The 71,808-nt window shown below is 42.6% G+C and overlaps 3 protein-coding genes across 3 annotated transcripts; all 3 read left to right on the plus strand.

Moving 5' to 3' along the window:
- The first annotated feature begins 19,198 nt into the window (after positions 1–19,198).
- On the plus strand, positions 19,199–23,334 carry LOC102398664 (PRAME family member 8-like). Its single transcript, XM_006074466.4, has 4 exons — positions 19,199–19,309; positions 20,098–20,417; positions 20,853–21,425; positions 22,444–23,334. The coding sequence occupies exons 2-4, from the start codon at positions 20,131–20,133 to the stop codon at positions 22,964–22,966; spliced, it is 1,383 nt and encodes a 460-aa protein (XP_006074528.4). The 5' UTR covers positions 19,199–19,309; positions 20,098–20,130; the 3' UTR covers positions 22,967–23,334.
- A 5,960-nt stretch (positions 23,335–29,294) lies between these two features.
- On the plus strand, positions 29,295–34,327 carry LOC102398987 (PRAME family member 8-like). Its single transcript, XM_044942531.2, has 4 exons — positions 29,295–29,392; positions 30,551–30,870; positions 31,296–31,868; positions 33,512–34,327. The coding sequence occupies exons 2-4, from the start codon at positions 30,584–30,586 to the stop codon at positions 34,083–34,085; spliced, it is 1,434 nt and encodes a 477-aa protein (XP_044798466.2). The 5' UTR covers positions 29,295–29,392; positions 30,551–30,583; the 3' UTR covers positions 34,086–34,327.
- Positions 34,328–37,064: 2,737 nt separating this feature from the next.
- LOC102399314 (PRAME family member 8-like) lies at positions 37,065–42,521 on the plus strand. Its single transcript, XM_044942832.2, has 4 exons — positions 37,065–38,401; positions 39,321–39,622; positions 40,079–40,636; positions 41,629–42,521. The coding sequence occupies exons 2-4, from the start codon at positions 39,336–39,338 to the stop codon at positions 42,062–42,064; spliced, it is 1,281 nt and encodes a 426-aa protein (XP_044798767.2). The 5' UTR covers positions 37,065–38,401; positions 39,321–39,335; the 3' UTR covers positions 42,065–42,521.
- The last annotated feature ends 29,287 nt before the right edge of the window (positions 42,522–71,808 follow it).

Here is a 71,808-nt window from a genome sequence, read left to right on the forward strand (position 1 = left end):
GTGACTCCAGAGCCAGAAAAGGACTTTCTATTCCCATCATCCCTCTAGCCCACTGCTAAACCAAATGGAAACGGGCACCTGATTAGTCTATAGAGCTCTCATTGGATTGATCCCGCTTGGATCTTCATTTCTAGCAGTCGATTCAGGGAGCAGATATTGATGGGGTGGCTGGGTAATCCAGGATCCATTATGCATTCACCATTCACTTCGCAAACACTGGCTGAGTTCTACCATGAGAATTGAGATATAGACGGTCGTGCTTCCCCTGTGGCTCAGCTGGTAAAGCATCTGCCTGCCATGCGGGAGACCTGGGTTCCATCCCTGGGTTGGGAAGATCCCCCGGACAAGGGAATGGCAACGCACTACAGTGTCCGTGCCTGGGGAATTCCATGCACAGAGGAGCCTGGTGGGCTAGAGTCCGTGGGGTTCCAAAGAGTCGGACATGACGGAGTGACTAAGCCAGGACACGCCCACACGCCAGCATGCCCTCACTTGCCCTAGTGCATGCCCATGCCCTCCCACACACCCACACACACACACACAAAGGAGATGTTCCACACAGAATAAAGAAACTCTGAGAATAGTCAGGTTTTGTACCATGGACAACACGGTGCCATTTTTTTCTTTTTTAATAAGTGACTTGTGATCACTGAGGCCTGAACTGAACACAGAATAATATGTCAGGGAGGACAGCAGTAGATTTTCCATGAGTGTTTCTTTATTTCATTTAATTAATTTTTATTGGGATCGATTTCCTTTATAATGTCCTATTATTTTCTTGCTAAACCATATAGTCAATAAGTCATATGTGTGAATTTATCACCTCTCATTTTTTATTTTTTCCGTTTTGGTAACCTGGAGTATCTCCTTATTCTTCACAAGTTCTCTGCTTCAAAAATTTGTTTGGTGAATTCCAAAAGCATTCTGCATTGGGATATAGCCACTTATCAGTATTGCTATAGTTTCATGTGAACAGCCAAGATATTCAGTATAGATAACCCATGTATCCATTCTCCCCAGAACATGCCTTCAATCCAGTGTGGCACAAAACTTTGAGTGGAGCTCCATGAGCTATACGATAGTTTTCCGGTGGTTATCCACTCTAACCACAGTGGTGTGTACAGGACTTCCCTCAAGGCCCAACCATTCCTCCCACACCCACCCGCCCCCACAAACACACACACAAACCATGAGTTCATTTTCTAAGTCATGAGCCTTTCTGTTTCTGCAAGTAAGTTCATTTATGATAAAAATGAAAGGATAAATTAAACTGGCCAATGTTAAGCCACACTCAGTAAGAAAAATCATGTACTCAAATCAGTAAAATATGAAAGGAAAGTTAACAACTGACACCTTTTTATTTTATGATAAAAACTCTCAGAAATGTGGGCAGAAAGGGAACTTACCTCAGCACAATAAAGAAATATAAGTCAAACTCACAGCGAATATCAACCTTAATGTTGGAAAACGGGAAACATTTCCTCAAATATGAGAAACAAGGCAAGGATATGCACTCTCCCCTTATTATTTGACATAGTTTTGGAAGTCCTAGCTATGGCAGTCAGTGAAGAAAAATAAATCCAGTTTGTAAAAGACAGAGTAAAACTCTCAGTGTTTGCAAACAACATGGTATATTCATACTCACTCCTAAAGATGCTACCAGAAAACAACTAGAACTCATCAGTGAATTTGGAAACGCTGGAGAATACAAAATTAATACACAGAAATCTGTTGCATTCCTATACATTTACAATTGAATATCAGAGAAAAAAAATTATGGAATCTATCCCATTTAGCATTGCATAAAATATCTGGGAATAAACCTTTATAAGAAGGCAAAAGTTCTGTGCTCAGAAAACTATAAGATATTGATGAAAGAAGTCAAAGACATGCACAGATGCAGAGCTAGACCATGGACTTTTTTGGAAGCGCCAATATTGTCAAATGATTATGCTACCCAAAGCAATCTATAGATTCAGTGCAATCCCTATCAAATTACCAATCACGTTTTTCACAGAATTAGAAACAAAATTTTTACCATTTGTATGGAAACAATAAAGGCCACGAATACCCAAAGCAACCTTGAGAAAGAAAAATGGAGATGTACGCATCTGGCTCCTTGACTTCAGACTTTACAACAAAGCTACAGTAATTAAAACGTTGTAACACTGACCCAAAGAAAGAAATATAGCACAATGAAGCAGTATAGAAAGTCCACTGAGAAACCCATGTATCAGTGGTCACCTAATCTATGGCAAATAAGGCAAGAATATACAATGGAATAAAAGACACTCTCATCAATATGTGGTGCTGGGAAAACTGGACAGCATAAAAAGAATAAAATTTAAGCATGCACTAACATTAAACACAAAAATAAACTCAAAATGGATTAAAGAACTAAATGTTAAGTCCAAAGTGAAGGGCCAAAACTGTTTGTCGTTCAGTCGTGCCCAAGTCTTTGTGACCCGTGGACTGCAGCACACCAGGATCCTTTGTCTATGGGGTTTTCCAGGCAAGAATACTAGAGTGGGTTGCCATTTCCTTCTCCAGGGGATCTTCCTGACCCAAAGATCTAACCTGGGTTTTCTGCACTATAGGCAGATTTTTTTTACCAGCTACCAGGGAGGCCCAGATACAATAAATGTAAGTCTGGCTACTATAAAACTCTTGGAGGAAAACAGCAGAACACCCTCTGACACGAATAGCAGCAAGATCTTTTTGGATTCACTGGTGAGTAATGAAAGTAAGAACAAAAATAAACAAATGGGACCTAATTAAACTTAAAAGTTTTGGCAAAAAAAAAAAAAAAAGTTCTGGCACAGCAAGGGAACCAAAGCAGAAAGACAACACACAGAATGGGAGAAGATGTTTTCAAATGAAGCAACCAGCAAAGGATTAATCTCCAAAATGTACAAAAAGCTCATGCAGCTCAACATATGTATATTAAAAAAAAAAAAAGGTGAACCACTCAATCATAAAATGGGCAGAAGATCTAAATAGACATTTCTTCAAAGATGACATATAGATGGCCAAAAAGGACATGAAAAGATGCTCAGAATCACTAATTACTGAAGAAATGCAAATCAAAGCTACAGTGAGGTATCACCTCACAGCATCAGAATACCATCATAAAAATATCTACAGGTAATAAATGCTAGCGAGGTGTGAAGCAAAGGAAACCCTCCTACACTGTTGGTGGGAATGTAAATTGGTTCAACCACTATAGAGAACAGTATGGCCGTTCCTTAAAAAGCTCAAAATAGAGCTACTATATGATCCAGCAATCCCCCTGGACATATACTGAAGAAAACTATTACATAATCCACCACAATGTTCATTGTAGCACTGTTTACCAAAGCCAAGACACAGAAACAACCCAGGTGTTCATCAACAGAGGAATAGATAAAGAAGATGTGGTACATATATACAATGAAATGTTAGTTGGTTATAAAGAAGAATGAAATAATGCCAGTTGCAGCAACTTGGATGGATCCAGATATTGTCATGCTGAGTAAGCCAGAGAAAAAGACAAATCATATGATATTGCCTATATGTGGACCATTTAAAAATGGTATAAATGAACTGATTTACAAAACAGAAATAGAGTACAGATCTAGAAAGAAAATTTATAGTTAACAGAAGGGACGGGAAAAGAATGAGAATTGGGATTGGGAGAGAGCAAGATGGCGGAGGAGTAGGTGGATGTGGAATACATCTTTCTACACGGATATATCAAGAATACACCTTCAGACACAGAGTGCGTGCAGAACACCAGCTGAGAGCGAACAGGAGTACCTGACCAGTGGAAAAGAATATATGCTGCTGCTGCTGCTAAGTCGCTTCAGTCGTGTCCGACTCTGTGCAACCCCATAGATGGCAGCCCACCAGGCTCCCCCATCCCTGGGATTCTCCAGGCAAAAACACTGGAGTGGGTTGTCATTTCCTTCTCCAATGCATGAGAGTGAAAAGTGAAAGTGAAGTCACTCAGTCGTATCTGACTCTTAGCAAGAACGATGCAAAACTCGGTAGGATGAAGGAACTAGGAGGTAAAATAAGAGTGTTAGTAGGACTGGACCTGCCCTCGGCGGGTGGGGGAACTGAAGCAGGAGTTCGATCCCCACATCACGGCAATTGTCTGAGTCAGAGAAGAAACATTTAAGGCTGAGAGTGAAACAGTTGATCTGTGGGAGCCTAAATGGAATGAGACTCAAACAGTCCTTGCCACAGCCATGCATACCCCAGACAGGGACGCCGGTCTCCAAGAAGGCATGGTGGCTGGGACCTGGAGTTTAGGGATTATGGAACAATAGCAAGGCAAGGGCTGCTGTTGACTGTGGAGAGTCAGATCGAGGGGCTGTGAGGGAGATTGTGGTGGGAAATGCCTGTAGAGGAAAGCCAGGCAGCCTTGGAAGCAAGGCAATGCTGCTGAGTCATGTGTAGGGGGTGGAGCCATCAGCATCCGGAGTTGAACAATAGAGAGGTTGGCCCATCAAATGCCTGACGCACTGAACTACAGAGCAGGACCCCACCAGGGTGCCCCATTAAGTGCCTGATCTGAGTGCCTGAACAGATAACAGAGCTACAGAGAAAGACTGGCCAAAGAGTCCTTCTGATCACCAGCTACAAGAGGCTTGAAAAAAGACTCTGATAGGGCCATAACTCCTGCACAGGAGGCAATCTGTGTCCCTGAACACTTGACACCGACAGGGTCCCTGCAAGCCAAGCAGCTGCACTCCCTTCATGCTCAACTCTCACTGGGGCAAAGCTGTCACAAGCAAAAAAAAGTCTTGCGTTTATGCATATGGGGTCACTTTGGTGGTGTCCAGCTCTGAGACCTTGTAGACTGTGGCCTACAAGGCTTCTCTGTCAGGGGGGTTCTCCAGGCAAGCATCCTGGAGCGTATGGGCCAATACTGGTTGCCATAGCCTTCTAGAGCACTATATTTCCTGCTTCCCTAGCTGCCAACTCCCCTGAGTACCCTGTGCTGCCAGAACCCATGTGACCCAAGAACCTGCACCACCTCCACACCTGGCCCACACAGAGGCAAACCCAAGTCCTCCAGGGCAGGCTCAGGAGTTAACCCACATGCAGAGGTGGAAATAAAACCACAACTGAAACCCAGGGCAATGTCGCTAAGGAAGAAGACCTAAAACCTTCCCACCAGCTAAGCAAGCTACAGATTAAATCCACACGATCAACTAGGCAGACTCTGTCTATGGAATGTATAAAAGGACACTGAGAGCTCCTGCAAAAGAAAACACACTAGTTCTGATAGCTGTGGACACTGGAGGCAAGAACACACAGGAATAGGACCAGATTAGAATCTGAGCTGCCCCCACAGCAGGTCCAGAGATCGGCACAGTGTTGGAGGGCATCCTAGGAAGTTAAGGTGGACTGTGACTCCCAACGAGGGAAAGGACTCTGACAGCAGTGACTCAAGAAAAACATTTATTATTCTTAAGTTTTGACTTGTTCTGTAGATTCTTTTGGACTTTTTTCTTTTTTTAGCCTTTTTTCCCTGCTCTCTATGTAGTTGTCCATTTTCTTGGCACTATGAAATCTAATTAAGCTTTTGAGCTTTTTTTTCTCATTTTTTCTATATTTATTCTTTTGTTTGCTTTTCCTATTATTTTTCCCTTTCAGGTAACCTTTAATGTATATAAATCTTCATCTACCTCTATTTAACTTTACATGTCTAATCTTTCTTTCTTTACTTTCTTTCTTTTCCTCTCAACATGTTTGTTAGTTTTGCTTTCATTGCTTTATCCCCCACTTGGCATCTCACTTTAGTTTTGTTTTCCAGTTTGTGCTTTAGTTAGTTTTGTTCTTAAATGGTAAATAGAATTTTTGATTTCCTTTGTCCACTGGGTCAATCTACTGTACTTATATTTTTGTTGGACTGTTTTGACTTTGGTATGAGTGTATATGTATATGTGTATATTCCATTATTTTAGTTATTATGTGCCTGATTTTGTAACTGCCATTTGGGGTTCATCTTTGGTTTCTTGTTTTTGGCTATTTGTTTTAATCTCACTAAATACCATAACAAACCACTTGTGGAATCTTCATTCACGAACAGAAATCTAGCCCTGAGCCTTTAGAGTGGAAGCACTGACTCCAAGACCCTAGACTACCAGAGAACTAACCCTAGGGAGTATCAAATAGTGAGAGCTCACACAAAGGAAACCGCTTGAATACAAGACCCTGCATCCAAGCACCCGGCCACCAGTAGCACACTGTGTAGGATGCCTTATCTAAACAACAAACAAAGCAAAAATACAAACCCAATGATCAGCAGACAGGATAACCACCTCACTCAGCCTCACCAATCAGAGGAAAAACAAAGAAACATACAAAAAAAAAAAAAAAAAAAGCTCAGTACAAATCTCACTCTATACAAAGCTTATACAAACCACTGGACCAACCTTAGGAGAGCTGAAACCAAAAGGAAGAAAGAATTCAACTCTGAAGCCTGGGAAAAGGAGACCTCAAACACAGTAAGTTTAAAAAATAAAAATAATGGAAAGGCAGAGAAATGCTACACAAATTAAGGAACAAACTAGAAACACAGAAATCCAAATAAATGAAGGGGAAATAGGCAAACTACTGAAAAAAAATTAAGTATAATGAGAGTAAAGATGATCAAAAACCTTGAAAGTAAAATGGAGAGAATGCAAGAATCAATTAGCAAAGATCTAGAAGAATTAAAAACTAAACATGCAGAGACAAACACAATTACTGAAATTAAAAATACTCTAGAAGGAATCAATAGAATATCTGAAGCAGAAGAACAAATCAGTGAGCTGGAAGATAAAATGGTGGAAATAACTTCTGAAGAACAGAATAAAGTAAAAAGAATGAAAATAACTGAGAATAGTCTCAGAGACCTCTGGGACAGTATCAAATGCACCAACATTCAAATTATAGGGGTCCCAGAAGAAGGAAAAAATAAATAAAAGGTATGGGAAAGAGATTATAGTTGAAAGAGATTATAGTTAGTTATATAGTTGAAGAGATTATAGTTGAAAATTTCCCCAAAATGAAAAAGGAAATAGTCAATCAAATCCAAGAGGCACAAAGAGTTCCATACAGGATAAACTGAAGGAGAAACACACCAAGACATATACTAATCAAACTAACAAAGACTAAACACAAAGAAAGAATATTAAAAGCAGCAAAGGAAAAGCAACAAGTAACATACAAGGGAAACTCCATACGTTTAACAGTTGTTCTTTCATCAGAAACTCTGCAGGCCAGAAGGAAATGGCAGGATATATTTAAAGTACTGAAAGGGGAAAATATACAACCAAGATTACACTACCCAGCAAGGCTCTCATTCAAAATTGATGGAGAAATAAAAAGTTTTTCAGAAAAGCAAAAGTGAAGAGAATTCAGTACCACCAAACCAGCTTTACAATACCTGCTTAAAGGGACTTATATAGTCAAGAAAAACAAGAGAAGAAAAAAAAAATCTACAAAATCAATCCCAAACAATTAAGAAAATGGCAATAGGAACATATATATCAATAATTACTGTAAATGTAAATGGATTAAATTCTCCAACCAAAACACAGACTGGCTGAATGGATACAAAAACAAGATCCATATATATGCTATCTATAAGAAACCCATTTCAAACCTAAAGACACATATAGACTGAAACTGAGAGGATAGAAAGATACATTTCATGCAAATGGGAAGCAAAAGAAAGCTGGAGTAGCAATCCTCATATCAGACAAAATGGACCTTAAAATAAAGAATACAAGTGATAAGGAAGGACACTACATAATGATCAAGGAATCAATTCAAGAGGAAGACGTAACAATTGTAAACACCTATGCACTCAACATAGGAGCACCTCAATACATAAGACAAACACTAACAGACATAAAAGGAGAATTTGATAGTAACACAATAATAGTATGAGATTTTAACACCCCTCTCACACCAATGGACAGATCATCAAAACAGAAAATTAATAAGGCAACACAAATCTTAAATGATACATTACAAGAGATAGCTCTCATTGATATCTTCAGGACATTCCATACAAATGCAGAAGAATACACCTTCTCAAGTGTGCATGGAACATTCTTCAGGACAGACCACATCTTGGTTCACAAATCAAACCTCAGTAAATTTAAGAAAATTGAAATTATATAAAGCATCTTCTCCGACCACAACTCTACGAGACTAGATATCAATTACAAGAAAAATATTGTAAGAAACATAAACACACGGTGACTAAACAATGTGTTTCTAAATAACCAACAGGTTACTGAAGAAATCAAAAGGGAAATGAAAAAATTTCTAGAAACAAACGACAATGAAAACACAACAACTCAAAACCTATGGGATGCAGCGAAAGCTGTTCAAGAGATGGGAATACCAGACCACTTGATCTGCCTCTTGAGAAATTTGTATGCAGGTCAGGAAGCAACAGTTAGAACTGGACATGGAACAACAGACTGGTTAGTACATCAAGGCTGTATATTGTCACCCTGCTTATTTAACTTCTATGCAGAGTACATCATGAGAAACGCTGGACTGGAAGAAACACAAGCTGGAATCAATATTGCCAGGAGAAATATCAATAACCTCAGATATGCAGATGACACCACCCTTACAGCAAAAAGTGAAGAGGAACTAAAAAGCCTCTTGATGAAAGTGAAAGTGGAGAGTGAAAAAGTTGGCTTAAAGCTCAACATTCAGAAAACGAAGATCATGGCATCTGGTCCCATCACTTCATGGGAAATAGATGGGGAAACAGTGGAAACAGTGTCAGACTTTATTTTTTTGGGCTCCAAAATCACTGCAGATGGTGACTGCAGCCATGAAATTAAAAGACGCTTAGTCCTTGGAAGGAAAGTTATGACCAACCTAGATAGCATATTCAAAAGCAGAGACATTACTTTGCCAACAAAGGTCCGTCTAGTCAAGGCTATGGTTTTTCCTGTGGTCATGTATGGATGTGAGAGTTGGACTGTGAAGAAAGCTGAGTGCCGAAGAATTGATGCTTTTGAACTGTGGTGTTGGAGAAGACTCTTGAGAGTCCCTTGGACTGCAAGGAGATCCAACCAGTCCATTCTGAGGGAGATCAGCCCTGGGATTTCTTTGGCGGGAATGATGCTAAAGCTGAAACTCCAGTACTTTGGCCACCTCATGCGAAGAGTTGACTCATTGGAAAAGACTCTGATGCTGGGAGGGATTGGGGGCAAGAGGAGAAGGGGACGACAGACAATGAGATGGCCGGATGGCATCACTGACTTGATGGACATGAGTCTGAGTGAACTCCAGGAGTTGGTGATGGACAGGGAGGCCTGGCGTGCTGCGATTCATGGGGTTGCAAAGAGTCAGACACGACTGAGCAACTGAACTGAACTGAACTGAAGGAGGAAATTTATAGCAAATCAATCCTATTTCAAAAAAAAAGAGAAACATCGAATAGGCAACATAACTTTACATCTAAAACAACTGGAAAAAGAAAAACAACAACAACAAAAGAAAACACCAAAATTAGTAGAAGGAAAGAAATCATAAAGATCTGAGCAGAAATAAGTGAAAAAGAAATAAAATTAAGGATTAATAAAACTAAAAGCTAGTTCTTTGAGAAGATAAACAAAATTGACAAACATTTTGCCAGACTCATCAAGGAAAAAAGAGAGAAGAATCAAATCAACAGAAATGAAAAAGGAAAGGTTACAACAGATCATGCAGAAGCACAAAGGATTATAAGAGACTATTATGAACAACTATATGGTAATAAAATGGATAACCTGGAAGAAACGGACAGATTCTTAGAAAAGTTCAATCTTTCAAGACTAAACCAGGAAGAAATATAAATTATGAACAACCAAATTACAAGCACTGAAATTGAAGCTGTGATTGAAAAAAACATCTCCCGAAAATCAAAAGCCCAGGACCAGATGGCTTCACAGGAGGATTCTATCAAACATTTAGAGACGAGCTAATTCCTATCCTTCTAAAACTCTTTAAAAAAATTGCAAAAGAAGGAACACTTCCAAACTTCTTCTATGAGGCCACCATCACCCTGATAGCAAAACCAAAGACAACACACAAAAAAAGAAAACTACAGGCCAATATCACTGATGAACATAGATGCAAGAATCCTCAACAAAATCTTAGCAAACAGAATTCAGCAACACATCAAAAAGTTCATGCACCATGATCAAGTTGGGTTTATTCTAAGGATTTTTTAATATATGCAAATCAATCAATATGATACACCATATTAACAAACTGACAGATAAAAACCATGTGATTATCTCAATAGATGTAGAAAAAAAGCCTTTGACAAAATTCAGTACCCATTTATCATGAAAACTCTTCAAAAAATGCACATAGCAGGAACCTACCTTAACATAGTAAAGGCCATAGACGATAAGCCTACAGCAAACAGTATTTTCAGTAGTAAAAACTTAAAGCATTTCCTCTAAGATCAGGAATAAGACAAGGATGTCCACTCTCACTATTCTTCAACATAGTTTTGGAAGTCCTAGTTACAGCAGAGAAGAAAAAGAAATAAAAGAAATCCAGATCGGAAAAGAAGTAAAATTCTCACTGTTTGCAGGTGACATAATGCTGCACATCAGTTCAGTTCAGTTCAGTTCACTCGATCAGTCGTGTCCGACTCTTTGAGATCCCATGAATTGCAGCATGCCAGGCCTCCCTGTCCATCACCAATTCCCGGAGTTCACTCAAACTCATGTCCATCGAGTCAGTGATGCCATCCAGCCATCTTATCCTCTGTCATCCCCTTCTCCTCCTGCCCCCAATCCCTCCCAGCATCAAGGTCTTTTCCAATGAGTCAACTCTTCGCATGAGGTGGCCAAAGTACTGGAGTTTCAGCTTTAGCATCATTCCTTCCAAAGAACACCCAGGGCTGATCTCCTTTAGAATGGACGGTTGGATCTCCTTGCAGTCCAAGGGACTCTCAAGAGTCTTCTCCAACACCACAGTTCAAAAGCATCAATTCTTCGGCACTCAGCTTTCTTCACAGTCCAACTCTCACATCCATACATGACCACTGGAAAAACCATATCCTTGACTAGACGGACCTTTGTTGGCAAAGTAATGTCTCTGCTTTTGAATATGCTATCTAGGTTGGTCATAACTTTCCTTCCAAGGAGTAAGCATCTTTTAATTTCATGGCGGCAGTCACCATCTGCAGTGATTTTGGAGCCCCCCCCCCCCCACAAAATAAAGTCTGACACTGTTTCCACTGTTTCCCCATCTATATCCCATGAAGTGATGGGACCAGATACCATGATCTTAGTTTTCTGAACGTTGAGCTTAAAACCAACTTTTTCACTCTCCTCTTTCACTTTCATCAAGAGGCTTTTAGTTCCTCTTCACTTTCTGCCATAAGAGTGGTGTAATCTGCATATCTGAGCTTATTGATTTTTCTCCTGGCAATATTGATTCCAGCTTGTTTTTCTTCCAGCCCAGCGTTTCTCATGATGTATTCTAGATATAAGTTAAATAAGCAGGGTGAAAATATACAGCCTTGACGTACTAACCAGTCTGTTGTTCCATGTCCAGTTCTAACTGTTGCTTCCTGACCTGCATATAGGTTTCTCAAGAGGCAGGTCAGGTAGTCTGGTATTCCCATCACTTTCAGAATTTTCTACAGTTTATTGTGATCCACACAGTCAAAGGCTTTGGCGTAGTCAATAAAGCAGAAACAGATGTTTTTCTGGAACTCTCTTGCTTTTCCCATGATCAGCGGATGTTGGCCATTTGATCTCTGGTTCCTCTGCCTTTTCTAAAACCAGCTTGAACATCTGGAAGTTCACGGTTCACATATTGCTGAAGCTTGGCTTGAAGAATTTTGAGCATTACTTTACTAGCATGTGAGACGAGTGCAATTGTGTGGTAGTTTGAGCATTCTTTGGCATTGCCTTTCTTTGGGATTGGGATGAAAACTGACCTTTTCCAGTCCTGTGGCCACTGCTGAGTTTTCCAAATTTGCTGGCATATTGAGTGCAGCACTGTCACAGCATCATCTTTCAGGATTTGAAATAGCTCACCTAGAATGCCATCATCTCCACTAGTTTTGTTCATAGTGATGCTTTCTAAGGCCCACTTGACTTCACATTCCAGGATGTCTGGCTCTAGGTGAGTGATCATACCATCGTGATTATCTGGGTCATGAAGATCTTTTTTGTATAGTTCTGTGTATTCTTGCCACCTCTTCTTAATATCTTCTGCTTCTGTTAGGTCCATACCATTTCTGTCCTTTATTGAGCCCATCTTTGCATGAAATGTTCCCTTGGTATCTTTAATTTTCTTGAAGAGATCTCTAGTCTTCCCCATTCTGTTGTTTCCCTGTATTTCTTTGCATTGATCCCTAAGGAAGTCTTTCTTATCTGTCCTTGCTATTCTTTGGAACTCTGCATTCAGATACTTATATCTTTCCTTTTCTCCTTTGCTTTTTGCTTCTCTTCTTTTCACAGCTATTTGTAAGGCCTCCCCAGACAGCCATTTTGCTTTTTTGCATTTCTTTTTCATGGGGATGGTCTTGATCCCTGTCTCCTGTACAATGTCACGAACCTCCGTCCATAGTTCATCAGGCACTCTATCTATCAGATCTAGTCCCTTAAATCTATTACTCACTTCCACTGTATAATCATAAGGGATTTGATTCAGATCATACCTGAATGGTCTAGAGGTTCTCCCTACTTTCTTCAATTTAAGTCTGAATTTGGCAATAAGGAGTTCATGATTTGAGCCACAGTCAGCTCCTGGTCTTGTTTTTGCTGACTGTATAGAGCTTCTCCATCTTTGGCGCTGAAGAATTGATGCTTTTGAACTGTGGTGTTGGAGAAGACTCTTGAGAGTCCCTTGGACTGCAAGGAGATCCAACCAGTCCATTCTGAAGGAGATCAGCCCTGGGATTTCTTTGGCGGGAATGATGCTAAAGCTGAAACTCCAGTACTTTGGCCACCTCATGGGAGGAGTTGACTCATTGGAAAGACCTTGATGCTGGGAGGGATTGGGAGCAGGAGGAGAAGGTGACGACAGAGGATGAGATGGCTGGATGGCATCACTGACTTGATGGACGTGAGTCTGAGTGAATTCCGGGAGTTGGTGATGGACAGGGAGGCCTGGCATGCTGCAATTCATGGAGTCACAAAGAGTCGGACACGACTGAACGACTCAACTGACTGACTGAACTGATGATCCAGCAGTCCCACTCCTAGGCATTTGCCCTGAGGAAACCAAAATTGAAGGAGACACATGTATCCCATTGTTCATTGCAACACTATTTACAATAGCTACAACATGGAAGCAACCTAGATGCCCATCAAGAGATGAATGGATAAAGAAGGTGTGGTACATATACACAATGGAATATTACTCAGCCATAAAAAGGAATGCATTTGAGTCAGTTCTGATGAGGTGGATGAACCTAGAACCTATTATACAGAGTGAAGTGAGTCAGAAAGAGAAAGATAAATATCACATTCTAATGCACATATGTGGAATCTAGAAAAATGGAACTGAAGAATTTATTTATAGGGCAGCAATGGAGAAACACGCATAGAGAGCAGACATATGGACATGGGGAGAGGAGAGGGAGAAATGCATGGAAAGAATAACATGGAGACTTACATTACCATATGTAAAATAAATAGCCAATGGGAATTTGGTGTATGGCTCAGAATATTCAAATAGGGGCTCTGTATCAACCGAGATGGGTGGGATGGGGAGGGTGGTGGGAGGGAGTCTCAAAAGGGAGGGAATATATGTACACCTCTGGCTGATTCATGTTGATTTTAGAAACCTCAACGTTCAGGAAACTAAGGTCATGGCATCTAGTCCCATCACTTCGTGGCAAATAGATGGGGAAAGAATGGAAATAGTGACAGATTTTATTTTCTTGGGCTCCAAAATCACTGCAGAAGGTGACTGCAGCCATGAAAGTAAAAGAGCTTGTTTGCTCCTTGAAAGAAAAGCTATGACCAACCTGGACAGCATATTAAAAGCAGAGATGTTACTTTGCCAACAAAGATTCATCTAGTCAAAGCTACGGGTTTTCCAGTGGTCATGTGTGAATGTGAGAGTTGGACCATAAAGAAAGCTGAGTACTGAAGAATTGATGTTTTTGAACTGTGGTGTTGGAGAAGACTCTTGAGAGTCCCTTGGACTGCAAGGACATCCAACCTGTGCAACCTAAAGTAAATCAGTCCTGAATACTCATTGGAAGTTTTAGAGCTAAAAATTTGGCCACCTGATGCAAAGAACTGACTCATTGGAAAAGACTCTGATGCTGGGAAAGATTGAAGGTGGGAGGAAAAGGGGACGATAGAGGATGAGATGGTTGGATGGCATCACTGACTCGATGGACATGAGTTTGAGTAAGCTCTGGGAGTTGGTGATGGATAGGGAAGCCTGGCATGCTGCAGTCCATGGGGGTGGCAAAGAGTCGGACACGACTGAGTGATTGAACTGAAAAAGAAACAGCTCCTTGTTTACAGCAAGATGGTAATGGATCTAAAGTAGGACCAGAGCCTGTTGAGCACTACAGGGGGCAAGGGCCACCAATCAGACACCTGGCCTTTTTAAAAAAGCACAAAGGGCAAGACATTTCAGGGCAAGAAGAGATCTGAGTTGGGAGAGTAAAAGACTTTTTGGACCTGAGAAAAACTTTGTCAGCTTCAGCACTGGAACAAGAGAGCCACAGAGGAGAGGGCCTCTGCAGGGAACTGGCCCCAAGAGTCTCCTAAAAGCTGTCACCTCTAGGAAGAGCAGAGGAGTGAGGGTCTTCCTCTGTAAGCCGGGTGGAGTTGCCTCAAGCATTCCTGGGTGCCTAACGGGTCCAGAAGAGCAGTGCAAACTGACTATGCCTTGGGGTTAGTCATAAAACTCCAAATAACACAGAGGAATTTGATACCATTTCCTTGATTACTGCTGGTTTCAGTGGAAGGGTGTCTCAACATTGTGGCCATGCTCCAGGTTCTAGGAGAGGAGATGTTGGTAGGCTGCAGAGAGAGAGAGAGGGCTCTGAGCTGGCTTATGCTGGGAGAGGGAACTGGATGCACAGAAAGAAACATTCTAAATGCTGGAGCAGGGAGCCAAAAGCCGATGTTTTTCAATCTCACTTGGGATCCTGTGACTGGAGAATCAGGACAGAACAACTCCCTGATGGGCTCAAGGGGCTGCCCTGACCTGTGCAGCAAGTAAGGCCATGAGGAAAAGCAGCCAAGATGGCAAAAATGCTAAACCTAGGCTCCTCACCAGACTCTGGGAGTCCTACTGGCCCAGAACTGGGGGAGGAAGGATGGTACCTCTATACACATAGGCTCCCTTCTCCTTGACACAAAGTGTGTCTCCTGAGTAAACAGGCTCTGTTTGGAGGTGAACAGAGGATGTTACACTCTACTCAGGGGGAAGAGAGAGGGCTGGGCTTTTATAGTTTCTAGAATACTCCAACACTTGGAATACTTCTACCTCCTTGGATCTCACAGAAGCTGGACTCTCATACAAACATCCTCAGCTTGGACTCTGCTATTTCCTCATTTTCACTGACATCACGTGAAGTCTGTAAGTCAGTCCATCCCAACAACTTAAGTTGTCTGACAACTCAGGGGGCCTTCTGAACCTTTCAACTGAGGGAATCTACCAATTATTCACAGCATGGATGTCACAACTTCCTCTCCCAAGCCCAGCCCTGAATCCACCAAGCTAAAAATTTGGAAAAGAGCAGTGAACTTTACATTTCCTATGAAGCTTACTTGCAGTAGTGGGTAAAAAGTGCCAACACTCTTGCTCATCCAGTCTGTGTTCAGTAAAAGCAGAGATGTTCGTGATTATCATTGTTACTAAGTCACTCTATGGAAGGTCATTAATAAAGGCTTTTGGTAGCCTAGGAGTTAAAATGTCTAATTAAGTACAATCCAATTTAAGCTTACTTTATGCAAAGTCCATTTATATCCGTGGTAGAAATATGGTGAAAGGAATCCTTTGGAAGGATACCAAGGTAGAGAACACAATTCAAAACTCCTAGTCTTGGATTTCCCTGATATTTCAGGAGACAAGTGTCTGTCTGCCAAGGCAGATGACATGGATTTGATCCCTGGTTGGGGAGATTCCACATGCTGCCAGGCAACTAAGCCCAAGTGTCACAACTACTGAAACTTTTGTGCCTTAGAGCCTGTGCTCTGAAACAAGAGAAGCCACTGCAGTGAGAAGCCAGAGCACCCCAGCAAAGAGTAGCCCCTGCTCACTGCCGCTAGAGTCGTGCAGCAACGAAGACCCAGTGCAGCCAAAAATAAATTAATGAATGAATAAAATACAACCCCTAGCTTTCTTTGGTTGTTTTATAACTGAATTATTTGGCCATCTCAGTGAATGGAGGAAAGAAAGGCATGGAGATTTCTTGGGGGTAGAGAGAGAGTCTTGTTTTCTCTGCATCCTGAAACTGCAAAAAATCTCCGTGAGATGCAGCCCGGGGTGAGAGTCTTCCCTGTATATGGCAGATCCTTAATATACATATATATGGAGAGAGAGCGTCTGAATTTTGTAGTGAAAGCTGTTGGTATTTGTGAACAATGCATACTATGAGGAGAACAGAATTTTATTTTCTGGGGAATAGCATCACTTTGGTCAGAATTTTTGTTGAACTTCTCTAATTTTGAAGAAATAGAATTATCAAAATATACTTGGAAAAAAGCCCATAGGATTATGGTTAGGCTACCAAGCCCCAAGGAAAATGGCTGGAGCAAATTGCCATCTAAGAGTAACTTCTGTGCGTGCTGACCTGCATGTGTGTGCTACATCATTTCAGTCATGTCCAGCTCTTTGCGACCCTATGGACTGTGGCCCACTAGGCTCCTCTGTCTGTGAGATTCTCCAGGCAAGAATACTGGAGTGGGTTGTCATGCCCTCCAGGGATCTTTTCGACCCAGGATCGAAACCAGGTCTCTTTCATCTCGTATATTGACAAGAGGGTTCTTTGCCACTAGTGCCATGTGGGAAGAACCTAAAAGAAAATGCATATTGGTAGCAGCTGCCACCCTGTATATAATATATTGTTACCCTGATTATTTAACTTCTAAGCAGAGTGCCTCATGTGAAATGCCAGACTGGATGAAGCACAAGCTGGAATTAAGATTGCTGGGAGAAATATCAATAACCTCAGATGTGCAGATGACACCATGCTTATGGTAGAAAGCAAAGAGGAAATAATGAGCCTCTTGATGAAGGTGAAAGAAGAGAGTGAAAAAGCTTAAAATTCAACATTCAAAAAATGAAGATCTTGGCATCTAGTCCCATCACTTCATGGCAAATAGATGAGGAAACAAAGAAAACAGTGGTGGTTCAGTCAATAAGTCACGTCTGACTCTTGCCACCCCATGCACTGTAGCCTGCCAGGCTCCTCTGTCCATGGGATTCTCCAAGCAAGAATACTGGACTGGGTTACCATTTCCTTTTTCAGGGGATCTTTCTGACCCAGAAATGGAACCCGGGTCTCCTGCATGGCAGGCAGATTCTTTACTTGCCTGCAGCTATGAGGGAAGCCCAGCTACGAGGGAAACCCAGACTTTATTTCCTTGGGCTGCAAAATCACTGAGATGGTGACTGCAGCTACGAAAGTAAAAAAGCTTGCTTGCTCCTTGGAAGAAAAGCTATGACCAACCTAGACAGCATATTAAAAAGCAGAGACATTACTTTGCTGACAAAGGTCCCTATAGTCAAAGCTATAGTTTTTCCAGTAGTCATGTATGGATGTAAGAGTTGGATCATAAACAAGGCTGAGAACCGAAGAATTGATGCTTTCGAACTGTGGTGTTGGAGATGTTTGAGAGTCCCTTGGACTGCAAGGAGACCCAACCAGTCAATCCTAAAGGAAATCAACCCTGAATATTCATTGGAAAGACTGATGCTGAAGCTGAAGCTCCAATATTTTGGCCACTTGATGGGAAGAGCAGACTCCCTGGAAAAGACCCTAATGCTGGGAAAGAATGAAGGCAGGAGGGGAAGGGGATAACAGAGGATAACATGGTTGGATGGCATCACTGACTGGCTGGACATGCATTTGAGTAAGCTCCAGGAGTTGGTGATAGACAGGGAAGCCTGGCATGCTCCAGTCCATGGGGTGGCAAAGAGTCGGACACGACTGAGCAAATAAACAACAGCAAAAGCAAGCAGTTGCCTCAAGAAGGACGTGGTTAGGTGCAAGTTAACTAGTTCACTTACCTCCCTTTGGTAGGTTCTCAAACAGCCCATAGGACCCACCATCAGTACCTCTCAGTCTTGGATATGTCTGGCTTCCCAGGGCTCACAACTCTCCCTGCGCTCACATTCTCAGATTTAATCTTTTCATGTCAGTTTTCTCTGCTGATCCCATCTTTATGGAAAGAAATGCTCTCAAAGTTAACAGTTTCCTTTTTAATTTCTTTTCTTTTTTTTTTCCTTTTTAATTTCTAAACCCCACCAAAAGTCTTTTAGTCTCCCTCCTCCTCAAGAGGGGGGAAAAAAAAAAAAACAGACAAAACTTTTTTTATTCTGTTTGGGTCATTCAGAGTCCCTTTAGGAATGACCCCCTCCACACTGCCTAGTCCACACCCTTGCTCCTTACTGTGATTTTGAGTCAGCTATTACAGAGAAGCCCTGACTTAATCCCAGAAGACCAAGCACATTTCCGATTGCATTTCCCTTTAATAGGTTCATGATCTGCTGTTTCCAGTGTAAAACAAAAGTCACAACTTGATGTTGCTGCTTAGTCGCTAAGCTGTGTCTGACTCTTTTGTGACCCCATGGACTATAGACCACCAAGCTCCTCTGTCCATGGGATTTTCCAGGAAAGAATACTGGCTTGCCATTTCTTTCTTCAGGGGATCTTCCCAACCCAGGGATGGAACCCAAGTCTCCTGCTTGGATTCTTTGCCACTGAGCCACCTGGGAAGCCTCAGTCAGTGACCCAATTAGAAGAACTCAATCAGTGTTCATAGAGTGAATCCATGGCTGAGACTTTGACTCTCCTCCCCCAATGTATCCCTCCTGAGTGAATATCTGATTCAATTAATCCATCTGACTATAGGCAAAGATCTAATCAGGATTTACCTAATGGACATTTGAAAATCTAATCGGGCATCACTTTCTGATTGGATAGTAGCAGTTGGACAGGGGGAAGATGTGATTAAAAAGGGCTATAAAAACCTGAGGAATCAAAGAAGAAGTGCAGAAACTTCTTTCTCTGGATTCGCTGCCTGTCTTCTCCAAGCTACTGGTGGGTTCCGCACCAGATCTGACCTCTGAGCACCGTTCAACCCCAGCAGAGCTGGTAAGTTACAGACCTCAGCAAAAGACCCCTCATCTTACCTATGGTCAGCAGGTTTCCACTGGTGGCATGCAGCAGTGGTGTCAGGGAGATTTCTTTCTTTTCAGATGTGTACATGTACAGCTTTGGTTTTACCTCTAAGTGTAATTTTGCCTCAATCCCAAACATTTTGATATGTGCTTTCCTTTATATCATTTAAAAATATCTTAACTAACAAGATTTCCTTTTTTAATGAAAACGTCTAATTTTTTAATTAAATTGTTTTAATTGGAGGATAAAAAATCCATATTTTTGAAATTTTTTTTCTTGACATTAAAAATATTCAGTTTGTGCAAATGGCATTCATTTAAGGTGTCTGTTTCATCTTTCTCAGCCTGTTAACTGTGGGAAATGAGGATGGAAGCTGTATTGGGCTACATGATGCTCTTCTTCCCATAGTTTTAAGGCTCTAAGTGATTTCAATATTTTCCCCCTAAAAGATGGATCTTAACCTTCAGTTCTTGGTACCACTTCCCACTGAAACATGATTAAGCAAAGCAGTGAATGGAAATGGATGGACCAGTGGTTGGGTTTCTTCCTTCTTGGTCCTTAAGAAATGCTTGTTCTGGTGCCCCTAAGGGCAGAGCTATGCCACTATGCCCACTAAGCCCAGAGTGAAATTTTGAAAAACTAAGGCTCTTCTCAGTTGTCAGAGCAGAGACTTTATCTCTGAGTTGGTTCCTCTAAAGGGTGGGGACACATATGAAGTGATGTTCATGCTTACCTGAGAAAGATGCCTTCTTCTCTCCAAGTTCTTACAGGATTCCTTTAGGAGCAGATTCAGGATGAGTATCCAGAGACCCCTGAGACTCCTGAACCTGGCAGGAAAGAGCCTACTAACCAATGAGGCCTTGACCATTTCCACTCTGGAGCATCTGCCCATCGAGCTCTTCCCCCCACTCTTCATGGAAGCGTTCTGTGGAAGACACAGAAAGACCTTAAAGGCCTTGGTGCAAGCCTGGCCCTTTGTCCGCCTGCCTCTGGGGGGCCTGATGCAAATGCCTCATCTGCTAACGTTACAAGCAGTGCTCGATGGACTTGATGTCCTGCTCACACAGAAGGATCGTCCAAGGTGAGTCAGATGCAGGTAATCTGGTAGGATGTGGGCAATCCCAAGCAGACAGCTGAAGACAGGAAAGTAGATGGCACATGGATGGGCCAGTGACTTCTGATGATGCCAATGAAGAAACACAGAGATTTGGCCATTCCTGAGCTCGCTTTGGGAAATGCCTTCCAGCAGTGTAGGAGTGCCTAAGATGCAAGGAAATCTGAAAGTACAAGCCCCAGCCTCCCCCCCAGGGATGTTTAAGGCCACTAGAAGTAGAAAGCTAAGGAAAATGGAAGAGGAAAAGAAGATGGAGGAAGGTGAAGCAGAGAGGGGAGAGGACAAGGCAGCACGTGATGTTGGGAATTTGAAGTAAAAACTCATGTGGGAAGTCCAAGTGTTGCCTAAAGTTTGTGTGGATATTATTAAAACCATCACTGCCAACCTGTTGTTTCTCCACAGGAGGTGCAAACTGCGTGTGCTGGATTTAAGGAATACTGGCCAGGACTTCTGGAGAAGGTGGTCTGGATCAAGCGTCCATGTGTCCTCAAGCTTTTCAATGGCACCAGGGGCTGAGGACAGGCCGGGGACCGAGCAGCCCTTGGCTCCCTTCAAGGTGTTCATAGAACTTCACCTCAAGGAAAGGAGCATGGATGGATTTCTCACCTGCCTTATGAGATGGGTGGAGCAGAGGAAAGCGTCCATACACCTGTGCTGTAAGAAGCTGAGGATTATTTCATTTTCCATGGATAAAATTATGAAGGTTCTGAGCATAGTGCAGCTGGACTGTATCCAGGAGGTATACTTGGATCGCACCTGGCATCTGTCCACCCTGGCCACATTTGCTCCTCTCCTGGGCCAGATGAGCAATTTGCAGAAACTCCTCATCTCCCACATCCACATGCCTGATCCTGAGGAGCAGGAGGAAGAACACGTTGTCAAAATTACTTCTCAGTTCCTAAGGCTGCACCACTTCCGTGATCTCCATCTGGAATCCCCCTTCTACCTTGAAGGCTGCCTGGACCAGATGCTTAGGTGAGTGTGCACCACTGACCAGGTAACAGTGAACCCAACAATAGAATATCAAATGCACTGTCCCCTTTGCTGCTCCATTGTGAACTGTGGTATCACATAAACACCCAAATCTAGGTAGGGGTCCAAACTGGGAGGAGGCTCTGGAAAGGGACACTGTGCTGGAAACTATAGACTAGGGGTTAGAATCTAGGGGATGGTTATTTGGTTTCTTCTTAGGAAGAGTTATCTTTTCTAGGTGACTTAGGATAATAGGTAAGGGAAGAGAGCATTGAACACAGACAACTCCACCAGCCCTGAGCATTTCTAAACTGAAGCTCTGGGTTCTTCAGCTTTCTGACCAGGATGAGCCTATCTCAAATTCCCTGTCTGTAAAAGGATGTTTTTTGCTCCAGATATGGTAAATAATATATGGGAAATGCATGATTCTGTAGATGATGGTAATAGGGCAGGTGTCAAAGGGATCATAAAAATTAGAAGGTGGTTTGCAGATAAAGCAGGGATATAAGTGAGCCCCACAGGCTGGCATCCTCAGTAGATGCTGTGGGATTTTGCCCAGGTTTGTCCTCTATGCAAGTCACCCAGAAGCCTCACCTGCCTGAGATGGATGTCTGGGGCCAAAGTGTGTTCAGAAGGAAGCCTGGGTACGAAGCATTTTAAGTTAGGGTTAACTTTAACATATTAACTTTCAGCGATGTCCAATCTTGATTGAGACAAGATGTCAAGCTCTCCTCTGAGTTTGTTCTAGTCCATTCCATTATCTTAATTCCTCTTCATAAGGAAGCAGAGAACATTTTTCTCTGCTTGAGTAATGAGGAGAGATATGTTTTAAGACTCTATGTACTTGACGTGGTCACACAAAAAAGGTGAAATGACTGGCTGCAATGAGATTGGCCATTCTGGGTACTAATCCTTATCAGATGATCAGTTCAAATCTGGGCTTGGGCAGATCACTTGTCTCTCAACTTGCAATCAACTTCCACCTCAGTTTCCAATACCTAATTCCTCTCTTTCTCCCCAGGTGCCTGATGACCCCCTTGGACAACCTTGGGATTACTCGCTGCCTGCTTACAAATTCAGACCTGACCCATCTGTCTCAGAGTCCAAACATCTGTCAGCTAAAGGGCCTGGATCTGAGTGGGGTCACCATGACCTACTCTAGTCCTGAGCTCCTCCCAGCTCTGCTGGAGAAAGTTTCAGCCACCCTCCAGGAGCTGTACTTAGAGCAATGTGGTATCAGGGACTCCCACTTGGAATCCATTCTGCATATCTTGAGCCACTGTTTCCAGCTCATGTCCTTCAGTCTCCGTGGGAACCTCCTCTCCATGGCCATCCTGGAAAAGCTGCTGCGACACACCTCTGGGCTGCCCAGGTTAAGTCAAGAGCTGTACCCTGTCCCTCAGGAAGGTTTCAGCTCTGATGGGATCCTCCAAACCAGGAGACTTTCCCAGTGTCAGGCTGAACTGGTTGAGATCCTGGAGGACTTGGGACATCCCAGGACCATCTGCATTAGCTTCATGCCCCTGTCCACCCTGTGGAGATAACACATTCTATTGTCCTGAGCCCATCATATACGGTGATGACACCCTTGCTTAGTCCGTAGCATCAATGGAAGGCTTTCTTCTGAGCACTTGAAAACTGAAATCTAGGACAAGAAACATCATGAAAGGGAAATAAGCCATGGTTTCAGGCATCTGCTCAATGTGAATGTGAAAAGGAAAGGTGATCTGCAGGGAAGCAGGATTGCCTAGGGAAATACTGTCTCTTGGGATAGAAATGCTTGTAGAGTCAGAACTAAGAAACTACATTTCTTTAGGTGGATTTGAGCTTGAGACTCACATGTTGGAGTAATCCCTGGGTAGATGGCTGTAAAGAAATGGTCGGAAATAAAGAGTCCCTCATTGTAAACGGATTGCTGGTGTTCATGATGTATTTTTCCTGATTTTTCAGTTCATATTGGGGAAATCTCCAGACATTGATTTAAAAAAAAAAAAAAGCACTGAGTTGTCTATGATCCAAAACCTTACCATTCCCACCAGGTCTTTATTCAACCTGGTGCATCTCTTACCTCCTTGCTTACTTCTGGAGATGTTCAGTGGGGTAATATACACAGAGAGAAACAGACTCGGTGGCCAGTGAGCCACTCCAGTGCAGACCCCAGGCAGGCCTCTCACTGCTGACTCAGGCCATGACCCTGGACATGAGCAGCCCTCTAGGTTGCCCTGGTCCCTCCATAACTTTCAGTTACTGACCTTTTTGTGGGGGTGGAAAGGGTTTTACTGAAAGAGGCATGGCTCCCAATTCTGGAAGGGGTCATCCACACTGCAGATAAGCTAAACTTCTGAGCTTTGCTGACCTATTACCCATGGTGGATAATGATCCTTCTTGAATTAATCTATTGACCAGGGAAGTTACATAATTTCCTTTAGCAAAATACTAAAATCATAGAGGCATGTAACATGGTTTCAGTGTTTCTATACCTCATCAAAAAGTGTATTCTTTCAAGGACTACATTATATTAATGAGAAATTCTGTTTATCTCCATGAAATCCCCTGTCTCTATTACAGAAGTCTATAATAGCATGTTTTGACATCAGATGTTAGGTTGTGTAAGAAAACACCTGTGGGTGTATGTGACCTCCTTGCCTGTGGTAAGATACTGTATTTGTCAGGGTTCTCCTGAGTAACCACTAGGGTATAGCTGATTGTTGAGCAATGTGTCCGTTAGAGGCACTACCCATGATAGGTTACTACCCATGATAGGTTACTACCCATGATAGGTTACTGCAGACCCGTGCTGCTGCAGGAGACACTCAGACACTCAAAGGCAGGTCTGTCTCAGTCTCTAGTGGGATCCTTGGGTCCTGGTGCACACAAGCTTTTGTTTGAGCCCTCCTAGCCTCTCTGGTGGGTATGGGGTTTTATTCTATATGTAGGCTCAAACACATCTTTATTTATCAAGATAGGAACCATTACAATCAACATATTTTTGCCAATGAGTAATAAGTTTGTTTATGCTTGTAGTGTAAAAATGCATGCTTCAGAATTCAATGAACTCTTAGAAAGCATTTTCTGCCTCCCATTGGTTGTGGAAGCATTTTCCCTGAAAAATATTGTCAAGATACTTGAAGAAGTGGTATTTGGTTGGTGAGAGGTCAGGTAAATATGGTGGATGAGGCAAAATTTTGTACCCCAATACGTTCAATTTTTGAAGCGTTGGTTGTGTGATCTGCAGTCAAATGTCATCGTGGAGAAGAATTAGGCCCATTCTGTTGATGAACACCAGCTGCAGTCATTGCAGTTTTCAGTTCATTTCATTGATTTATTGAGTATATCTTTTAGATGTAATGGTTTTCCCAGGATCCAGAAAGCTGTAGTGGACCAGACGGGAAGAAGACCACCAAACAGTGATCATGACCTTTTTGGGTGCAAGTTTGCCTTTGGGCAGTGCTTTGGAGCTTCTTCTTGGTCTGACCACTGACCTGGTCATTGTCAGTTGTTGTATAAAATCCCTTTTCATCACAGGTCACAATCTGGTTGAGAAATAGTTCATTGTTGTGGCATAGAATAAGAAAAGAAGACACTTGAAAAAGACAATTTTTTGATTTTCTGTCAGTTCATGAGGCACCCACGTATGGAGCTTATTCACCTTTCCAATTTGCTTTAGATATCCAATGACAATAGAATGGTGGACACTGAGTTCTTTGGCAACTTTTCCTTTAATTGAACTGAACTGAACTGAAGCCCATAGGACCAAGCACATCCCCAGTTGCATTTGCCTTCCTCCCTTTAACAGACTCAAAATCTGCTATATTTCTGATGTACAACCTAACTAACAGTTTGATACAGATAGTTTATATTGTTTCCTTTGGGAATGACACCACAGTGTTTTTGCAACTGCTTTAATTGTGGGACATTTTGATTACATTAAAGAGAGAGGCTGAACTTTGCTGGAGCAGCCGTGAAGAGATACCCCACATCCAAGGTAAGAGAAACCCAAGTAAGATGGTAGGTGTTGCAGGAGGGCATCAGAGGGCAGACACACTGAAACCATACTCACAGAAAACTAGTCAATCTAATCACACTAGGACCACAGCCTTGTCTAACTCAATGAAACTAAGCCTTGCCTGTGGGGCCACCCAAGACGGGCAGGTCATGGTGGAGAGATCTGACAGAATGTGGTCCACTGGAGAAGGGAATGGCAAACCACTTCAGTATTCTTGCCTTGAGAACCCCTTGAACAGTACAAAAGGCAAAATGAAAAGATAATGAAAGAGGAACTCCTCAGGTCAGTAGGTGCCCAATATGCTACTGGAGATCAGTGGAGAAATAACTCCAGAAAGAATGAAGGGATGGAGCCAAAGTAAAAACAATATCCAGTTGTGGATGTGACTGGTGATAGAAGCAAGGTCTGATGCTGTAAAGAGCAATATTGCATAGGAACCTGGAATGTCAGGTCCATGAATCAAGGCAAATTGGAAGAGGTCAAACAGGAGATGGCAAGGGTGAACGTCGACATTCTAGGAATCAGCAAACTAAAATGGACTGGAATGGGTGAATTTAACTCAGATGACCATTATATCTACTATTGCGGACAGGAATCCCTCAGAAGAAACGGAGTAGCCGCCATTGTCAACAAAAGAGTCCAAAATGCAGTACTTGGATGCAATCTCAAAAATGACAGAATGATCTCTGTTCGTTTCCAAGGCAAACCATTCAATATCACAGTAATCTAAGTCTATGCCCCAACCAGTAACGCTGAAGAAGCTGAAGTTGAACGGTTCTATGAAGACCTACAAGACCTTTTAGAACTAACACCCAAAAAAGATGTCCTTTTCATTATAAGGGACTGGAATGCAAAAGTAGGAAGTCAAGAAACACCTGGAGTAACAGGCAAATTTGGCCTTGGAATACGGAATGAAGCAGGGCAAAGACTAATAGAGTTTTGCCAAGAAAATGCACTGGTCATAGCAAACACCCTCTTCCAACAACACAAGAGAAGACTCTACACATGGACATCACCATATGGTCAACACTGAAATGAGATTGATTATATTCTTTGCACTCAAAGATGGAGAAGCTCTATACAGTCAGCAAAAACAAGACCAGGATCTGACTGTGGCTCAGATCATGAACTCCTTATTGCCAAATTCAGACTGAAATTGAAGAAAGTAGGGAAAACCACTAGACCATTCAGGTATGACCTAAATCAAATCCCTTATGATTATACAGTGGAAGTGAGAAATAGATATAGGGCCTAGATCTGATAGAGTGCCTGATGAACTATGGATGGAGGTTCGTGACATTGTAGAGAAGACAGGGATCAAGACCATCCCCATGGAAAAGAAATGCAAAAAAGCAAAATGGCTGTCTGGGGAGGCTTTACAAATAGCTGTGAAAAGAAGAGAAGCAAAAAAGCAAAGAAGAAAAGGAAAGATATAAGCATCTAAATACAGAGTTCCAAAGAATAGCCAGAAGAGATAAGAAAGCCGTCCTCAGCGATCAATGCAAAGAAATAGAGGAAAACAACAGAAAGGGAAAGACTAGAGATCTCTTCAAGAAAATTAGAGATACCAAGGGAACATTTCATGCAAAGATGGACTCGATAAAGGACATAAATGGTTTGAACCTAACAGAAGCAGAAGATATTAAGAAGAGGTGGCAAGAATACACAGAAGAACTGTACAAAAAAGATCTTCATGACCCAGATAATCATCATGGTGTGATCACTCACCTAGAGCCAGACATCCTGGAATGTGAAGTCAAGTGGGCCTTAGGAAGCATCACTACGAACAAAGCTAGTGCAGGTGATGGAATTCCAGTTGAGCTCTTTCAAATCCTGAAAGATGATGCTGTGAAAGTGCTGCACTCAATATGTCAGCAAATTTGGAAAACTCAGCAGTGGCCACAGGACTGGAAAAGGTCAGTTTTCATTGCAATCCCAAAGAAAGGCAATGCCAAAGAATGCTCAAACTACTGCACAATTGCACTCATCTCACACGCTAGTAAAGTAATGCTCAAAATTCTCCAAGCCAGACTTCAGCAATACGTGAACCATGAACTTCCAGATGTTCAAGCTGGTTTTAGAAAAGGCAGAGGAACCAGAGATTAAATTGCAAACATCTGCTGGATCATGGAAAAAGCAAGAGAGTTCCAGAAAAACATCTATTTCTGCTTTATTGACTATGCCAAAGCCTTTGGCTGTGTGGATCACAATAAACTGTGGAAAATTCTGAAAGAGATGGAAATACCAGACCACCTGACCTGCCTCTTGAGAAACCTATATGCAAGTCAGGAAGCAACAGTTAGAACTGGACATGGAACAACAGACTGGTTCCAAATAGGAAAAGGAGTTCGTCAAGGCTGTATATTGTCACCGTGCTTATTTAACTTACATGCAGAGTACATCATGAGAAATGCTGGGCTGAAGCACAAGCTGGAATCAAGATTGCTGGGAGAAATATCAATAACCTCAGATATGCAGATGACACCACCATTATGGCAGAAAGTGAAGAGGAACTAAAAAGCCTCTTGATGAAAGTGAAAGTGGAGAGTGAAAAAGTTGGCTTAAAGCTCAACATTCAGAAAACGAAGATCATGGCATCCGGTCCCATCACGTCATGGGAAATAGATGAGGAAACAGTGGAAACAATGTCAGACTTTATTTTTGGGGGCTCCAAAATCACTGCAGATGGTGGTTGCAGCTATAAAATTAAAAGATGCTTACTCCTTGGAAGAAAAGTTATGACCAACCTAGATAGCATATTGAAAAGCAGAGACATTGCTTTGCCAACAAAGGTCCGTCTAGTCAAGGCTGTGGTTTTTCCTGTGGTCATGTATGGATGTGAGAGTTGGACTGTAAAGAAAGCTGAGTGCCGAAGAATTGATGCTTTTGAACTGTGGTGTTGGAGAAGACTCTTGAGAGTCCCTTGGACTACAAGGAGATTCAACCAGTCCATTCTGAAGGAGATCGGCCCTGGGTGTTCTTTAGAAGGAATGATGCTGAAGCTGAAACTCCAGTACTTTGGCCACCTCATGTGAGGAGTTGACTCATTGGAAAGACTCTGATGCTGGGAGGGATTGGGGGCAGGAGGAGAAGGGGACGACAGAGGATGAGATGGCTGGATGGCATCACTGACTCGATGGACGTGAGTCTGAGTGAACTCCGGGAGTTGGTGATGGACAGGGAGGCCTGGCATGCTGCGATTCATGGGGTCGTAAAGAGTCGGACACAACTGAGCGACTGAACTGAACTGAACTGAACTTGATTACACTGATCTGTCAAAAGATTCCAAAACAATGGTGCTTTCAAATTTTGTTTTAATGTCCAATCTCAGGAAACATTAATGGCTTCCCTGTCTCACACCCATGGTCATAACTGACCCCATTGTGTGTGGAGGGTGTGTGTGTGCCATGCTTAGTCATGTCCGACTCTTTGGGACCTCATGGAGAGTAGCCTACCAGGCTCCATTGTCCTTGGGATTTCCCAGGCAAGAATACTGGAGTGGGTTGTCATTTTCTTCTCCAGGAGATCTTCCCAACCCAGGGATGGAACCCGGGTTTCTAAGATCTCCTGCTTGGCAAATTCTTTACCACTGCACCACCCGAGAAGCCTCCATCAATGACCCTATTAGTTAAACCCAATCAGTGTTCCTGGAATGAATCAATGATTGAGTCTTTGACACCCCTCCCCCCATGTATCCCTCCTGAATGAATATCTGATTCAATCAATTCATCTGATTATAGGCAAAGATCCAATCAGGATTTACCTGATGGACATTCAGAAATCTAATCAGTCATCACGTTCCCTATTGGATGATCGTAGTTGGATGGGGGAATACATAATTAGAAAGGCCTATAAAAAGCTGAAGCATCAAAGAAGAGGTGCAGAAACTTCTTCCTCTGGAGTCACTGCCTGGCTTCTCCACCAGATCTGACCTCTGAGTACCCTGCCAACTACAGCAGAGCTGGTAAGTTACAGACCTCAGCAAAGGACATGCGTGTTAAGTCACTTTCGACTAAGTCAGTGTCCGACTCTTTGAGATGCTATGGACTGTAGCCCACCAGGCATCTCTGTTCATGGGATTCTCCACTCAAGAATACTGGAGTGGCTTGCCATGCCCTCCTTCAGATGATCTTCCCAACCCAGGGATCAAACCTCAGTCTCTTATGTCTCCTCATTGACAGGTGAGTTCTTTACCGCTAGCACCACCTGGGAAGCCCTCAGCAAAGGAAACCCTCATCTTGATGGTGAGGTTTCCATTGGTGGCAAGCAGCAATGGATGTCAGGGAGATTTTCCTCTTTCTTTTCAGATGTATCATTTAGTCTCTAAGTGTAATTTTTCCTTAGCCCCAAATATCTTGATCTATGCTTTCCTTTATGGCATTTAAAAATATCTTAACCAACTAGATTTTATGTAATGAAAACATCTAATTATTTGGAATTTTATTTCTTGACATTAAAAATAGTTTGTGCAAATGGCATTCACTTTTAGGGGTATCTGCTGCCTTTTTCCAAGGCCGTTAACTGTGGAAGCTGAGGTTGGAGACTGCAGTGGGTTTCATGATGCTCTATTCCCATAGTTTTAAGGCCCGAAAGTGAAAGTCATTCAGTCGTGTCCAACTCTTTGCAACCCCAGGGACTATACAGTCCATGGAATTCTCCAGGCCAAAATACTGGGGTAGGTAGCCTTTCCTTCTCCAAGGTATCTTCCTAACCCAGGGATCGAACCCAGGTCTCCCGCACTACAGGCAGATTCTTTACCATTGAAGCCACAAGACCCTAAGTGAGTGTCTGAAAGGTTTCCCCCTGAAAATATTCACCTTTCAGGCTCCTGGAATCCACTTCCCAGTGCAACATAAATTGAGCACAACAGTGAATGGAAATGGATGGGCTAGTGGTTGGGTTTCTTCCTCCTTGGTCCTTATGAGATGCTTGTTTTGGTGCCCATAGGGGCAGAGCTATGGCTTTTTCCTCACTGAGCCCAGAGTAAAACTGTGAAAAACTGAGGCTATTCCACAACTGCAAGAGCAGAGATTTCCACTCTGAGTTGGTTCCTCTGAAGAGTGGGGAGACAGATGAAGGGGTGTTCATGCTTACCTGAGAAAGATGCCTTCTTCTCTCCAAGTTCTTACAGGATTCCTTTAGGAGCAGATTCAGGATGAGTATCCAGAACCCCCTGAGACTCCTGAACCTGGCAGGAAAGAGCCTACTAACTGATGAGGCCTTGACCATTTCTACTCTGGAGCATCTGCCCATTGAGCTCTTCCCCCCACTCTTCATGGAAGCATTCTGTGGAAGACACAGAAAGACCTTAAAGGCCTTGGTGCAAGCCTGGCCCTTTGTCCGCCTGCCTCTTGGGGGCCTGATGCAGACACCTCATCTGGGAACCTTACAAGCAGTGCTGGATGGACTCGATGTCCTGCTCACACAGAAGGATCGTCCAAGGTGAGTCAGATGCATGTAACCTGGTAAGATGTGGGCAGTCCTGAAGAGACAGGTAACAGCAGGAGAGTAAATGACAAATGGATGGACCAGTGGCTTCTGATGATGCCAGTGAAGAAACAGAGACTTGGTCATTGCTGAGTTCACTTTGCTGAATGCCTTCTAGCAGTGCAGGTGTGCCTAAAATGCAAGGAAATGTGAAAGTACATGCCCAGCCTCCTCTCAGGGATGCCTAAGGGCACTAGAGTAGAAAGTTAGGGGAAATGGCAAGGGAAAGGAGATGGAGGGATGTGAGGCAGAGAGGGAAGAGGGCAAGGAAGAAGGTGATGTCAGGAATGTGAAGTAAAAGCTGAGGTGCAAAGTCAGAGTGTTGCCTAATTTTGTGTGAATCTAAAAACTATAGCTGCCAATCTGCTGATTCCCCACAGGAAGTGCAAACTGCGTGTGCTGGATTTAAGGAATATTGGCCAGGACTTCTGGAGAATGTGGTCTGGATCCAGTGTCCATGTGTCCTCAAGCTCATCAATGGTACCAATGGCTGAGGATGGGTCAAGGATCGAGAAGCCCTTGGCTCCCTTCAAGGTGTTCACAGAACTTCACCTCAAGGAAAGAACCATGAATGAATTCCTCACTTACCTCCTAAAGTGGATAGAGCAGAGAGACCCTTTCATACACTTGTGCTGTAAGAAGCTGAAAATTGTTTCATTTCCCATGGATAATATTATGAAGGTCCTGAGCATGGTGCAGCTGGACTGTATCCAGGAGTTACATGTGAATTGCACCTGGCATCTGTCCACTCTGGCCATGATTGCTCCTCTCCTGGGCCAGATGAGCAATGTGCAGAAACTGTTTGTCTCCCACATCCATCTGCCTGATCCTGAGGAGTGGGATGAGCAGCACATTGTCAAAATTACTTCTCAGTTCCTGAGGCTGCACCACCTCCAGGATCTCCATCTGGAATCCCCTTTCTACCTTGAAGGCTGCCTGGACCAGATGCTCAGGTGAGTGTGTACCACTGACCAGCAAATAGAGGGGAAAAGCTGGAAGTAGTGACAGATTTCCTCTTCCTGGGCTCTAAAATCACTTCAGATGGTGACTGCCCCCATGAAATCAGAAGATATTTGCTTCTTGAAAGGAAAGTTATAACAAACCTAGACAGTGTTTAAAAAGCAGAGACATCCCTTGGCCACAGAGGTGCACATACTCAAGACTATGGTCTTCCCAGTGGTCATATGATTGTGAGAGCTGGGCCATAAAGAAGGCAGAACACCAAGAATGAATGCATTTGAACTGTGGTACTGGAGAAGACTCCTGAGAGTCCTTTGGAAAGCAAAGAAATTAAACCAGTCAATCTTAATGAAAATCAATCCTGAATACTTGTTGGAAGGGCTGATGCTGAAATTGAAACTCCAGTATTTTGGTCATCTGATGCGTACAGCTGACTCATTGGAAAAGTCCCTGATGATGGGAAAGATTGAGGGCAGAAGCAGAAGAGGGTGTTAGAGGATGAGATGGCTAAATGGCATCACTGACTCATTGAACAGAAACTTGGGCAAACTTCAGGAGATGGTGAGAGACAGAGAGGCCTTGGCATGCTGCAGTCCATGGGATTACAAAGAGTCAGACATGACCGGGCAATTGAACAACAATAGCTTAGGTGACTTGAAAATAATTAAGGGAATGGAGCGTTGAAGATGAAAAATTCCATCAGTCATGAGCATTTTAAACAGAAGCTCCATGCTCACTGGTTTTGTGACCACAATGAGCCTAATTCCCCATCTATAAAGGTCGATTTTTTTCTCCATGTGTGTATGCTAAGTCACTCAATCATGCCCAGTTCTCTGTAATCCTATGGACTGTAGCCCATCAGGCTTCCCTTTCCATGGGATTTTCCAGGCAAGAATACTGGAGTTGGTAGCCATGCACTCCTCCAGGAGATCTTCCTGACCCAGGAATAAAACCCCTGTCTTTTATGTCTCCTGGATTGGCAGGCCAAATCTTTACCAGTAGTGCCACCTGGGAAGCCTCAGATAAGCTTATTAATATATGGGAAATGCATGACTCTGGAGATGATGGTAATAGAGTAGGGATCAAAGGGATCATAAAAATTAGTAGATGGTTTGCAGATAAAGCAGGGATGTAAGTGAGCCTGTGCAGACTGGCATCCTCAGTGGATGTTGTGGGATCTTGTCCAGGTTGGTCCTCTATGCATGTCACACAAAAGCCTCACCTGCCTGAGATGGGTACCTGGGGCCAAAGCATGTGTGAAGGAAGCATGGATTGGAAGCATTTTAAGTATATCTCTTACTATTAAATTTTAGTGATACCCACTCTCAATTGAAACAAGGTATCAGGCTCTCCTCTGAACTTGTCCTAGTGCATCCCATTATCTTCATTCATCCTCAGACAGAAGTGGAGTAAGTTTTTCTCTGCTTGCCTAATGAGAGTTTTCAAGACTCTATGTACTTGACCCAGTCACACAGAAGGGTAAATGACTCTGGCTACAATAAGACTGGCCATTCTGGGTTTCAATCCTTATCAGATCATCATACCAAATCTGGGCTTGGGCAGATCATTTGTCTCTCAACTTGTGGTCAGTTTTCACCTCAAGTTTCTAAGACCTAATGTCTCTGTTTCTCCTCAGGTGCCTGATGAAGCCCTTGGACAACCTTTCAATAACTCACTGCCTCCTTAGAGATTCAGACTTGACCCATCTGTCCCAGAGCCTGAACATCAGTCAGCTAAAGAGCCTGAATCTGAGTGGGGTCACCATGACCTACTCTAGTCCTGAGCTCCTCCCAGCTCTGCTGGAGAAAGTTTCAGCCACCCTCCAAGAGCTATACTTAGAGCAATCTGGGATCAGGGACTCCCACCTCGAGGCCATCTTGCCTGCCCTGGGCCACTGCTTCCAGCTCACATCCTTCAGTCTGCGTGGGAACCTCCTCTCCATGGCCATCATGGAGAAGATGCTGCGACATACCTCTGAGCTGCCCAGTTTAAGTCGAGAGCTGTACCCTGTCCTTCAGGAGAGTTTCAGCTCTCAGGGGATCCTCCAACCTGGGAGACTTGCCCAGTGTCGGACTGAACTGCTTGAGATTCTGAAGGACTTAGGATGCCCCAGGACCATCTGGATTTGCTTCACCCCCTGTCCACACTGTGGAGATAACACATTCTATCATCCTGAGCCCATCATATATGGCGGTAACATTCCAGCCTAGATCCCAAGCTCTCTACTGAGCACTTGGAAACTGAAATCTTGGACAAGATACATCGTGAAGGGAAAACAGACATATGGTTTCAGACATCTACTCAATGTGAATGTGAAAAAGAAAGGTGATCCTACAGGGGAGCAGGATTGCAGGGAGAAATGTAGTCTCCCCAGTAATGCAATGCTTGTGGACATGTGTCCTGTAGAGTCATAAATAGGAACCTAAATTTATTTAGGTGGATTTGAACTTGAGATTCACATGTTGCAATTGTCCCTGGATTGTTGTTGTTCAGTCGCCCAGTCGTGTCCAACTCTTCAACCCCATGGACTGCAGAACACCAGGCCTCCCTGTCCCTCACCATCTCCTAAAGTTTGCCCAAGTTCATGTTCATTGCATCGGTGATGCCGTCCAGCCATCTCACCCTCTGACGCCTTCTTCTGCCCTCAATCTTTCCCAGCGTCAGGGACTTTTCCAGTGAGTCAGCTGTTCACATAAAATGACCAAAATATTGGAGCTTCAGCATCAGTCCTTCCAGTGAATATTCAGGATTGATCCCAGTAAGATTGACTGATTTGATCTCCTTGCTGTCCAAGTGAATTTCAGGAGTCTTCTCTAGCACCACAGTTCTAATCCATCAATTCTTTGGTGTTCTGCCTTCTTTACGGTCCGGGTCTCACAATCATACATGACCACTGGAAAAACCATAGCCTTGATTATGTGAATTTTTGTCAGCAGAGTAGTGTCTCTGCTTTTCAACACACTGTCTAGGTTTGTCATTATATATATATATATATATATATACACACACATACATACACACATACTACTTGGAAATCGGCTAATGAGATTATAGTTCCACATTTCAGGCCCCTGGACAATGGCTGGGGCTATCTGCCTTCTGGGAAGGAGCTAGAAGATAACTTCTGATAGCAGTTGGCATGATGATGACAAGGTTGTGTGTGACTGACTCATGTTTAATTCTCTCCCTGGGTCCAAGCTCCTCAAGAGCCCACAGCACCTCCATCAGTGGCTCTCAGACTTGGAAATGTCTCATATTCCAGGACTGGTCACCTCTCTCTCTGCTCACATTCTTAGGTTTAGTCTTTCAAATGAGTTTGCTAGTCCGATCCCATCTTCATGAAAGGCAACACCAACAAAGGTGGCACTGTTCCTCTTGGCTGCACCCTTTAGTTTCTAGACTTTACCCTGAGAAAATTCGGGACACCCGGGTTTGATCCCTGGGTCGGGAAGATCCCCTGGAGAAGGAAATGGCAACCCACTCCAGTACTCTTGCCTGGAAAATTCCATGGATGGAGGAGCCTGGTGGGCTACAGTCCATGGGGTCACAAAGAGTTGGACACGACTGAGCAACTTCACTTTCTTTTCACTTTCACCCAGAGAAAAGTCTTTTAATCTCTCTCCAAGTCAGTGGAAAACAATATATCCATATTTTACACTGTCTTCAGTCATTCATAGGGCTGCTGTAGGAATGCCCAGCTCCAGGCTGCCCTACCCCGCCCTCACTTCTCACTGTGGCTTTGATCTGATCTCCATCAGAGAAGCCATGACTTAAACCGGAGGACCAACCATATCCCCGGGAGACTGTCCTTGCTCCCTGAATAGGCTCCTGATCTGCTCTTATTCCAACATGACACTGGCACAACAACTTGATACAAGGAGTTTAGTTTGTTTTCTTTGGGACAGCACCACTGTTCCTGTGAAGCTGCTTTATTTCTAGGCCATTTGAATAGTTTTAATATGGCCAAAGAATCCCCCAAAGATGATGCTTCCAGGTTTTCCTTTTTTGATGCAGTGTCAGGCACAGGTTAATCCCTTCCTTGACACACCCAGGGCTACAACTGCCAGTATTAGTAAAACTCGATCAGTGTTTGTGGGGTGAATCCAGGAATGTGTTTTGACTTCCCCTTTGACCTAATTATTTCTCTTTCCTGAAATGAAAATCTGATTCAATCTATCTGGAGAAAGACAAATTTAAGGATTAACCATCTGGATATTCTGGAATCTAACCTGGTATCACTTTCCAATCAGAAGTTACTTGTTGGAAGGGGAAAGAAATGATTAGAAAGTCCTCTAAAAGCCTCAGGCACCAAAGAAGGAATATAGAAGCATTGCCTGGGTTCTACAAGGGGTCTGAGGTCTGACCATCCTGCCAACCCAACCCCATCAGAGCTGGTGTGCTACTGACGCTCACATACTTGGCAGTTTTTTTTATTTTACTAGTTAGACTTTCTAAACAGAAACTTAAAAGCATTCCATATGCTATTTTTAAAGTCTCTCCCTGGTGTCTCAGTGGTAAAGAGACTGCCTGCCAATGCAGGAGACAAAGGTTCAATCCCTGCATCAGGAAGATCCCCTGGAGTTGGCAATGGCAACCCACTCCAGTATTCTTGCCTGGGAAATCCCATTGCCAGAGGAGCCTGACGGGCTACAGTCCATGGGGTTACAAAAGAACCTGACTCAACTTATTGACTAAAACAATAACAACTGGGTATGAAGTGTTCCATTCACTGAACTCCTTTCCAAAGCAGTAATGTTGCAGGAATGAAAGTAGGGGTGCAGGAGAATGATCAGATCCCAGGTCACATAAGAGTCTCTGGGAAGGCTGCCACATGTGGGTTTTGGTGTCGTGCAGGGAAGAATTCAAGAATGAACCTTTGTAAAGATAAAGAAGGTTTATAAAGGCCCACACTCCATAGAGATAGAGTGGGCCATCATGGAAAGCAAGAGAGGCACCAGGTTTGTCAATTTTTATAGGGGCGGGTAATTTTATAGGCTAATGAGTGGGAGTATTCCAGCTATCTTGGGGCAATAAAATATTAGTCACTCAGCTGTGTCTGACTCTGCAACCCCATGGACTACAGTCTGCCAGGCTCCTCTGTCCATGCAATTCTCCAGGCAAGAACACTTGAGTGGGTAGCCATTCCCTTCTCCAGGGGATCTTCCTGACCCAGGGATCGAACCCAGGTCTCCTGCATTGCAGGCAGATTCTTTTACCATCTGAGCCACCAGGGAAGCCCCTTTCATCTTGGGGAAGGGGTGGGGATTTTCAGGAATTGGACCACTGCCCACTTTTTGACCATTAATGTTCATAACCATTGTGGCAGCTGGGTTGTGCTACAATGAGCTATACTGAGGATCAAGGGCAAGTGCAAGTTGAGTCCACCATCCTGGACCTGGTTGTTTCTAATCAGTTTATGTCATGTCCTTCTTTTAAAGGTTGTGCCTTGCCTCTTTCCTGTCTCAGTAATTCTTATATATGTAAAGAAAGAATGTTTAAAAATGTATATCTCAAAGCTTTCCAGCTCAGATAGACTCCCACATCTTAATAACACTCTTAGTTACATGGCTTCTGCAATTTCTCATTTTAAATTTTTAAAGTGAAAACAATCTTTTCATTCAATTTATGGTACTGATCTCAACTTTTGGAGAGGAAACCCTTTAGAGATGATACTGCTTCCTTTTAGTCACTCCTTTTAATTTCTAAACACAACCCAGAGAAAAGTCTTCTAAATTTCCTTCTTCCCCAAGAGAAGGAAAACAAAAAAACAAAAAACCTACATTTTACACTATTTGCGTTACTCACATTGTCCCTCTAGGGACATCCAGATCCAACTACCCAGCCCTCACTCTTACTTCTCAAATGTGATTTTGACCTGATGTCTTCAGAGATGGTTTGACTTAAGATTGGAATACCAGTCACATCCCCAAAAGGACTTCCCTTTACTTTCTGAGTAGATTCCTGATCTCCACTTGTCTAACATAACACCTGAGTGATGATTGATAGAGGTGGATACTTTTATTTTGCTTCCTTTGGGAACAACACTACTGTCTTCATAAAGCAATTTTAATTCTGGGACATTTCGATAATTTTTTTATGGCTGAAGATCCCCAAACAACAGTACTTCAAAGTTTTGTTTTTTCTGTCACAAAAGGATAACCCCTTTCCTGTCTCACACCCAGGCCTATTACTATTAATATTAGTAAAGCCAAATCAATATTTGTGGGTGAATCAAGAAATCCAATACCCCTCCCTCATTCTTTATCCTGCCTGAATGAAATCTGATTCAATCAGTTCCTCTGAAGGTAACAAAGACCCAATCAGGATTAACCCAATAGACAGTCTGAAATCTAATCAGGTATCACTTTCTGATTGGCAGTTAGTTGTTGGAAAGAAGGAAGATGTGATTAGAAAGGTCTATATAAGCCTTAGACACCAACGAGATGCAGAATCTTCAGGGTTCCAGAGTCACCACCAGGATTCTCAAGTCTGAGGTGTGAGCAGCCTGCCAACCACAACAGAGCTGGTAAGTTACAGATACAAGTAAAGACACCTTCACTGTACCCATGGTCAACTGGTCTTGAATGGTGGCAGGCGTATCAGGATGAAAGGAGAGATTAATTTTAAAAACTGCTTACTAGGGACTTCCCTAGGGATCCTGGAATTGGATCACTGCAGGATCGCAGGTTCATTCCTGATCTGGGAACTAAGACACCCCATGCCATGCTTCCAAAATTGAAAAATAAAAATAAATGAATAAAAATTATTTATTTTCATATATACTGATTTAAGATTTTGGTTTTACCTTGAATGTAGTATTGACTTAATCCCAAATATTTGATTGGTTCTTTTTAAATGTCTTAACAAAGCAGATGCTCTTTTTAGTAAAAAACATCTTTGGAATTTCATTTCTTTTTAAAATTTTTTTCTCTTTTTTTTGAAATTTTATTTCTTAAAATTTAAAATGTTTAGTTTGAGTACAAACATCATTCATTCTAGGGGTATCTCTTACCCTTTCCCAGCCCAGTGAACTGTGGGCTATATTGGGCCACATGATGCTCCTATTCCCATAGTTTTAAGGCTCTAAGTGATATATTAAAAATTTTCCCCCAAAAAAGATAAAGCTCAGCCTTTAACTCATGGTACCCACTTCCCAGTGACACATGATTAAGCCAAGCAGTGGATGGAAATGGATGGACTAATGGTTGGATTTCTCCCTTCTTGCTCCTTGTGAGATCATGCTCTAGTACCCATAGGGGTAGATCTATGGCTTTGTTCTCACTGAGTCCAGAGTGTAATTGGGACTAACAGGCACTTGCACTACTGCCAGGGCAGTGACCTTGGCCCTGAGATTCCTTTGAAGAGTGGGAGAGAGAGGTGTGTTCTTGCTTGGCCTGAGAAGAATGCCTTGTTCTCTGGAAGTTTTCACAGGATTTCTTTTGTAGCAGAGTCAGATCAGAATGAGTCTTTGGGCCCCACCCAGACTCCTGGACCTGGCAGCTAAGAGCCTGCTAAGGAATGAGGACTTGGCCATGAGTTCTTTGGAGTTTCTGCCCATCGAGCTCTTCCCCCTACTCTTCATGGAAGCCTTCTATGGGAGTCACAGTAAGACCCTGAAGACCATGGTGTATTCCTGGCCATTCGTCCGCCTGCCTCTGGGGGGCCTGATGGAGCTGCCTCATCTGATAACCTTACAAGCAGTACTGGATGGACTTGATGTCCTGCTTTCCCAGAAGGAGCGCCCCAGGTGAGTCTAATCCAGGTAGCCTGGAAGGTTACTAGACATCCTGAAGAGACAGCTGGGGTCATAGAGTGAATGGCCAAGGGATGGACCAGAGGCTTCTGATGATGTCAATGAATTTCAGAGGCCTTGACCACTGCTGAGCCCTCTTTGGGAAATGCCTTCTGGAAGTGTAGGACTGTCTAAGATGCAGGGAAACCTAAAAGAACATGTCCCAGCCTCTTCCCAGGGATTCTTAAGGATTGTAGAAGTAGAAAATCAGGAAGGATGTAGGGGCAAAGGAGATAGAGGAAAGTGAGGCAGTATCCCTACTGAAGAGGAAGTGGGCAAGGCAGCAAGTAATGTCAGGAATCTGAAGTAAAAACTCAGGTGAGAAGTCTTAGTGTTGCCTATATTCTGAGACTGTGGTTTCATTCAGTTTGGATTTTAAACCATTGCTGCCCATCTGCTGTTTCCCCACAGGAGGTGCAAACTGCAGGTGTTGGATTTAAGGAATACTGGCCAGAACTTCTGGAGCATGTGGTCTGGATACATGGACCACATATACTCAAGCTCACTGACGGCACCAGTTCCTGAGGACAGGTCAAGGACAGAGCAGCCCTTGGCTCCCTTGGAGGTGTTCATAGAGATGAACCTCAAGGAATGGGCCATGGATGAGTTCCTCACCTACCTCATGAGGTGGGCAAAACAGAGAAAAGATTCCATACACCTCTGCTGTAAGAAGCTGAAGATCTTTGGAATGCCTGTGGAAAATATTATGAAGGTCCTGAGTATGGTGCAGCTGGACTGTATCCAGGATGTAGAAGTCAACCAGAACTGGCATCTGTCCAGCCTGGCCACATTCGCTCCTCTCCTGGGCCAAATGAGTAACGTGCAGAGACTCATACTTTCTGCCTCTGAAGAGCAGGAACAGCATGTTGTTGTCCAGTTTACCTCTCAGTTCCTCAAGCTGCACCACCTCCGGGATCTCATTCTGGAATCTCCCTTCTTCCTGTCAGGGCGCCTGGACCAGATGCTCAGGTGAGGGAGGCACCACTGGTTGAGAAACAGTGAACACAACTCTGCAATGTCAAGTGCACTGTCTTATTTTATGCTCTACCCTGAAGTGTGGTAACACACAGCTACCCAAGTCAAGGTCGAGGAACAAATGGATAGAGGCACTGGAAAGGGACACCAATCTAGGGAACTAGGGGATTGGAATCTACCAAAGAACAGTTTGAGGTTTCTACTTTAGGAGGAGAGATCTATGTCCAGATAACTTAGGAAAACAAGTGGAAAGGGTCTTGAGGAGGGACCTGAGCATTTCTAAACGGAAGCTCTGTGCTCTGCAAGTCTGTGGCCACAATGAGCCTCTCTCAAATTCCCTGTCCCTAAAATGTTGTTTTGCGCTTCAGATAAGATATTTAATATATGAGAAATGCATGGTTCTGGAGATGATGATAATGAGCCAAAGGGACAGTAGAAAGTGGTAGATCATTTGCAGATGACACAGGGACATAAATGAGCCCCTACAGACCGGAAACCTCAGTTGATATTGTGGGAAATTACCCAAGTTGTTTTTTTTATTCATGTAACCCAGGTACCTCACCAAGCCTGAGATATGAGTGCCTGAGCCCAAGCACAGACAGAAGAAAGCCTGAGATGAAAGTATCTTTTGCCTTCTCTCCCAGTACTAACGCTCAGAGATGCCTGCACTTGATTTAGATGTGATGTCAGGCTCTCCCTCTGAGCAGGTTCTGGATATTCCATTATGTTCATTCACCCTCATAAGGAAGTAGAGTATGTTACACCCTGCTTGACAGATTAAGAAAGAGAGATATCAAGGTTCTGTGTACTTCATTCAGTCACACAGTGAAGGTGAAAGAACTCAGGCTAAAATGAGACTGGGCATGTTGGATATTGACCTTTATTTGATGGTCAGAATGACCCTGGCCTTGGGCAAATCACTTGTTTCTTACCTGGAGGTCACCTGCCTCCCCTGTTTCTCAGACCTAATTGCCCTTTCTTCACAGGTGTCTGATGAGCCCCTTGGATAACCTCACGATAACTCACTGCCTCCTTACAGACTCAGACTTGACCCACCTGTCCCAGTGCCCAAGAATCAGTCAGCTAAAAGGCCTGGATCTGAGTGGTATCACCCTGGCTGACTTTAGTCCTGAGCTCCTTCAGGTTCTGCTGGAGCGAGTTGCAGATACCCTCCAGGTATTGGACTTAAATCAGTGTGAGATCATGGACTCCCAAATCGAGGCCATCCTGCCTGCCCTGAGCCACTGCTCCCAGCTCAGGTCCATCAGCATGTGTGGGAACCTCCTCTCCATGGCTGCTATGGAGAAGCTGCTGCGTCACACCTCAGGGCTGCCCAGGTTAAGTCAAGAGTTTTACCCAGCCCCTCTGGAGAGTAACAGCTCTCAGGCAGTTCTTTTAGAAGAGAGACTTGCCCAGCTTTGAGCTGAACTTATGGAGATTCTGAGAGACTTGGGACATCCCAGGACCATCTGGCTTAACTCCATCTTCTTTGCTTCCTATGACTACGACAAATACTCTCATTTAGAAATTATTGAATACATCCCTGCCTAGTTGGGTGCACCTATCAAAAGCTTTCTTCTGGGCACTTGGAAGTTGAAATCTATGTCACAGGTACATCATAAAGGGAAACCAGACCCATGGTTTCAGACATCTGCTCGTGTGAATGAGAAAAGGAAAAGTGAGCCAGTGAAGGTGCAGAAGGAAAATGTTGACCTGGAGAGCTAATGTGACTTTCAGGAACATGTGTCCCACAGAGTTATAAATGTGAACCTAAATGACTTTAGAGGGATTTCAGCTTGAGAAGCATAAGTTAAAGTTATCTCTGGTGGATGATTGTAAAGAAATGGTCAGAAATAAAAAGACCCCTAGTGTAAACCTACTGCTATCCTGCATGAAGTATTATCCTGTTTTCTCAGTTTATATCTTGGGGATTTCCAGATACTGATAAAAATTTTAAAAGGCATGGAGTTGTCTATGATCTGAAACCTTACTATTTCTGCAAGTTCTTTATTCTATCTGGGGGCATCTCATCCCTCTTTGCTTATTTCTGTGTCTGTTCATTGAGTTAATACACACAAAGGGGAACATACTCAGTGGCCAATGAACTAGTGGAGTGAAGAGCTCTTGCCAGGGTCCTCACTGCTGATGCAGGTCATGACCCTGGACATGAGCAGTCCTCATGGTTCTCCTGGTGGGTCCATAAGTCTTAGTTCCTGGCTTTTGTGTTGCTGAGAAAGGGTTTGACTATATATAAGGCAAACCCTCCAGTTCTGGGAGGGGTAGTCCAAACTGTGAATAATCTGGAGACTCTGGATCTCACTAAACCATGCCTGCCATGGCTGGGTAGTGGTCCTTCTTGAATTAATCTAGTTGTGCACATTCAAATTCATTTTAGCAAAATGCTAAAATAGTATAGGCATTTAACATAGTTCTAGTATTTCTATGCCACATGTAAAAATTTATATCCTTTAGAGGGTAGATCATGTCAATGAGAGATTTACAAAATTCCCATAACACCTGTTTCTCACCGTCAGGGAAGATTAGAATAGCATGTTTTGCCATCAGATAATCAGGATGTATAACAAAACACCCATGGATATATGTGACCTCCTTGCCTGTGGTAAGACACAGTATAGCCAATAGGTTTGTTTTTGTTCTTCAGTTGCTGAGTCATATCCAACTCTTTGCAGCCCCATGAATTGCAGCATACCAGGTTTCTCCATCCTTGATTATCTCCCAGAGTTTGCTCAAACTGAGTTGGTGAAGCCATCCAACCATCTCATCCTCTGTCATTCCCTTCTCCTCCTGCCCTCAATCTTCTCAGCATTAGGGTCTTTTCCAGTGAGTCAGCTCTTCACATCAGCTGGCCAAATTATTGGAGCTTCAGCTTCAGCATCAATCCTTCCAGTGAATATTCATGGTTGATTTCTTTTAGGATTGACTGATTTGATCTCCTTGCAGTCCAAGGAACTCTTGAGTCTTCTCCAACACCACAGTTCAAAGCATCAATTCTTTGGTGCTGAGTTGTCTTTATGGTCCAGCTCTCAGATTGGTACATGATTTCTCTTCTCCAGGGGATCTTTCTGACCCAGGGATGGAACCTGGGTCTTCTGCATTGCAGGCAGATTCTTTGTCTGAGCCACCAGGGAAGCCAACCAATAGGGTACAATTGATCATTGTAGTAACAACATGGTAGTCAGGGTTGCCCTGCTCAGTCAAAAATCCCCATATAACTTGCAGTCTGCCCTCCATACTCTCATTTCCACATCCTTGGATTCCACCAACTTCAGATCCTGCAGAACTATATTTATTCTTAAAAGGATCTGTGTGTAAATGAATCTGAGTAGTTTAAATTCATGTTTCCAGGGCAACGTGCATATATAGGGATATATTAGAGGAGATTTATTATGGGAACAGGCTTTCATGGTTACAGATGCTGAGAAGTCCCACAATCTGCTGTCTGTAAGCTAGAGAACAAGCAAAGCCAGTGTTATAACTCAGACTGCGGATTAAGATTGAAAATCAGTTAAGCTGATAGTGTTATTCCAAGTCTGAGGCTGAAGACCTGAGAATCAAGGGGACCACTGTTTTAAGTTTCAGAGTATCGAGGCTCAAGACAGAAGCTCTAATGTTCCTGGGTAAGAAGACAAGAGAGAATTTGTCTTCTTGTTTCATTCAGACCCCCAGGACTGGATGATGCCCACCAATGTTGGTGAGAGTAAATCTCTTTACTCAGTCTACTGATTCCAATGCTCTTCTTTTCCAGAAACACTCTCCCAAACACACCCAGAATTAAAGGTTTACTAGTGATCTGGGTATGCCTTTACAAGAACCAATGTCCACACAAAAAATCTATGCATCTCACTGACCCTAAACAAAGGGCACTCATAAGAAGGCTTCCTGTTGGGGCTTCAGGGATTGGTGTAATTGGCTCAGAGGGGGACATGATATAGGGGTGACAGAACCTTAGGCAAGAACCTCAGTTTCTCCATGAAATGATAATAATGTTGGACACCCACCTTATGGGATATTTGTAGAATCCCATGAGATGATGCACTTGAGGGCTTAGCACTGGATCTGGCATATAGTAAAAGTTCAATAAATGAGTCTTTTCTTTCTTTTTCCCTCCTAGTATACACCCCCAGGACTCTTCATCCCTCTAGCCTACACTTTATTGCTTATAAGACCGCAAGAACAAGCCCTGGACCTGAAGTGGGTCTCAGTTTTTACATGTGGCCACCCAGGTGATGCCACCCAGCAGAAGATATTAAGAAGAGATGGCAATATGGACACCTTATCTTCGACAAAGGAGGCAAGAATATACAATGGATTAAAGACAATCTCTTTAACAAGTGGTGCTGGGAACTCTGGTCAACCACTTGTAAAAGAATGAAACTAGAACACTTTCTAACACCATACACAAAAATAAACTCAAAATGGATTAAAGATCTAAACGTAAGACCAGAAACTATAAAACTCCTAGAGGAGAACATAGGCAAAACACTCTCTGACATACATCACAGCAGGATCCTCTATGACCCACCTCCCAGAATATTGGAAATAAAAGCAAAAATAAACAAATGGGACCTAATTAACCTTAAAAGCTTCTGCACATCAAAGGAAACTATTAGCAAGGTGAAAAGGCAGCCTTCAGAATGGGAGAAGATAATAGCAAATGAAGCAACTGACAAACAACTAATCTCGAGGATATACAAGCAACTCCTACAGCTCAACTCCAGAAAATAAATGACCCAATCAAAAAATGGGCCAAAGAACTAAATAGACATTTCTCCAAAGAAGACATACAGATGGCTAACAAACACATGAAAAGATGCTCAACATCACTCATTATCAGAGAAATGCAAATCAAAACCACGATGAGGTACCATTTCACACCAGTCAGAATGGCTGCGATCCAAAAGCCTACAAGTAATAAATGCTGGAGAGGGTGTGGAGAAAAGGGAACCCTCTTACACTGTTGGTGGGAATGCAAACTAGTACAGCCACTATGGAGAACAGTGTGGAGATTCCTTAAAAAACTGGAAATAGACATGCCTTATGATCCAGCAATCCCACTTCTGGGCATACACACTGAGGAAACCAGAAGGGAAAGAGATATGAGTACCCCAATGTTCATCGCAGCACTGTTTATAATAGCCAGGACATGGAAGCAACCTAGATGTCCATCAGCAGATGAATGGATAAGAAAGCTGTGGTACATATACACAATGGAGTATTATTCAGCCATTAAAAAGAATACATTTGAATCAGTTCTAATGAGGTGGATGAAACTGGAGCCTATTATACAGAGTGAAGTAAGCCAGAAAGAAAAACACCAATACAGTATACTAACGCATATATATGGAATTTAGAAAGATGGTAACAATAACCCTGTGTACGAGACAGCAAAAGAGACACTGATGTATAGAACAGTCTTATGGACTCTGTGGGAGAGGGAGAGGGTGGGAAGATTTGGGAGAATGGCATTGAAACATGTAAAATATCATGTATGAAATGAGTTGCCAGTCCAGGTTCGATGCACGATACTGGATGCTTGGGGCTGGTGCACTGGGACGACCCAGAGGGATGGAATGGGGAGGGAGGAGGGAGGAGGGTTCAGGATGGGGAACACATGTGTACCTGTGGCGGATTCATTTTGATATTTGGCAAATCTAATACAGTTATGTTAAGTTTAAAAATAAAATAAAATTAAAAAAAAAAAAAAAAAAAGAAGAGATGGCAAGAATACACAGAAGAACTATACAAAAAAGATCTTAATGACCTAGATAACCACGATAGTGTGATCACTCACCTGGAGCCAGAAATCCTGGAGTGTGAAGTCAAGTGGAACTTAGGAAGCATCTCTATAAACAAAGCTAGTGGAGGTAATGTAATTCCAGCTGAGTTGTTTCAAATCCTAAAAGATGGTGCTGTGAAAGTGTTGCACTCAATATGCCAGCAAATTTGGAAAACTCAGCAGTGGCCACAGGACTGGAAAAGGTCAGTTTTCATTCCGATCCCAAAGAAGGCAATGCCAAAGACTGTTCAAACTACCACACAATTGCACTCTTCACTTGCTAGCAAGGTCATTCTTAAAATCCTTCAAGCTATACTTCAACAGTACATGAACTGAGAACTTACAGATGTCCAAGCTGGATTTAGAAAAGGCAGAGGAACTAGAAATCAAATTGCCAACTTCTGTTGAATCATAGAAAAAACAAGAGAATTCCAGGAAAACACCTACTTCAGTTTCATTGACTATGCTAAAGCCTTTTACTGCGTGGATCACAACAAACTATGGAAAATTCTTAAAGAGATGAGAATACCAGACCACCTGACCTGGTATTTCTCAGAATTTTTGAGAAATATTTCTGAGAAATCTGTATGCAGGTCAAGAGGCAACAGTTAGAACTGGACATTAAACAACAGACTGGTTCCAAGTTGGAAAAGGAGTACGTCAAGGCTGTATATTGCCACCTTGCTTATTTAACTTATATGCAGAATACATCATGGGATATGCCAGACTGAATGAAGCACAAGCTGAAATCAAGACTGCTGGGAGAAATATCAATAACCTCAGATATGCAGATGATACCACCCTTATGGAAGAAAGTGAAGAGGAATTAAAGAGCCTCTTGATAAAGGTGAAAGAGGAGATTGAAAAAACTGGCTTAAAACTCAACATTCAAAAAACTAAGATCATGGCATCCCGTCCCATCACCTTATGACAAATAGATGCGGAAACAATGGAAACAGTGACAGACTTTATTTCTTGGGCTCCTAAATCACTGTGAATGGTGAAATTAAAAATCCCTTGCTCATTGGAAGAAAAGCTATGACCAACTTAGCATATTAAAAAGCAGAGACATTACTTTGCCAACAAAGGTCCATCTGGTCAAAGTTCTGGTTTTTCCAGTAGTCATTTTTGGATGTGAGAGTTGGACCATAAAGAAGGCTGAACACCAAAGAATTGATGCTTTTGTACTGTGATGTTGGAGAAGACTCTTGAGAGTCCCTTGAACTGCAAGGAGACCAAACCAGTCAGTCCTAATGGAAATCAACCCTGAATATTCATTGGAAGGACTGATGCTGAAGCTGAAGTTCCAATACTTTGGCCATCTGATGCAAGAGCCAACTCATTAGAAAAGACTCTGATGCTGGGAAAGATTGAAGGCAGGAGGAGAAGGGAATGACATAGGATGAGATGGTTGGATGGCATCACTGACTCAATTGAACATGAGTCTGAGCAAGCTCTGGGAGATGGTGAACAACAGATAAACCTGGTGTGCTGCAGTCCATGGGGTTACAAACAGTCGGACATGACTGAATGACAGAACAACAACAACACCCACTCAATGGACATAAGCAAACTCTGGAAAATAGTGAAGGGCAGGGAAGCCTGGCACACTGCAGTCCATGGTGTTGCAAAGAGTCAGACACAACTGAGTGACTGAACAACAATAACTCAGGTTTCGCAGTGGTTAAGAATCTGCCTGCCAATGTAGGAAATGCAGGAGATGGGAGTTCGATCTCTGGGTCAGGAAGATCCCTGGAGTAGAAAATGGCAACCTACTCCAGTATTCTTGCCTGAAAAATTCCATGGACAGAGGAATCTGACGGGCTACAGCGCACGGGATTGCAAAGACTGAAGCACAGCTGAGCACACAAGCGCAGTGCATCAGTGTATCAGGAGTCTCTCCAGCTGCTTCAGCAGCCAATGCAGGGAGGGCGAGGGATGGGCATAAGAGAGGCTGGAGTCATCGCTAGTGATAGACATTCTGAGCCTCAAGTCTCCTCTGCCATCTGCTGGTAGATCAGGTCAAAAGATACTAAGCAATTTGGCAAGCAGGACTGTATGGTTCAGTACTTTTTTTTTAATCTGACATTATGTAAATGTTATTTGAATATAAATATTTGCACTGTGACTTATATATAATATTAAAAATGTAAATATTCTTTTAAAAGTATAAAGTACATATAGTACTTTTAAAGAATGCATGTAGATATTTTTAAAAATATTTAACTTGGTTTGGAGCCTCAAAACAAATGAGACTTTAATGTTAAAAGTCAATGAACAAGAATTAGTTTCTTAAAAATATTTAGAATAATAAAATTTTAGAACTAGATTTCAATTATATATATATTTTTTGAATAGACTACTTTTTAGAGCAGATTTATGTTCACAGTAAGTCAAGCAGAAATCACAGAGAATTTCCATTTACCTCCTGCCCCCACCAAACACACAGCCTCACCCACTATCAACAACCCCCACTGGGTTGGTAATTGTGATAACTGATGAACCTACAATGACACATCATATCACACAAAAGTCCACAGTTTACATTAAAGTTCCCTCTTGGTGTTGCGTACTCCTTGAGTTTGGTCAAATGTTTAATAACATGTATCTGTCATTGTAATATCATACAGAGCAGTTTCACTGCCCGGACCCCCTCTTGCCTCTGGCTACTCATCCCTCCCTCCCACCAGCCCTGGCAACCACTGATCTTTTTGCTGTCCCCAGAATTTCACCTTTCCCAAAATATAATATAATTGGAATCATACAGTAAGTAGCCTTTTCAGATTGACTTCTTTCACTTAGTAATAGACATTTAAGTTTCCTCCATGTCTTTTCATATTCTGTATATATTGCAGCTTATTCATTCACCTCTTGAAGGACATCTTGGTTGCTTGCAAGATTTGGTAATTATGAATAAAGCTGCCCTAAGCCTCTGTGTGCATGTTTGGTATAGACTTAAGATTTCAGCTCATTTGGGTGGATATCAAGGAGTGAGATCTCTGGATAAGGGCATGGGTTACAGTTTTGTTTTTATTTTTCCTTTCAATCTCACCTGTTAGACAGAGATTTTCCCATAGGGCAGGGACCATGTCTGTATCACCCTGTGGTCCCATAGCTGAATACAGACTCTGTTGTGGCAGTAAATGCTTACTGCTTCATGATTCATGGAAATCTTTATCATCAGTTTATAGCCAAATATTATCGTTCACTAAAAAGTAAATTTGGGGAAGCTCATTGTTAGTTGGCTACTAATAGTTTAAGTAAGTTGGATATGGAAGAAATAGCACTTGTGCTTCTGTGGTCAATACATTTGTACCTATAAACTGTACACGGAGAAAAACTTCCATTTGTTTTCCTCGCTTTTGCTGGTTTTGGCCAAGTAATACAGGAAAATATTCTCAACACAAAACATCCCAATAATATAGACAGAACAAGATTCTTCATGAACTTCCTCCTCATCCCAGGCCCCTCTCCAGAGGGTTCTATTTAGTGTATCTCCTGAGACTTTTCCCTGACTTTCTGTACATTTATATGTGCATGTGGAAATGTCTGGTTTCATCTTCTCTTATAGAAAAAGTGTTTTCAAGTAGCTTTGATCGTCTTCCTTTAAAAAAATTTTTTAAAGCCAGGTCTTTAAACCTCTGTCCTCATTTGTATTAGCAGGGCTACAGGATTTCAGAATAAGAACGGTCCACAATTTGACCCTTTACCTGTTTATGTAAATTTATATTGTTCCAATTTTTTGGTTCCTATCAATCTCAGAGTAAAAAAATCCTTATACTCACCAAAGCTTATCTTTGGTTTTGCAATGTTTTTTTCCCTGTATTTAGCCCCATCTCTCCTGAATCATTCATTTCGTCCTCAAGCTATCATTTTCATCAACTTATGACAGGCTCTCCACTATCTTCAGTTCAAAAAAGAAGCAAAACAAAAGAAAAGAAAAACCTCACTTGACTTCATAGCATCCTCCATCTCGTTTCATTTCTTTTCCTTGATAGCAAATCTTTTCTAAAGAGGTCTCAACATTCCTTATCTCCATGTCTTTATATTTCACATATTCACAGTTTTTTCTATTTCTCAAATACATGGAGAAGTTTGCTGAGTAATATAAAATAAAAATACATAGGTACTCACACCCAGTTTTACACTTCTGAATCAACATTTTGCCATATTCATTTAAAATGTTTAAGCCTATTACAATATTTTTATACATATATATTCTTTTTCATATTTTTTCCATTATGGTTGATTACAGGATATTTAATATAGTTCCCTGTGCTATACAATAGAACCTTGTTGTTTATCCATTCTATTTATAATAGTTTGCATCTGCTAATCCCAAACTCTCAATCCGTCCCTCCCTCACCCCACGCCCCCTTGGAAACCACAAGTCTGTGCTTTATGTTTGTGAGTCTGTTTCTGTTTCACAGAGAATTTCATTTATGCTATATTTTAGATTCCACATATAAATGATATCATATGAAATATGTCTTACTCTTTCTGACTTACTTCACTTAGTGTGATAATATCTAGGTCCATCCAAGTTGCTGCAAATGGCATTATTTCCTTCTTTTTTTATGTTTGAGTAGTATTCCATCATATAAATACACTACATCTTCTATATCCATTCATTTGTCAATGGACATTTAGGTTGTTTTTGTGTCTTGACTATTGTGAATAGTGATGCTATGAACATAGGGGTACATGTATCTTTTTGAATGAGAGTATTGTCCAGCTATATGCCCAGGAGTGAGATTGCTGGATCATATAACAACTCTATTTTTAGTTTTTTGAGGAGACTCTATACTGTTTTTCACAGTGACTGCACAAATTTACATTCCCATCAACAGTGTAGGGCAATTCCCTTTTCCCCACACCTTCTCCCGTATTTGCTATTTGTAAGTCCATTATAATATTATAGATACAGATGACTCTTTCTGGGGAATTCTCCCCTATCCTTGAACCTCTGTCTCTCCCTCCCTTCCTAAGATAACCATTATTTTAAACTTGTCATATACTATTATTATGCACGTTTTAATTATAAGATGTTAGGGAAAAAACAAACTTTTTGGCCAACTCAGTGTTTTCAAATTAATTTTTCCATAAGTAGCATTTAATTTCAGATGCTGGTAAAATTTACATAAATGTGACACTTTATGTTGGGTTTCCCAGGTGGCGCTAGTGGTAAAGAACCTGTCTGCCAATGCAGGAGACATAAGAGATATGGGTTTGATCCCTGGGTCAGGAATCCCTGCCCCTCTGGAGAAGAGCACAGCAACCCACTCCAGTATTCTTGCCTGGAGAATCCAATGGACAGAGAAGGCTGGTGAGCTTATAGTTCATAGGGTCACTAAGAGTTGGACTTGACTGAAGTGACATAGTACACTCTATATATCCTTTTCCATGTGCATTTTTTGGCCAAGATTTTGTCTTTGAGATTTATTCATATTGATTCATATAGATTTATTATGTTATAATTTATTGATAGGGAACTACACACATTTAAAGTCTACAGTTTTTTAATATAAATTTATTTTAATTGGAGGCTAATTACTTTACAATATTGTATTGTTTTTGCCATACACTGACATGAATCAGCCATGGGTGTACATGTGTTCCCTCCCACCTCCCTCCCCATCCCATCCCTCTAGGTCGTCCCAGTGCACCAGCCCTGAGCATATTGTATCATGCATCAAACCTGGACTGGCGATTCGTTTCACATATGACTGATAATATACATGTTTCAATGCCATTCTCCCAAATCATCCCACCCTCGCCTTCTCCCACAGTGTCCAAAAGACTGTTTTATACATCTGTGTCTCTTTTGCTGTCTGGTATACAGGGTTATCGTTACCATCTTAAAGTCTACAATTTGATAAGTTTTGACAAATGTATTCACCTCTGAAACCAGCAACACAATCAAGCACAGCATATTTCCACACTCCCAAATGTTCATTTTTGCCCTTGGGAGTTGGTGACATTCAGACTTAGTGACTGAACAACAACAATCAATAGTGTATATGTCAATCACAATATCCCAATTCATCCCACTAAAGACACTAATTTCATATTTTGCTTCTTCTCTCTTATTTCTCTTTTATTTCTTCTTTTCCCTCCCTTTCCTCCTTCTCCATCTTTCAGAATTGGACTATTCTAGATTCTTCATTCATGGCTCACTGTCATAATTGGTCCACAAGAGGCCCTCATTTGCAGGTATATATATATACAACTGTATAAATTCCCTTTTATTCCCCTTATTCACTTCCACTCCCTTCCCCACCATAGATAACTATTCTACCATGTGACCTAGCCTTAAATTTGCACGTATCCTTATAAAATATGTAGTATCATTTTTTGTGAGTCTGGAAAGTTATGACCAACCTAGACAGCATATTAAAAAGCAGAGACATTACTTTGCAAACAAAGGTCCATCTAGTCAAGGCTATGGTTTTTCCAGTAGTCATGTATGGATGTGAGAGTTGGACTGTAAAGAACACTGAGGGCTGAAGAATTGATGCTTTTGCACTGTGGTGTTGGAGAAGACTCTTGAGAGTCCCTTGGACTGCAAGCAGATCCAACCAGTCCATCCTAAAGGAAATCAGTCCTGGGTGATCATTGAAAGGACTGATGTTGAAGCTGAAACTCCAATACTTTGGCCACCTGATGCGAAGAGCTGACTCATTTGAAAAGACCCTGATGCTGGGAAAGATTGAGGGCAGGAGGAGAAGGGGACGACAGAGGATGAGATGGTTGGATGGCATCACTGACTCAATGGACATGAGCTTGAGTAAACTCTGGGAGTTGGTGATGGACAGGGAGGCCTGGTGTGCTGCAGTCCATGGGGTCACAAAGACTTGGACACAACTGAGTGACTGAACTGAACTGAATTCATATACACGGCATAGTACATAGTGCTATAGACAGCTTGATACTACAATTAACTGCCCAACCCAGAAACACTTTGGAGAGTGAACAAAAGTGCTATTATTATTAATACTTCCAGAACAACAGGGAAATCCTGGTACACCTATAATTATCTAAATTATAGACCTTCTTTACTTACTTTTTCAATTGGTAACATTTTTAAAATTTAATAATGATGATAGCAATATTAGTTGTTATGGCAAACACCATTGTAATTCTCTAAGGTAGACATTGTTATTACCCCATTGAACAAGTGAGTGAACTGAAGCACAGAGAGATTAAGCAAGTGTGTACAAGGTCACAAAGGGCTTCCCAGGTGGCGCAGTGGTAAAGAATCCTTCTGCCAATGCAGGAGACGTGGGCTCGAACCTTAGGTCAGGAAGCTCTCTTGGATGAGGAAATGGCAACCCAGACCAATATTCTTGCCTGGAAAATCTCATGGACAGAGGAGCCTGGAAGGCTACAATCCATGGGGTCGCAAAGAGTAGGACATGACTGAGCACACACACACAAGGTCACATAGGCAAAGAGGACTGAGCTGGTTTCGAACCTAAATTAGTCAGTCTGGCTCTGGAGTCTCTGCTACTGACCATAATACCATAGCTGTCTTTGAATCCAAAGATACTGAGGGTTTGGGCAGCACTGGTCACATAGTGGTGAGCACAGCTGCCCACAAAGATTTTTATCTTATTTCAAACCTCGTAGGAAGATAGCTAAAGTTTCTACACTGTATCTGATGTTTAATGTGACTTTTTAGTTTATGACATTTCATTTTCCAAGAATTTTTTAATTAAAAAATAAGATTTGATTTCTAAAAAACTTCTGAATTTTTGAGGGAATCATACTTTTCCTTTTTAAGTCTATCATTGTGAACTATAATGATAGATTTTTCAGAGGTTGTCTTGAATTCCCAGAATGAACTTTACTTAATCACGATATACTGCTTTTTAATACACTATTGGATTCAGTGAGCTAAGAATGTTTGCCAAATGGACCTATAATTTACTTCCCTTCTAATGTTCTTATTCAGCTTTGAAACATAGGTTACAGGCAGCCTCATAAACTAACTGCACAGTTTTCTTTGCTGTCTATTTTCTGGAACAACTTGTGTAAGACAGGAATTACCCTAAAGTGTGGAAAAATCACATCAGACAGCTGAGCCTGGAGGTTTAGGGGATGGAAGTCTTATTCAGTTCAGTTCAGTTCAGTCGCTCAGTCGTGTCCAACTCTTTGTGACCCCATGAATTGCAGCACACCAGGCCTCCCTGTCCATCACCATCTCCTGGAGTTCACTCAGACTCACATCTATCGAGTTGATGATGCCATCCAGCCATCTCATCCTCTGTCGTCCCCTTCTACTCCTGCCCCCAATCCCTCTGAGCATCAGAGTTTTTTCCAATGAGTCAACTCTTCACATGAGGTGGCCAAAGTACTGGAGTTTCAGCTTTAGCATCATTCCTTCCAAAGAAATCCCAGGGCTGATCTCCTTCAGAATGGACTGGTTGGATCTCCTTGCAGTCCAAGGGACTCTCAAGAGTCTTCTCCAGCACCGCAATTCTAAAGCATCATTTCTTTGGTGCTCAGCCTTCTTCATGGTTGGATATATGTATACATATAGCTGGGCTTCCCTAGTAGCTCAGATGGTAAAGTATATGCTTGGAATGCAGGAGACCCAGATTCCATCCCTGGGTTGGTAAGATCCCCTGGAGAAGGAAATGGCAACCAACTCCAGTATTCTTGCCTGGAAAATTCCACGGACAGAGGAGCCTGGCAATCTACAGGTCATGGGGTCACAAAGAGTCAGACATGACTGAGCGATTAACACACACACACACACACATATAGCTGTTCCATTTTGCTGTACAATAAAAACTAACACAACACTGTAAAACAACTATACTCCAATAAAAATTAATTTAAAAACGGGAAAAAAAATAAAAATAGTGTCTCTATCTTCCTTTTAAACAATAGGAAAAAAAATTAATGCCAATTACTCCTCTTTTCTTACATTACATTGTTGGCTAGGAGTTTAGGATTTTATTTACCCCTTGCTTTTGTACTCCAAACTTGTCATTATTTCTGTTTTGTACAGTTGGGGTTTGTTTAGATTAACAGCCTTTATTTCAATTTCTTTACTTACCATTTCTTTTTGAATCTCAGACCTTTTTTTATAGATGTGATTTTCTTTTTCAACAGCTAAAAGTGGGAAATTCAGTTGTCATCATAAAAGGCTTTTATTCCACCTCACTCTTGAATGAATTTTGCTGAATTTAGAAGACAATTACATTCTTAATGATATGGAGATACTGTTCCTATTTGAAGGGCATTTGATTTCCATTAATGGAGCTGAGAAGCCAGCTGTAAAGCAAATGGTCATTCCCTTGTAGGTAATTGGTTTTTTCTCTCTGGCACTCTTAAGGTAACCTTTTTGCCTTTGACGTTCTGAATTTCATATAGTTTATCAAGATGGATTCATTTTCCTTTATTCAGCTCAGGTTTATTGGGCTTCCTGAATCTAAGATGGTGTCTTCTACAAATCCTGAGAAATTTTTAATTTTTATCTCTTGGATAAAGAGTTTCAAAGAGTTCTATTTGATTCTATTTTTTTAAATAGGTTTTTTAAAACTAGTATCTTTTAAGATTTTCATTCATTTCTGATATCTTATTTTAGAGCCTCTTCCAGATTGTTCTATCTGTATTATTTCCAGGGTTCAAATCCTCCTGATTATTATGGTTTGCTGATCCTGACTCTTGGAGGAATATTTTAGAATGAGTACTGTAATTTGGGTTTGGGTTCATCTTCACCAGGCTTTATATGTGGGAATTCTTTGCAGCTTCTGCTACTGGGTTATTCTCCAACAGCATCCATTCCATCCTAAGGTCCTTTTGCTACTGTGATTTTCAAGTGTCCCAGTGATGTCAGTGACATGGGACAAATTGTAACTTCATTTCTCATCTTAGAGTCTCCTGGACCACATAGTGCATATAAAATAGGCTACACCAGGAAGGGAGGGGAGTTTGGGGGAGAATGGATGAATGTATATGTACGGCTGAGTCTCTTTGATGTTTACCTGAAACTATCACAACATTGTCAATTGGCTACGTGCATGCGTGCTAAGTCACTTCAGTCGTATCTGACTCTTTGCAACCCCATGGACTATAGCCCACCAGGCTTGCTGTCCATGGGATTCTCCAGGCAAGAATACTGGAATGGGCTGCCATACCCTCCTCCAGGGGATCTTCCTGACGCAGGGATCAAACCCTTGTCTCTTACATCTCCTGCATTGGCAGGTGGGTTCCTGACCACCACTAGCACCACCTAGGAAGCCCCCAATTAGCTATACCCCAATATGAAATAAAAAGGAAAAAGTTATTTTAAAAATAAAATAGGCTGCAAATCTACCTAAGGAATGGGCTGGATAATTGAATTTATAAGGAGAGATAATTTTTTCCCTACCCACCCAGAACCTCCCTGCAGTGGCAGGTGGACTTCTAGAATTCCTCCTTTCACTTAAAGTAAGATCTTGATGACACAGTTTTATGTCGTGATATTAATTCCAGTTGCCTATCTTTTCCAGGCTAGTTTTGTACTCGTCCCCCATGTGGGTCTTAAAACCCAGGCCCCTCAGTTCCTGGGCCCATAATGACTCCCTGCACTAACATCTCTTTTCCCCCCATCAGTCATTTTGCTAGTTCACTTTCTCACCACTCTAGTTTCAAGCTCTGCTTTGTTCTAGAATATAAATGAACACTTCCTTTTCCCCTTATGGGCTTCAGATCAGATCAGATCAGTCACTCAGTCGTGTCCGACTCTTTGCGACCCCATGAATCGCAGCACACCAGGCCTCCCTGTCCATCACCAACTCCCAGAATTCACTCAGACTCATGTCCATCGAGTCAGTGATGCCATCCAGCCATCTCATCCTCTGTCGTCCCCTTCTCCTCCTGCCCCCAATCCCTCCCAGCATCAGAGTCTTTTCCAGTGAGTCAACTCTTCGCATGAGGTGGCCAAAGTACTGGAGTTTCAGCTTTAGCATCATTCCTTCCAAAGAAATCCCAGGGCTGATCTCCTTCAGAATGGACTGGTTGGATCTCCTTGCAGTCCAAGGGACTCTCAAGAGTCTTCTCCAACACCACAGTTCAAAAGCATCAATTCTTCAGTGCTCAGCCTTCTTCACAGTCCAACTCTCACACCCATACATGACCACAAGAAAAACCATAGCCTTGACTAGACGAACCTTTGTTGGCAAAGTAATGTCTCTGCTTTTGAATATGCTATCTAGGTTGGTCATAACTTTCCTTCCAAGGAGTAAGCGTCTTTTAATTTAATGGCTGCAGTCACCATCTGTAGTGATTTTGGAGACCCCCCAAAATAGTCGGACACTGTTTCCACTGTTTCCCCATCTATTTCCCATGAAGTGGTGGGACTGGATGCCATGATCTTCATTTTCTGAATGTTGAGCTTTAAGCCAACTTTTTCACTCTCCACTTTCACTTTCATCAAGAGGCTTTTGAGTTCCTCTTCACTTTCTGCCATAAGGGTGGTGTCATCTGCATATCTAAGGTTATTGATATTTCTCCCAGCAATCTTGATTCCAGTTTGTGTTTCTTCCAGTCCAACGTTTCTCATGATGTACTCTGCATAGAAGTTAAATAAACAGGGTGACAATATACAGCCTTGACAAACTCCTTTTCCTATTTGGAACCAGTCTGTTGTTCCATGTCCAGTTCTAACTGTTGCTTCCTGACCTGCATACAAATTTCTCAAGAGGCAGATCAGATGGTCTGGTATTCCCATGTCTTTCAGAATTTTCCACAGTTGATTGTGATCCACACAGTTAAAGGCTTTGGCATAGTCAATAAAGCAGAAATAGGTGTTTTTCTGGAACTCTCTTGCTTTTTCTATGATCCAGCAGATGTTGGCAATTTGATCTCTGGTTCCTCTGCCTTTTCTAAAACCAGCTTGAACATCAGGAAGTTCACGGTTCACATATTGCTGAAGAATATGTGAATTCTCCTAGCTTGGAGAATTTTGAACATTACTTTAGTAGCGTGTGAGATGAGTGCAATTGTGCAGTAGTTTGAGCATTCTTTGGCATTGCCTTTCTTTGGGATTGGAATGAAAACTGACCTTTTCCAGTCCTGTGGCCACTGCTGAGTTTTCCAAATTTGCTGGCATATTGAGTGCAGCACTTTCACAGCATCATCTTTCAGGATTTGAAATAGCTCAACTAGAATTCCATCGCCACCACTAGCTTTGTTCGTAGTGATGCTTCCTAAGTAAGGCCCACTTGACGTCACATTCCAGGATGTCTGGCTCTAGGTGAATGAGCACACCATCATGGTTATCTGGATCATGAAGATCTATTTTGTATAGCTTTTCTGTCTGTTGTTGCCACCTCTTCTTAATATCTTCTGCTTCTGTTAGGTCCATACCATTTCTGTCCTTTATCGAGCTCATCTTTGCATGAAATGTTCCTTTGGTATCTCTGATTTTCTTGAAGAGATCCCTAGTCTTTCCCATTCTGTTGTTTTCCTCTATTTCTTTGCATTGATCGCTGAAGAAGGCTTTCTTATCTCTTCTTGCTATTCTTTGGAACTCTGCATTCAGATGTTTATATCTTTCCTTTTCTCCTTTGCTTTTTGCTTCTCTTCTTTTCACAGCTATTTGTAAGGCCTCCCCAGACAGCCATTTTGCTTTTTTGCTTTTCTTTTCCATGGGAATGGTCTTGATCCCTGTCTCCTGTACAATGTCACGAACCTCATTCCATATTTCATCAGGCACTCTATCTATCAGATCTAGGCATTTAAATCTACTTCTCACTTCTACTGTATAATCATAAGGGATTTGATTTAAAAGCAGTTTGGATTATATTTTATCTATGCACTCACTCACTCAGTCATGTCTGACTCTTGTGACCCCATGGACTGTAGCCTGCCAGGCTCTTCTGTCCATGGGGATTATCCCAGCAAGAATACTGGAGTGGGTTGCCATTTCCCTCTCCAGGGCATCTTCCCAACCCAGGGATCAAACCCATGTCTCCTGCATCTTTTACACTGGCAGGCAGATTCTTTACCACTGAGTTACTTGTACATTCCTAAATTTGTGGTTAGTTTTTGTGCAAGAATTGGTTAGTCTAAGAGGTCCTGACTTGTGCACGTTAATTTTGTGCCTGTCCACCAGGTGGTGCAGTGGTAAAGAATCCAGCTGCCAACGCAGGAGAGGAAGAAGACAGAAGTTGATTCTTGGGTTGGGAAGATCCCCTAGGAAATGGCAATCCACTCCAGTATTCTTTCCAGAAAAATTCCATGGACAAAGAAGCCTGGAAAGCTACAGTCCACGCAGTTGCAAGGAGGTGGACACAATTGAGTGACTGAGCATGCACACACACACACACACACACATCTTGCTGAACTAACAGATGAGTTCAGTAAAGTTTACCAGAATATACTCTTGGATTTTCTATGTATGCAATCATGTCATTTATTAACACACAATTCATTTCAAATATTTATACCTCTTATTTCCTTTTCTTGAAAAATTGGCCAAGACCCTTAGTGCAATATTGAATAATTAAGAAAGGCATATTATTTGTTGCTGTTGTTGTTCAGTCGCTAAGTCATGTCCGAATCTTTGTGGCCCCATGGACTACAGCACACCAGGTTCCTCTGTTCTCCACTGACTCCAGAGTTTGCTCAAATTCATGTCCATTGAGTCGGTGATGCTATCTAACCATCTCAACCTCTTTCTCCCCCTTCTCCTTTTGCCTTCAATCCTTCCCAACATCAGGGTCTTTTTCAAAGAGTCAGTTCTTCATATCAGGTGGCCAAAGTATTGGAGCTTCAGCTTCAGCAACAGTCCTTCCAATGAATATTCAGGTTCATTTCTTTTAGGATTGACTGGTTTCATTTCATAGTCCAAGGGACTCTTGAGAGTCTTCTCCAGCACCACACTGCTTATAATGCTTTCTGTTGATTCACCATTAATTGTATTTTCTGTAGGTTCTTGGAAGATGCTCTTTACTAAAGGAAAAAAAAACACAAAAAAACCTTTTCTGAGCCTATAAAGTTTAACACTCTGGGCTTTCCTGGTGGCTCAAACAGTGAAGAATCTTCCTGCAATGCAGAAGACCTGGGTTCAGTCCCTAGGTCAAGAAGATCCCCTGTAGAAAGGAATGGTTATCCACTCCAGTATTGTTGCCTGGAGAAACCCATGGACAGAGGAGCCTGACAGGCTACAGTCCATAGGGTCGCAAAGTGTTGGACACAACTAAACAACTAACACTTTCACTTTTCAAATAACTCAAGTAATGTTAGATGATTTTCCTAATTCCCTGATAGCTCAGTTGGTAAAGAATCCACCTGCAATACAGGAGACCGCAGTTGGATTCCTGGGTGGGGAAGATCCGCTGGAGAAGGGATAGACTACCCACTCCAGTATTCTTGGGCTTCCCTTGTGACTCAGCTGGTAAAGAATCTGCCTGCAATAAGGAAGACCTGGGTTCAATCCCTGGGTTGGGAAGATCCCCTGGAGAAGGGAAAGGCTACCCACTCCAGTATTCTGGCCTGGAGAATTCCATGAACTGCATAGTCCATGGGGTCGCAAAAAGTTGGACACGATTGAGTGACTTTCGGTTCCACTTTCACTTTTAATGTTGTTATAGGCCAGAATTTTTACTTTACGTGTAAATATCTATCATACTAATAGAAGCAATGGCATTATGGAGACTTCCATAGAGATGTCAGGTTCTGCATACATTCTAAGGGTCTCAGATTACTACTGAATCTACTCCCCACTATAATGCAAGCACTGTCAGAGATGCCCTCTTTTACCTCCTTGGCTCTTTTTAATCCTTGCCACTATCTGCCAGCCATGTCCAATCCTGACTCACTCAGTCTCATATTACTGTAGCCATTACAAGTATAAGAGCTTTATGAGAAAGTTACTTATTCCCCAGGTGAACAGAGTTGCAGCTGCAATCTGCAGCACCACACCCCAATGTGATGAGAAAACGCCCTAGATGTACACTGTTAGGCTCTCAAATGCAAAAGCTTTTCTGCAACAATAATGAAGATGAGTTTACCCCCAGTTGGTAAGTGTGCCTTGTTGGCGACTTTTGGGCACCTGCACATCTAAATGTATTAGGTACCAGTACCTAGAAGCAGAGATTGATACAAGGATGCAGGCACACAGGTTAACTGAGAAAGGAAAAGAGCATGAAGGACATGGAGAAGGCAGGGGAAGAAGCCCAGCAAGGACATGGTCCCAGCTGGAGCCTGATTCCACCTGATCTTCCCCCTCCTCCAGGGTATTGCATTAAAGTTGGGAGTGTATCATGCTGTGGATCCAGGGAGTTGCCTTTTGTTCTCCCTTGACAGTGAGTCATGGCTGTGAGACGCCTGAGTCAGGACTGCCAAAAGGGCTCTACATCCGCAGTTCCTCAGGCACTCTGTCTATCAGATCTAATCCCTTGACTCTACTTGTCACTTCCAATGTATAATCTTAAGGGATTTGATTTAGGTCAGGTGATGGCATCCCACTCCAGTACTCTTGCCTGGAAAATCCCATGGACGGAGGAGCCTGGAAGGCTGCAGTCCATGGGGTTGCTGAGGGTCGGACACGACTGAGTGACTTCACTTTCACTTTTCACTTTCAGGCATTGGAGAAGGAAATGGCAACCCACTCCAGTGTTCTTGCCTGGAGAATCCCAGGGTCGGGGGAGCCTGCTGGGCTGCCGTCTATGGGGTCGCACAGAGTCGGACACGACCGAAGAGACTTAGCAGCAGCAGCAGCATACCTGAATGGTCTTCAGTATACTTGCCTTGAGACCACAGAACAGCATGAAAAGGCAAAAAGATAGGACACTGAAAGATGAACTCCCCAGGTCTGTAGGTGCCCAATATGCTACTGGAGATAAGTGGAAAAATAACTCCAGAAAGAATGAAGAGATGGAGCCAAAGCAAAAGCAACACCCAGTTGTGGATGTCATTGGTGATGGAAGTAAAGTCTGGTGCTGTAAAGAGCAATATTGCATAGGAACCTGGAATGTTAGGTCCATGAATCAAGGCAAATTGGAAGTGGTCAAACAGGATATGGCAAGAGTGAATGTCCACATTTTAGGAATCAGTGAACTAAAATTGACTGGAATGGATGAATTAAACTCAGATGACCATTATATCCACACTGTGGGCAAAACCCTTAGAAGAAATAGAGTAGCCATCAAGGTCAACAAAAGAGTCCTAAATGTAGCACTTGGATGCAATCTCAAAAATGACAGAATGATCTCTGTTCATTTCCAAGTCAAACCATTCAATATCACGGTAATCCAAGTCTATGCCCCTACTAGTAATGCTGAAGAAGCAGAAGTTGAATGATTCTATGAAGAACTACAAGACCTTCTCAAACTAACACACGAAAAAAAATGTCCTTTTCATTATAGGCGATATAGGTGACTGGAATGCAAAAGAAGGAAGTCAAGAGATACCTGGAGTAACAGGAAAATTTTGCCTTGGAGTACAGAATGAAGCAAGGCAAAGGCAACTAAGTTTTGCCAAGAGAATGCACTGGCCATAGCAAACACCCTCTTCCAAAAACACAAGAGAAGACTCTACACATGAGCATCACCAGATGGTCAATACCAAAATCAGATTGATTATATTCTTTGCACTCAAAGATGGAGAAGCTCTATACAGTCAGTAGAAACAAGACTGGGAGCTGACTGTGGCTCAGATCATGAACTTCTTATTGCCAAATTCAGACTGAAATTGAAGAAAGTAGGGAAAACCACTAGACCATTCAGGTATGGCCTAAATTAAATCCCTTATGATTATACAGTGGAAGTGACAAATAAATTCAAGGGATTAGATCTGATAGAGTGCTTAATGAACTATGGATGGAGGTTCGTGACATTGTACAGAAGGCAGGGATCAAGACCATCCCCAAGAAAAAGAAATGCAAAAAAGCAAAATGGCTGCCCGAGGAGACCTTACAAATAGCTGTGAAAAGAAGAGAAGTGAAAGGCCAGGGAGAAAATGAAAGATATAACCATTTGAATGCAGAGTTCCAAAGAATAGCAAGGAGAGATAAGAAAGCCTTCCTCAGTGATCATTGCAAAGAAATAGAGGAAAACAATAGAATGGGAAAGACTAGACATCTCTTCAAGAAAATCAGAGATACTAAGGGAACACTTCATGCAAAGACTGGCACAATAAAGGACAGAAATGGTATGGACCTAACAGAAGCAGAAGATATTAAGAAGAGGTGGCAAGAATACACAGAAGAACTATACAAAAATGATCTTAATGACCCAGAGAACCACAATGGTGTGATTACTCACCTAGAGCCAGAAATCCTGGAATGCAAAGTCAAGTGGGCCTTAGGAAGCATCACTATGAACAAAGCTAGTGGAGGTGATGGAATTCCAGTTAAGCTATTTCAAACCCTAAAAGATGATGCTATGAAAGTGCTGCATTTAATATGCCAGCAAATTTGGAAAACTCAGCAGCGGCCACAAGACTGGAAAAAGTCTGTTTTCATTCCAATCCCAAAGAAAGACAATGCCAAAGAATGTCAAACTATGGCACAATTGCACTCATCTCACACACTAGCAATGGCACCCCACTCCAGTACTCTTGCCTGGAAAATCCCATGGACAGAGGGGCCTGGTGGGCTGCATTCTGTGGGGTCCCTAGGAGTTGGACACGACTGAGCTTTTGACTTCACTTCCACTTTTCACTTTCATGCATTGGAGAAGGAAATGGCAACCCACTCCAGTGTTCTTGCCTGGAGAATCCCAGGGATGGGGGAGCCTGGTGGGCTGCCATCTATGGGGTCGCACAGAGTTGGACACGACTGAAGCGACTTAGCAGCATCAGCACATACTAGCAAAGTAATGCTCAAAATTTTCCAAGCCAGGCTTCAACAGTATGTGAACCAAAACTTCCATATGTTCAAACTGGATTTAGAAAAGGCAGAGGAACCAGAGGCCAACTTGCCAACATCCCTTGGATCATCAAAAAAGAGAGTTCCAGAAAAACATCTATTTCTGCTTTATTGACTACCACAAAGCCTTTGTGTGGATCACAACAAACTGTGGAAAATTCTTAAAGAGATGAGAATATCAGACAACCTTACCTGCTTCCTGAGAAATCTGTATGCAGGTCAAAAAGCAACAGTTAGAACTGGACATGAAACAACAGACTGGTTCCAAATAGGGAAAGGAATACATTAAGGCTGTATATTGTCACCCTGCTTATTTAACTTACATGCAGTGTCAGTTTAGTCTCTCAGTCGTGTCCAACTCTTTGTGACCCCATGAACCGCAGCATGCCAGGCCTCCCTGTCCACCGCGAACTCCTGGAGTCCACCCAAACCCATGTCCATTGTGTCAGTAATGCCATCCAACCATCTCATCCTCTGTCGTCCCCTTCTCCTCCTGCCTTCAATCTTTCCCAGCATCAGGGTCTTTTCCAATGAGTCAGCTCTCCACATCAGGTGGCCAAAGTATTGGAGTTTCAGCTTCAACGTAAGTCCCTCCAATGAACACCCAGGACTGATCTTCTTTAGGATGGACTGGTTGGATCTGCTTGCAGTACAAGGGACTCTCAAGAGTATTCTCCAACACCACAGTTTAAAAGAATCAATTCTTCAGCGCTCAGCTTTCTTTACAGTCCAACTCTCGCATCCATACGTGACTACTGGAAAAACCATAGCCTTGACTAGATGGACCTTTGTTGGCAAAGTAATGTCTCTTCTTTTTAATATGTTTTCTAGGTTACTTTCCTTCCAAGGAGTAAGCGTCTTTTAATTTCATGGCTGCAATCACCATCTGCAGTGATTTTGGAGCCCAGAAAAATAAAGTCAGCCACTTTTTCCACTGTTTCCCCATCTATTTGCCATGAAATGATGGTACTGGATGCCATGATCTTCGTTTTCTGAATGTTGAGCTTTAAGCCAACTTTTTCACTCTCTTCTTTCACTTTCATCAAGAGGCTCTTTAGTTCTTCTTCACTTTCTGCCATAAGGGTGGTGTAATCTGCATATCTGAGCTTATTGATTTTTCTCCCAGCAATCTTGATTCCAGTTGTGCTTCATCCAGTCCAGCGTTTCTCATGATGTACTCTGCATATAATTTAAATAAGCAAGGTGACAATATGCAGCCTTGACGTACTCCTTTTCCTATTTGGAACCAGTCTGTTGTTCCATGTCCAGTTCTAACTGTTGCTTCCTGACCTGCATATAGGTTTCTCAAGAGGCAGGTCAGGTGGTCTAGAATTCCCATCTCTTGAAGAATTTTCCACAGTTGATTGTGATCCACACAGTCAAAGGCTTTGGCATAGTCAATAAAGCAGAAATAGATGTTTTTCTGTAAATCTCTTGCTTTTTCGATGATCCAGTGGATGTTGGCAATTTGATCTCTGGTTCCTCTGCCTTTTCTAAAACCAGGTTGAACGTCTGGAATTTCATGGTTCACGTATTGCTGAAGCCTGGCTTGAAGAATTTTGAACATTACTTTACTAGCGTGTGAGATGAGTGCAATTGTGCAGTAGTTTGAGCATTCTTTGGCATTGCCTTTCTTTGGGATTGGAATGAAAACTGACCTTTTCCAGTCCTGTGGCCACTACTGAGTTTTCCAAATGTGCTGGTATATTGAGTGCAGAACTTTCACAGCATCATCTTTTAGGATTTGAAATAGCTCAACTGGAATTCCATCACCTCCACTAGCTTTGTTCATAGTGATGCTTCCTAACGCCCACCTGACTTCACATCCCAGTATGTCTAGCTTTAGGTGAGTGTGAGTGATCACACCTTCATGATTATCTAGGTCTTGAAGATCTTTTTTGTATAGTTCTTCTGTGTATTCTTGCCACCTCTTCTTAATATCTTCTGCTTCTGTTAGGTCCATACCATTTCTGGTATGGATATTTCTTTGCATAACATTTCTTTGCATGAAATGTTCCCTTGGTATCTCTCATTTTCTTTAAGAGATCTCTAGTCTTTCCCATTCTATTGTTTTCCTCTATTTCTTTGCATTGATTGCTGAGGAAGGCTTTCTTATCTTTCCTTGCTAGTCTTTGGAACTCTGCATTCAGATGGGTATATCTTTCCTTTTCTCTTTTGCTTTTCACTTCTGTTCTTTTCACAGCTATTTGTAAAGCCTCCTTGGACGGCCATTTTGCTTTCCTCCAGTCTGGCATTTTGCATGACGTACATATGCAGTGTACCTCATGCAAAATGCCAGACTGGGTGAAACACAAGCTGGAGTGAAGATTGCTGGGAGAAATATCAATAACCTCAATATGCAGATGACACCACCCTTATGGCAGAAAGCGAAGAACTAAAGAGCCTCTTGATGAAAGTGAAAGAAGAGAGTGAAAAAGTTGGCTTAAAACTCAACATTCAGAAAACTAACTTCATGGCATCCAGTCCGATCACATCATGGCAAATAGATGGGGAAACAATGGCAGCAGTGAGAGACTTTATTTTCTTGGGCTCTAAAATCACTGTAGATGGTGACCGCAGCCATGAAATTAAAAGATACTTGCTCCTTGGAATAAAAGTTATGGTCAACCTAGACATCATATTAAAAAGCAGAGATATCACTTTGCCAAAAATGGTCCATCTAGTCAAAGCTATGGTTTTTTCAGGAGTCAAGTATGGATGTGAGAGTTGGACTATAAAGAAAGCTGAGCACTGAAGAATTGATGCTTTTGAACTGTATTATTGGAGAAGACTTTTGAGAGTCCCTTGGACTCCAAGGAGATCCAACCAGTCCATCCTAAAGGAAATCAGTCCTGAATGTTCATTGAAAGGACTGATGCTGAAGCTGAAACTCCAATACTTTGGCCACCTGACTCATTGGAAAAGACCTTGATGCTGGGCAAGATTGAAGTCAGGAGGAGAAGGGGATGACAGAAGATGAGATTGTTGGATGGCATCACCAACTCAATGGACATGAGTTTGAGTAAACTCCAGGAGTTGGTGATGGACAGGGAGGCCTGGTGTGCTGCAATCCATGAAGTCACGAAGAGTCGGACACGATTGAACAACTGAACTGAACTCTGTGGGGGAGGTGGGGGAAATAGTTCTCTAGGTGAAGCAAGAGCTGGGAGCCATTGGTCATCAGTCCTCAGAGCAGTGGGGAATGGGTGTGACGGACTTCCTAGGTGGCTGCTAGTGGTGAAGAATCTGCCTGCAATGCATGAGACATAAGAGGCATAGTTCAGTCCCTGGGTTGGGAAGATTCCCTAGAGGAGGGCATGGCAACCCACTCCAGTATTCTTGCCTGGAGAATCCCATGGACAGAGAAGCCTGGTGGGCTGCAGTCCATAGGATCACAAAGAGTAGGACATGACTGAAGAGACTTACCATGCATGCACACATGCCCAGCACAGGGGTCTGGATGGGACTCTTAACAGTCCACTACACCTAGCCTAACCTGCTTCGAGCTGAGGGCACTGCTGAGTGACCGAGATGTAGCCATCAACTTCACAGCACAAAATACAGCTATGCCAGTCGTCAACATTGCTCCAGGAATTTAGGACCCAGGCACTCAGCCCATTGGAAAAAGCTGTGAAGTGCAAAAGAGAGAAGACATTTCAAGAAGACACTTGAAGAAAACCGAGGAATGTACTGGAGGTAATTGCTTCTCACTCAACTGTTCTTGAAATATATACATATTCATGAGTGGGCAGTGGGAGAGGGTGTCTGAAAGTTAACTCGCTGTCAAAACATGAAATTTTTTCTTCCACTTAACACTGTGGCCTGGTTTCACGTCCCTAACATCTCCATGCAATCCAAGCGCTCCAGGATGAGAACTAGTCTATTAACTTTCCATCGTGGGCTGGGCTTGGTGCCAGCTTCCAATCTGACAGTGAAATCTGTTGGAGCAGATCTATGACCCACTTTGATGTGGTTACACACGGAGGGCTCAACCTCCTTGAACATTCAAATCTCTCTTTGCTCCCAGGAGGGAAAAAGTCAGTGCAGAATCCGAGTTAGTTTTAATGACACTTCTCTGAAAAACCCACAACCTTGAAGATCCCTTTCCCCTGAGGAAAAAAAAATGATAACAAAAGGAGAGGTCAATTTTAAGATTTACTACATTTTCCCCTTCGTTCTTTTATCAAGGGAGGCAAACATGCATTGTTTTTAATTCTTTGGTTAGCACAGAGTACATTCTACATATTTAACTAGTCTGATTTGAATCTTTGAGCTTTTCTTGTGATTGCCTCTATTTAGGACAAAGAAGAAAATCCAAGACAGTGAACAAAACAAAGAAGGGAAAAAGAAGGAATAAAGGGGTTTTTTCTGCCAGGGTCATGCAAGGAAGTCAAAGGGAAAAGTTAGCTTTAAGGAAGCAAATGCCATTTCCAAGGTCAGAGGGAAAGATAAAATTGAAGTCAGTTTAGGTGACTCTCGTGCTCCATACAAACAGACTTGAAAACAATAAAAGACTTCATTTTGTCTAATTCAAGTACCATTGGAGATTCAAGCTTATATTCTGGAATAATCAAGGAACTTTATAAAATATTATAGTAATTAATGGTGGTGGTGGGGTTTTGTTTCGTTTTTGCTTTGCAGAGAAGCTGAAATTGATTTTCCATGCTGTATTTCACTGAGGCTGTCTTGAAGAGAATCTGGTCAGTGTGATAAATAAGTAATCAAGCTGGCAGCTTGTCCTGTATCCACCGTCTGTACACGGATTTGGCCAAACCCTTTCAGTTTCTCAACAATTCATTTTGCTGTCACATAGTTTCTCTTTTGTCCGGGCAGTTTCTGCTTCCTAAGTAAACTACATATGCAGGTGGGCTTCTCCGAATGCACTTCAGGTCTATTTTGGTGCTGCCTCTTCACTGATTGGGAGGAATGTCAGCAAGAGATAAATCAAAGAGCTGTCACCTTCTTCTGCAGCACATTGCAGGGGACATTAACTCACCTCCAAACGAGACAGACGTGGCCTTTCTCCCTCTGGGTAAAATCTCCCACTGTCACAGGCTGGGCTGGAGGGTGATACAGAAGCTTCAATGGGCTGCATAACCTTAGCTCTGGAAGGTGGGGTTAGTGGAAGGAGATAGGCAGGGGACATCTCTCTGGAATCCTCTCCTACCCTTCTCCCACCCTCTTCCCTTTTTACTAGACCTGCTCGTTCTCATCCTCCAGGTCTCAGCTTCTATATCACCTCCTCCAAGAAGCCCTCCCTGATCACCTCTGATGTTCCCCATCATTCACTCTATTGGTTTCCTCCACAGAACAAACATCACAATTTGAAATGATGTGCAGTCTTATTTCTTCTGGGGTGGCCAGCTCCAGGGGGCTTATAAGACCTCATGCATCTTATTTATCAGTGTTGACCCAGTAGTGATCCTGTGTCTGGCCCATGTAGATGCTCAGTACATATTGTTGGTACTCTTGTTGTTGAGACTTGAGGGGAAATAACTTGAGAGATCATGCCTCAAACCTGCCTGCATATCAGAACTGCGTGAGAAGATGCAGGAGCTAGGCAGGTGCAGGTCCAAATGCTGATTTTGTTCTGAAAACACTAGGAGGAGACGGTGGCTTGGATCTATGGCCAGATGGGCACTCCAGGCCCTTCTCCTTCTCTTGAACTAGCCCATCCAGTCTGAGTTGCAGGCTTTGAAGATGAGGGTGGAGGTGACAGAGGGGAAAAGAAGAAAAGAGGGAGAGAGGGGAGGAAGTGTGGGTCAAGAGTGTGGAGAGACAGCATCTTCTAGGATACTGAGGATCTGGGAAATGGTGGTCTCCCCACCTCTGGCTCTCTCTTATCAACCTTCATCAAAGGGCAAACACATGATTGTGATTCAGGAACTTTCAATTCAGAAGTTCTTTTTTTTTTCTTTTCCATTATGTTTGATTATAGGATATTAAATATAGTTCCATGTGCTATATAGTAGGACCTTGTTGTTTATCCATCCTATAATATAATAGTTTGCATCTACTAAGCCCAAACTCCCAGCCTGTGTATGAGGGCATCACCACGTTTGTTCAGCAAATATCTGCTGAGAGTCAGGTACCAGCTAAGCTCTGTGAGATTCCAAAGATGCTTTAGGCCTGAGCCAGGCCTTGAGGATCACCTTTCATTCACTTCATTCATTCCACAAGCTGAGCATCTCCTCTTTGCCCAGGACTGTACCCAGAACTGGAGTTGTCAAGACAAATGCTGTTCCTGTACTCATGAGCATATTTTCTAGCAAGTGAGATAGGGTGGTGGTGGTGGTTTAGTCGCTAAGTTATGTCGGACTCTTGTGACATCATGGACTGTAGCCCACCAGGCTCCTCTGTCCATGGGATTTACCAAGCAATAATATTGGAGTGGGTTGCCATTTCCTTCTCCAGACAATCTTCCTGATCCAGGGATCGAATCCAGGTCTCCTATGATTGCAGGCAGTCTCCTGTGTTGCAGGCAGACTCTTTACTGACTGAGCTACCAGGGAAGCCCTAAGTGAGACAGACTATCAAACAAATCAAAATTAAAGTGGTTGAAAGATGCAATAAAGAACCCAAGCAGGGAGGAGATGAAGAACTCCTAAGGCAGAGGGCATGATGGAAGGGGACAGGAGGCTCTACTTGGGTCCATCTCTCTGAGTAAGTGCTCCTCAAGCTGATTGATGAGAAACCAGCCCTCTCAACACCTGGGGAGAACAGTCCAGGCTGGGGGAAGAGCTTGTATAGAAACCCTGGGGCAGGAAAGAGCAGGCATATTCCAGGACCTGGTAGAAAGTGGCGGGGGCAGCTCCTGGCAAGAGGGAGGTGAGCTGGAGAGACAGCAGACTCACCAGCCTTCAGAGGCCATGGGACAGGGTTCAGATTTGCTGTAAGACTAATGGGAAAGCTTTGAAAGGTTTTGAGGCTTCTAAGCAGAAAGCAATGTGATCCGATTATTAAAATGGCTCTGGCGCCTGGGTGGAAGATGGATTCAGGGGGAGCACAGTTAGTCTGTTCTGGAAGGCCAAGAGATGATGTTGGCACAGGTTAGGATGGGGGATGTTCTGGCTGTAGCACACTGAAACTCAGTTGTAAAATCAACCACCATTTTCTTGGTGCTCATGGTTCAGGATTTCAGGTGAGTGGTCAGAAAACACTATCTCTGCTTCCCCAGGTCTCATCTGGGGAGCTTTGACCAGCTTAGCTGGGCCCATATGTGTGGTCTGGTAGCTCCATGAGCTGTCCATGGTGTTGGAATGTCTAGGTGGCTCCTTGTTTTCCCTGTCTGGATCCTGGGTTCTCCTGACCTCTTCTCTTTCCATGTGACATCTCCCTCATGACTGGGCTTCCCACCACTTGGTGGTCTCAGGGGAGTAGAACTTCTATATGATGCCAGCTTCAAAGTGGCAAGAAGCAGAGCCTGCCAGACCAGTTAAGTTCCTCTCTGGGAACTAGCCCAGCAGGACCTCCCTACACTCTGCTCCTCACAGTTCTCTTAAG

Source organism: Bubalus bubalis, chromosome 5 (assembly GCF_019923935.1).
Source record: "Bubalus bubalis isolate 160015118507 breed Murrah chromosome 5, NDDB_SH_1, whole genome shotgun sequence".
Classification (NCBI taxonomy): domain Eukaryota; kingdom Metazoa; phylum Chordata; class Mammalia; order Artiodactyla; family Bovidae; genus Bubalus; species Bubalus bubalis.

Coding starts and splice junctions, on each gene's coding strand:
- LOC102398664 (XM_006074466.4), top strand. CDS start 20,131: ATGAGTATCCAGAGACCCCTGAGACTCCTGAACCTGGCAGGAAAGAGC. Junction 20,418..20,852: donor ACACAGAAGGATCGTCCAAG/GTGAGTCAGATG, acceptor GTTTCTCCACAG/GAGGTGCAAACTGCGTGTGC. Junction 21,426..22,443: donor TGCCTGGACCAGATGCTTAG/GTGAGTGTGCAC, acceptor CTTTCTCCCCAG/GTGCCTGATGACCCCCTTGG.
- LOC102398987 (XM_044942531.2), top strand. CDS start 30,584: ATGAGTATCCAGAACCCCCTGAGACTCCTGAACCTGGCAGGAAAGAGC. Junction 30,871..31,295: donor ACACAGAAGGATCGTCCAAG/GTGAGTCAGATG, acceptor GATTCCCCACAG/GAAGTGCAAACTGCGTGTGC. Junction 31,869..33,511: donor TGCCTGGACCAGATGCTCAG/GTGAGTGTGTAC, acceptor GTTTCTCCTCAG/GTGCCTGATGAAGCCCTTGG.
- LOC102399314 (XM_044942832.2), top strand. CDS start 39,336: ATGAGTCTTTGGGCCCCACCCAGACTCCTGGACCTGGCAGCTAAGAGC. Junction 39,623..40,078: donor TCCCAGAAGGAGCGCCCCAG/GTGAGTCTAATC, acceptor GTTTCCCCACAG/GAGGTGCAAACTGCAGGTGT. Junction 40,637..41,628: donor CGCCTGGACCAGATGCTCAG/GTGAGGGAGGCA, acceptor CTTTCTTCACAG/GTGTCTGATGAGCCCCTTGG.